The 71,885-nt window shown below is 44.6% G+C and overlaps 4 protein-coding genes across 4 annotated transcripts; 1 reads left to right on the top strand and 3 right to left on the bottom strand.

The window, feature by feature from the left end:
• The first annotated feature begins 23,657 nt into the window (after positions 1 to 23,657).
• Positions 23,658 to 27,175, top strand: LOC120704841 (LRR receptor-like serine/threonine-protein kinase HSL2). Its single transcript, XM_039989373.1, has 2 exons — positions 23,658 to 26,368; positions 26,475 to 27,175. The coding sequence occupies exons 1-2, from the start codon at positions 23,737 to 23,739 to the stop codon at positions 26,828 to 26,830; spliced, it is 2,988 nt and encodes a 995-aa protein (XP_039845307.1). The 5' UTR covers positions 23,658 to 23,736; the 3' UTR covers positions 26,831 to 27,175.
• A 1,793-nt stretch (positions 27,176 to 28,968) lies between these two features.
• LOC120704840 (cell division protein FtsZ homolog 2-1, chloroplastic-like) lies at positions 28,969 to 34,512 on the bottom strand. Its single transcript, XM_039989371.1, has 8 exons — positions 34,141 to 34,512; positions 32,059 to 32,747; positions 31,674 to 31,973; positions 31,458 to 31,548; positions 30,806 to 30,930; positions 29,666 to 29,758; positions 29,469 to 29,534; positions 28,969 to 29,386 (listed from the first exon to the last, which is right to left on the bottom strand). Exons 2-8 carry the CDS (start codon positions 32,659 to 32,661, stop codon positions 29,270 to 29,272), a joined length of 1,395 nt encoding a protein of 464 aa, XP_039845305.1. The 5' UTR covers positions 32,662 to 32,747; positions 34,141 to 34,512; the 3' UTR covers positions 28,969 to 29,269.
• A 19,681-nt stretch (positions 34,513 to 54,193) lies between these two features.
• LOC120704839 (amino acid permease 3-like) lies at positions 54,194 to 60,753 on the bottom strand. The gene is made up of 3 exons (XM_039989370.1): positions 60,609 to 60,753; positions 55,703 to 56,030; positions 54,194 to 55,554 (listed from the first exon to the last, which is right to left on the bottom strand). Exons 1-3 carry the CDS (start codon positions 60,715 to 60,717, stop codon positions 54,567 to 54,569), a joined length of 1,425 nt encoding a protein of 474 aa, XP_039845304.1. The 5' UTR covers positions 60,718 to 60,753; the 3' UTR covers positions 54,194 to 54,566.
• A 6,310-nt stretch (positions 60,754 to 67,063) lies between these two features.
• Positions 67,064 to 69,250, bottom strand: LOC120702159 (amino acid permease 1-like). The gene is made up of 6 exons (XM_039985909.1): positions 69,181 to 69,250; positions 68,647 to 68,880; positions 68,407 to 68,500; positions 68,088 to 68,305; positions 67,880 to 68,022; positions 67,064 to 67,785 (listed from the first exon to the last, which is right to left on the bottom strand). Exons 1-6 carry the CDS (start codon positions 69,248 to 69,250, stop codon positions 67,174 to 67,176), a joined length of 1,371 nt encoding a protein of 456 aa, XP_039841843.1. The 3' UTR covers positions 67,064 to 67,173.
• Between the last annotated feature and the right edge of the window lie 2,635 nt (positions 69,251 to 71,885).

Genomic DNA, 71,885 nt, shown 5'->3' with positions numbered 1-71,885 from the left:
GATAAATCTTTTTAACAAAATGTAATGTCAAAATCACCATCAAATGCTAATAACTCGTGAGGTAGCACGGGTCGATGATGGACTAGTTGATTTAATTTGTCACGTGCCCATATACTGTCTCACAGGGAGCCGAAAATGTAGCTGACACGGTTTCATGCCAAACTGATGTACTCACCACATACCTTCATTCTACTCCTCCTCACGTGGGAGACCTAAAATAACGCACGGTTTGGTCACATTTGTCTTAACCTTCTTTCACAGTGGGACTCGCCAACATTGACCGGATCGAGCCAAACAGTGCAATCGGAATATGTAATAGATGGAGCCAACAAAAAAAAAATCCCGATTGATCGGTCGTCGTCGATCTATCGCCACCACCAGATTAACTAGGATTGATTGATGCTTAGCGTCCATCCTAATCTTCCACCACTCACTTTTCCATCCCCGAACACCGAGCTTGTCTTATTCCAGTTAGCACTAACTGTGGCTGATGATTAATTAGCGTATTTTTAACATGGATGCAAAGCCATTTGCGAGAAAGATCTGCATGGATACAGTCTACGGGTGTTGCATAGATTAGCTGCCACTCGTAGAAGTGATTATTATTTTTGACTAATCAACGGTCAATACTCGTGGAATGAACAAGCTGCCTGTTTACCGCGACCATCCTTGTAAGGATGGCAATGATTCGGTTTTGAGTCGGATATGCGTTACTTTCGGATTTTGCGGGTTCGGGTATAACTTTTCACCTACGGTTTTCGGGTTCGGGCCCCGAAACTTATCAAGTTCGGTTTCGGATTTGGTTTTTCACCCGCGGATACCCAATGGATAATTGTTTGGAGTAAATCTCATGTTTTATAGTATATTTAGTAATAACTTTGTTTACTTAGACTATTAAATTTATTCTATGTTTACTTAGAAAATTATTTACTATTTATTGCATCTTGTTTATATATGTAAATATTATATATAGCATGTATATGTTTATAAAAAGTACTTATTGCTCTTACTATATTTCCATATAAAAGCGGATTTCAGGTATCCGCGGGTTTTGGTTTTGGGGATGGATTTTGACCCGAATCGGTGTTCGGGTCGGGTTCAGGTTTCGGTTATGGGTGCTCGGACACTCCATCCGATCCGTTGCCATCCCTACATCCTTGTACTCACCCGGGGTAAGTCTCCCACCAGGCCACCAGGCAGGGCACCGAAAAGCTCGAGACACCTGAGCTTGCTCGACTCGTTTAGGCCATGTTTAGTTGGTGAAAAGCAGTTGGTTTTGGTACTGTAGCACATTTCGTTGTTATTTGATAAATAATATTCAATTATGGACTAATTAGGCATAAAAGATTCACCTCGTGCTAATCAGTTAAATAGTGTAATTAGTTATTTTTTTCAACTATATTTAATGCTCCATATATGTGTCCGGACATTCAATGTGATAGGTATTGTAGAAAATTTTTTGAGAACTAAACTGGGCCTTATGCGAGTCCAGTGTACAATTTTGTGGCGCAGTTATCAAGATTGAAAACTAGATAATTGTACCAGATGGATTTTAGGATGATAAAACTCTTCTCACATTTCATGAAATTCTCTTCTTCTTCTCTCTCATTACCATATCATCAAAATTAATGTTGTGACATAGAATTTAATGTCATAAAACTTTTCATAAAACTACCGTTGAGAGTTCAGCTTGATTTAGGCTCGCAGAAAAGCGAGACTCGTAAGCCGACTTGGCTTATTTATATATTCATGTCTGTTCAGCTTGGTTCGCTCTATTAAACGAACCGAACTAAATCTTAACATTAGCTTGGCTCGGCTTATTTTCCTTTCACACTATAGTGTGCATACGTAAGCAACGGAAAAGCTTGTCATGTCAATGTCATCATGTTATCTTGAGCCATGCGTTTTAAAAAAAAAAGAAAATAAAGCGTACCCGTCTTGCAGCGAATTACTTTTTTCTAAAAAATTTACATGTTGTGCCGGGCAGAACATTTGTAGCTGAACAATTAATGCAAGAATATATATAGTTTGTTGTTTGTCGAGAAAAGACGTGTCACTTCTGCTTTATTAACTCGAAGTTTGATTAAAACTAGGCGTATAGCCCGCGCATTTACGCGACTAGTATTGAAAATTCAAAAATTTGCATATCGATCCTTACTTAAATGTTATACTATTTTTTACCATACATCATCCTGTTATTATCGTAAATTATGTCTTATTGTTGATTAAAACAATTCAACTATGATCTACCTATAATAACAATTTGATTTGTTGAGCTTTAATAATATTATGCAGATAATTATTCTTATTTTCATTTTATTTTGATTGATTGTTTTTAGCTTTAGTTTTTTATTAATCTTTACCGATTTCTAAAGTACGGAACAAACCCTTCATGTGTTCTGCCAGGTCTTCCAATTTTCGTCCGTCCTAATAAAATTCTTAGTTACCGTGAGTCGAGAGATCTGTGATCGCGCTGGACACGGCAATGCTCCGTCTCCGCGTCGAACTCAGCTTCCGTTATCAGAGTGGTGGTCATCTACGGTTGCGGCCTCCCTGTGTAGCCCAACTCAAACAACAACGCCTACAAAAAAATCGCATCGATCTCCGACGCAAGAATCATCCGAGCTGAGCAGAAAGCGTGCAGTCCATTAATCACCCGAACCTATTTTCGTTTTCTTCAAGTCTTCGTCTGGCTGTCTTTTCGATCTGGCCCGGTCCTGTTTTTAAGGATAGTTGCTCGCCATGGTGCAGAGGGTCAGCCGGCCAGGCGCCAGTTTCTTTCGCCCTCAAGGCGCTGCTGATCCTGGGATCTCGGACTACTGGGAGGGAGGTGAAGGGGAAGAGGAGGGGAGATTGAGAGGAACGGAGCGATGGAAAGTGTTCCCATGTAGACAATCGCTTTCATTTGCCTATTAGTTTGTGTTGAACTGTTGATCCGCAAGAGAGAGAGAGAGGGAGGGGGGAGAGAGAGATAGTAGTTTATGTTAACAATCAATTTATTTCCAAAACTATTGTTATGTTTATTTATATAAATATTATGTCTTTAATTTTCTAAGTAGGTACTTGTTGCAACGCACGGGCATATCTGCTAGTAGTATATATTTGTAACTGATACATAGCTAAATGATATTTTATATTTAATTTTTCATAATGGCATTGGTGGGTGATTTTTAATTAGCCACAGGGGTATTTTAGGCTAATTTTTATCGTAATGGCAGTGGTGGGTAATTTTTATTTTTCTATTTTTCTCCGATTAACGTGAGAATTTCTAGGTCTTGAGAGCGAACGTAGAGGCTCCGTTTAATAGATGCAAGTGACGTTAGCCACTGCAATAAGTTGAAAAATGAGGAGCACTAAATTCTTTCTAAAAATTAGGGAGTACTAACTGGGCACCTGCTGATGCACCGAGAGGAACATATAGAACAATGAACAAAACCGTTAAGGGCTTATTCGGTTAATCCCCTCCACAAGAAGATTGAGGGATTGGAGGATATTGAAGGAGATTTTGATTTGCTCGGGATTCAATCCCTCCCTCAACCCTCTCCAATCCTCTTCAATCCCCTCCAAACCGAATAAGTCCTAAATGGGGATAAATGTACACTCCTGTCTTAGAATTTAATTTAACGGAATGCACGAGTCCAAAACTAAACGCGAAGTTTTGAATCTACACTGAAAAATCAATCTTTTGGAGTAACTATATCTCAGTACACAATTGTCTCATCCTGGGCTTTTACTCGAGGGTTTCCAATGCTGAACTGGACCAGATCACACAATGAAGTGCGCGTGCAACACTAAATACTTTTTTGAAAAATAATGCCAGCGCCTGTGGTTACCTACTGCTGTAGCCGTTGATCGTCCCAGGAAGAAGGTATCCTACCCTGCTCGCCGTTGCCACACCAACCTTAGCCCAGTACGTCATATTCAAGTAGCCTAGCTGCTTTACCAACTGCCGCCACCATGCATCCTCGAGTAGTTCACCCTGCATTTTTTTTTGAAAATTAGTTCACCCTGCATTGACATGAAAAGATCTCGATGCTTTCGACGAATGACATCCGATCCAAAGGAGGCCGATCTTGTCCATGATTTAGTTGGGAGTTGGCTTGTCGAGACTCTAGCGCATTGCATGCCACGGCTACTTTCAAATAAAATAGATGTATTTGGTATTTTATTTACCGTACCTCTCATTCGCTCTCGTTGAATACTACCTATAACTTTTTATGTATAGAATATTCAGTCGAGAATTCAACCCCATAAACCTATGACAACGTGATGATGATGTATGCCTTTCTGAAATCTGGTTAGCGGCATTATGGTGGGTGGTGTGATGGCCGATCACATATTCATGCAAGAGCTTGCCATCATGCTCTTACGCAGATTCAGTCTGACTGACTATGGTTTGACCTCTTAGCTTGGCTTAATGCACCGGAGAGGTTCAAAATAGAAATCATTTGAGACATTGAGCTAATATAATTGCTGTTGATAGGCCCTGTGAGTGTTTTATTGTAAGTAACATGTATTGTTATCCGATGTAGCTTTTTTTCTACTCAATTTCCACCGCTGATCTGATCACGTGTGGTTGTCAGTCGTCAGACGCAAGTTACACTCTACTTCATGTATCAGTATCATCACCGACATCGTCGAAGAGAATTCTTGAAACCAATGTCCGTAGAATCTGCTCTTAGCATTTTCTTTTATTTGTGGCAGTACGTATGTTTACAATATTGATCAATTACTATTTGTCTTCTTTAATTAATATTTAGATTAGATTGACACTTTTTTCCTTGTCATGTTGGATACGAACCAATTTTATCTTACAATATTTGATATTATTGTACAAAATGTTTAGCTATTTATTAATCATATTTAATATACTATTTGAATTATTCTTATCGACTTAAGCAATAATACCTTCTGCGTCATTCAGTTTCATATCTAGGAGCAAAATAACATGCATCAGCAGTCTCCCTGACCATGCGTAGTCTTTTCTGAAGTTTCTAGACCTTGGATGTAAGTACCGTCCCTTGAAAAAAAAAGCTCTTACGCAGATTCAGTCTGAATGACTATGGTTTGGCCTCTTAGCTTGTTTAATGCACTGGAGATGTTCAAAATATAAATCATCTGAGACATTGAGCTAATATAATTGTTGTTTATAGACCCGTGAGTGTTTTGTTGTAAGTGAGATGTATGGTTATCCGATGTAGATTTTTTCCCTACTCAATTTCCGCTGTTGATCTGATCATGTGCGGCTTTCAGTCGTCAGACGCGAGTTACACTCCACTTCATGTATTAGTATCATCACCGACATCGTCGATGAGAATTCTTGAAACCAATGTCCGTGGAATCTGCTCTTAGTGTATTTTTATTTGTGGCAGTACATATGTTTACAATCTTAATCAATTATTATTTGTCTCCTTTAAATGATATTTAGATTAGATGTGCACTTTTTTCCTTATCATATTGGGTAAGAACCAATATTTTCTTACAATATTTGATATGTACAAAATGTTTAGCTATTTATTAACCATATTTAATATACTATTTGAATTGTTTCTATCGACCTAAGCATTAATAGATTCTGCTTCATTCAGTTTTGTATCTAGGAGCAAACTAACACGCACCAGCACTCTCCCCATGCGTAGTCTTTTCTGAAACTGAGTTTCTAGACCTTGTATGTAAGTAGTGTATCTTGAAAAAAATGTTTTACACGAGCACCAGCCCTGTTTCCTTCTTTTGCCTTAAACCGAGGACTGCATTATTTATAGAAGAAATCTATTTCCTCTATATAATTTTTTTGTCCATCGATACAATTTAAATCCATAGATATTGATGGTGTACAATTTTTCTCTTTCTTCTCTGATTGTTGTTAGTGATATATAGGACAGTTATTTGCTATAGGCTCTCTATTATTTAAATATTTACTTTCCCATGTAGAAATCAGCTATCAATTTCCTTATTTTTAATTTTTAATTTATATATATTGTAGTAGTCATCGATACAATTTAAATCCGTAGATATCGATGGTGTACAATTTTTCTCTTTCTTCTCCGATTGTTGTTAGTGATTTATAAGCTTTCCCACATAAAAATCAGCTATCAATTTCCTTATTTTTAATTTTTAATTTATATATATAGTAGTTGTAGTTGGTATGGACTCTTTGTGTTATTTTAGACCGTTAGATCTTCATAAAATCTGACGGTGCACATCTTTTTTTTTAGATTAACGTGGGAATTTCTAGACCATCTCGGTGAACGTGGTGGCTTCTTTTAACTTTTTCTAGCACTCCCTTATTAATATAATAGATAGGATCCATCAGCAAAGCCTCCTGCAGGGTCACAGGAAAAATGCAACCGGCACGGCCTGAAAGTTCACGGTCGGGTTCTGCCCCCGCGCCGCGGTTGCAATGCAAATGGTTGCATAAATGTAGGCCCCGTTTGGGAGGACTCTCGCCGTCTCCGGCTCCGACACTGTAGTGCCACTGTAGTGTGGAGCCAGCGGAGCCACCCAAACTGGGCTCCGGAGCTCCAAGGAATAGTGCCGCGCGTTAGTGAGAAAGGAGGAGAGGAGGGAGCAGAGCCGCTCCAATAAACAATGTCGTTGTAGTATTTTCTGCAGTGGAGCTGGAGTCGCTTGGAGCCCTCCCAAACCAAACAGAGTCGTAACGTGAAGTCTGCATTTTGGGTGAAAAGGGCTCATCACATTGTTGGTGCTTTACAAGTTTATGAAAGTGATCGGGTGCTCTAGCCTAAGAGGGGGAGGGGGTGAATTAGGCACTAATAAAAACTTAGACCTATGGCTCCAACTAGTTTGCACAAAGCTTAAACTAAAACAAGCTATCTAGATGTGCAACTAGGTTGTTCTAGTGTAAAACCCCTATCCCAAAAGAGTTTAGCAACCTATAGCCTTTCCTATCAAGAAACTATTCTATGAAAGTAAAGGCATACAAATTACTAGAATGAAATGCGGAAGCTTAAAGAGCGGGATAGGAGATAGCAAACTCTTGACGCGGGTGTTTATCCCGTGGTTCGGTTAGCCACAAAGGCACACCTACATCCACGTTGTTGTAGCACTCACTAAGAGTATTGCTACTTGGCCACCAAGTCTCTTCCGTGAACACAATCACGGTCACCTTGGCCCCGGGTTCCACTAAGGAGCTTCTCCACAAAGGATGGGGGTCTCCACGTCCCCCGCACAAAGGTGTCGTCGCCGCTCCACACCAAGTTGGAGGGTCGATGACGTTGCCGACGAGCTCCACGCTCCAAGGTGCCGGCGCACCAAGTTCTTGTTTTGGTTCACTAATGAACCACAGCACAAAGGCTCTAAGCCTTGCAAACTCACTCACTAAGAGCTAATCCTTTACACAACACTCAAAGTGTGCTAAGGGCTAAGGATATGATCTTGATGCTTTTGTATGGCTTGGAGATGTTCTTGGGTGTGTGTGGGATGTCCAGCAACTCCAGCAATCTTCAAATGGCCGGGGTGAGGCGTATATATAGGCCACCAAGTCTTGTAGCCGTTGCTCCAACGGTTAGCTGAAAATCTGCGCACCACCGGAAGAACCGATGCCTCTTGGCAGGGTAGCGTCGGTTCATCCGGTCACTCATAACACGAAGTAGCCGTTGGACTCCTGATGGCTGACGCAGAGACCACCGGTTGAACCGATGCTTTGCACCGATGCCTCACCGGTTCAACCGGTGCTGAAGGAATCTTCTCCTGGACGCTGACGTCATTACACCGGTGGTATGCACCGATGCACCGTCGGTTGAACCGGTGCTGAAGAAACTTCTTCTGGGCACTTGACATCGTCTCTGGTACAAAGGACGGCCATTGCACCGATGCCCTATTTTAGACCGTCGGTTCAACCGGTGCCTATAGGCTGACTTGGCTTCGATTCCCTTCTGCACCAAATTATCAAGGCGTCGGTTCTTCCGACTACCATCGGATGCTCCGATGCCCTGGCGTCGGTTCTTCCGGTGCTCCTGAATCGAAGAGCTTTCAGGGCGCTGCCCTGAGACCCGCGAGGGGCGGCTCCCCCTCGACCCCCGTCCGCTAACCGGGTAGCGGAACCCCCGTAGGGGCTGCCCTTCGGGCCTTGCTACGCCTATTTTCTCTTTCTCTTTGTCATCACTTGAACCTAAAAGCCTGAGAATGATCATCTTAACAATCATATTAGTCCAAGTGTTGTGTTGTCATTTGATCACCAAAATCACTCGAAATGGCATAAATGGTGCCATGTTCGTTACAGTTTATTATTGCAGAAAATTAATGCCATTTATATATTTTCTTGGTACTTAATTAGAATTTGGCCTCTCTTTCTTTCGCTATCTTCCAGAGACAAATTAAACAGATGCTCGAACAATCTGAAAAGAGAGTTCCTTGAAGATGTCTACTACCAAACTTAAAAGAAAGACCTAAGCATCTATCTGTACCCATCTTTATCAGCGGCAGAAGCTTTCTAGCTAACTCATGAAAGAAAGGCCACAAGTTCATCTCCCCTCGAGGTTACAGTATTGGGTGAGTCATGAGTGCACGGGACGCCATGGACGGTGTTGCGTGTGCCTTCCCTTCCCAGGGCATGCAGTAAAAGCGACCAAAGCGGGTGCAATGCACCGAATCCGGAACTCAGCTCTCCATAGCAAGAACAAAGAAAAGTGGCGAGGACTCCTCACACGGCAGCACCGCAGCAGTGCGCATCCCGTGAACTTTTGATACGGGGCTCAGGCTTCGTTTCTCTTTCTCGTATGGGCCGGGGGTCGGAAAATCAACGTTTGGAATCGACATGGATGTGAGGTCGGATCGGATCCCGTGTCTCCGATTCACACGTTTACGTAACCCGTGTGCTTGACACGATTATTATTAACAGTGTATCTTGGTCCTTACTCTAAGAAATTTTTAGTAGTGCTAGCAGCAGGAGGTCCAAAGTGCAAAAAAGAAAGTCGGACGCTTCAATCCAGCACAGTGATGTTGTGGTGGGAATTTTTTGCACATAATTTTACCTTTATCTTATTATTTGATTAACAAACGGAGCCTCCACATTCGCTCTCAATGCCTAAAAATTCCCACCACTACTACAAAATACATCATCGCAAACGTCCCATCACCGCCGGTTTGTTTCGAACCGGCGGTGATAGTCTATCACCGCCGGTTCGTAATACGACCCGGCGGTGATGCTCAGCATCACCGTCGGGTTGTAAGATGACCCGGCGGTGATGTGTTCTCCACCTACTTTAATTTTTCTCTTCCTCTCTTTCACTCATCTCCCTTCTCCTCCCCTCTCCCACAACGCACGCCGCCCCTCTCCCTTCATTCCTTCTCCTCCCTCTCATTCCCCATCTCCTCCCCTCTCCCCTCCTCTCCCTTCTCTCCCCAGTGGCGGGGAGATCCACGCGCGGCCAGCCGGCCGCCGCAGGAGCTCGACCGCGGGGCGGCGTGGGAGCTCGGTGCGGGATATCCACGCGCGGGAGCTCGACCACGGCCATCGCAGGAGCTCGACTGCGGCCGGGGCAGGAGCTCAGCTCGGCCGCGACCGCGGCGGCCGGCGCACGGGCCGTTCCCTGCCGACCCTTCCACTTCCCTCTCTGCTCCTTTCCCCTGCTAGCTCCAACGTTGGCTCCCCTTCGTCCCTTCCCGCTGCTTCCCTTAGCTCTCTTACCCTACAGATCCGCAGTGGCGGCGGGAACGGCAAGCTCGCGGCGAGTGTGGCGGCGTCGGGAGTGGCGAGCGCGGCGGCGGGAACGGTGAGATACGGCGCGGTGCCGTGCGAATCGACCTCTGTGAGGTGCGGTGCCCCTCCCCTCCCCTCCCCTCCTCACAACTGCCCCTAACCTCGCCTCCCCTCTCTTCCCCTGCAGGTAGGGACTAGCCGCGGCCGCCCTGGCCTTGCCCTTCTCTGCCGGGGCCGGCTGCAGCAGCGCAGGAAGTGGCGAGCGCGCAGCGGCGGCGGCAGCGGCGAGCTCGTAGCGAGGGCGGCAGCGACGGGAGCAGCAAGCGCGGTGCTACAACGACGGCAGCAGCAGCATGGCGAGCAGCGAGAGGCAGTGACGCGGCGAGGCGAGCGGCAGCAGTAGCAGCAACAACGCAGCCTATTTTTTTTTCCAAACGGGACAACACCGCCGGGTCTCAAACCGGCGGTGATGGTTCGGACTATCACCGTCGGGTCTGAAACCGGCGGTCCATCAGCAACGAGTTAAATCTAGCGCCCCCCAAAACCGGCGGTGATAGCTATTTTGAACCGGCGGTGATGGGGGCGCTGGAGTAGTGCACGTTAATTGGAGAAAAATAGAAAATTAAAATTACCCACCACTGCCATTACGATAAAAATTAGACTAAAATACCCTTGTGCCTAATTAAAAATCACCCACCAATGCCATTATGAAAAATTAAATATAAAATATCATTTAGCTATGTATCAGTTACAAATATATACTATTAATAAAAACTAAAGCTAACAACAATCAATCAAAATAAAATAAAATGAAAATAAGAATAATTATCCGCATAATATTATTAAAGCTCAACAAATCAAATTGTTATTATAGGTAGATCATAGTTGAATTGTTTTAATCAACAATAAGACGTAATTTACGATAATGAACAGGATGATGTATGGTAAAAAAATAGTATAACCTTTAAGTAAGGATACAACGATATGCAAATTTTTTAATTTTCAATATTAGCCGCGCAAATGCGCGTGCTATACGCCTAGTTTTGAGAGGTATGAACTGATGTTGTAGTAGTAAAGACACTCCAACCTTGTTTTTATTTATGTTTTTGTAAGGTTGCATGTAGTGATTTGAGATGCCTATGATGATTTCATCAATCTTAAGGATCATCCAGCTCATCAGTGTAGACATTGCTGGAGGAGAGTGTAGGCATTGCTCGTCGAATGTATCATCAATGGTCCCTCCACGACCATGGCCTGCCAAAAACAGAGAAACCTGTTGCGCTCTCATCACTGATCTCAGGCCCTGTTTGGTTTCAAATTTTTTTCATAAGTCCCTATCACATCAAAAAGAATCTTACTATTTTATAGTATTAAATAAAATCTGTTTATAAATATTTTTTGACAGCTGAGTGTTTTTTCGCGAGACAAATCTAATGAGCCTAATTAATTCATAATTTGCTACAGTGATGCTACAGTACCATTCGCTAATCGTAGATTAAGATACCTCATTAGATTCGTCTCGCAGTTTAGCCCCAGGGTTCTGCAGTTAGTTTTATAATTAATATTTATTTAATATTTCTAAATACTAAAAAATCCCTGTGACTTTTTTAAGTCCATGTTCCAAAACACCCCCTCAATCTCCTTCACAATAATTCTAGCTCGTCCCGTAGTCTTGTGTGAATTTGGAGATGCAAAAAAAAAAAACTGTGTCTCTGATGATTGTTAATCCATGTCTCTATGAGCTTTTCTTACATAGTATCATTTTTATAAATGTTTTTGTAAGGTTGCCAGTGGTGATTTTGAGGCGCTGATGATTTCATCAATCTTCATGATCAGTCGACTCAGTGTAGACATTGCTGGTGGAGAGTGTAGACATTGCTTGACGAATGTATCATCAATGGTCCCTCCACTACCATAGCCTGCCAAAACAGAAAAACCTGTTGCCCTCTCATCACTAATCTCAGTCTCCTTCACAATAATTCTAGCTTGTCCCGTGTTAATCTTGTGTGAGGGGCCGTCAGGTACATGTTAAGTATAATGAACGGAGGGAAGAAAAGAGACAGACAAATATGAGAAATTGGTGTTGTATAAGTATAATGGTGTTTTGTTGCTCGAGAAATTGGTGTTGTTGCTCGTACTTTGCAAAAAAATACGATTTTACTCTTTTTTCCCCTAACTTTGTGATTTTGTCCTTACAAATTAACACGATTTTGCCCCTAATTTGTTTCCAGCTTATTGAAGTTGAAATTGTGATAATATAGTTTTAGTTTGACACTATGTATTATTTGATTTGATAGTCACTGCATCAAAATCATCCGGTTTATCATAATGAAACTTGTACGAGATCCATACTTGCATATGCCTTTAATTTTGGAAGTTTGGCAGGAGAGTCAAAGCAATTCGCACACCGAACTAATTATGCATATTTTTGTTTTATTCTTCATCATCACGTGACCTGGAAAAGGCACAGTTTGGTTGTACCATTCTTGATCTATCTCACGGTAGGACTCACCAAACGTTGACTGGAATGCAAAAAAAAGGTGTATAGATGAAGGCAAAGAATTCCCAATAATCAATCACTAGATATCCATGTTCGGTCGATCGAGACCAACCACAGATTAACTAGAACTGATGAGCGATGCTTAGCGTCGATCCTAATCTTCCACCAAGCACTTTACCATTTCCGAGCTGATTACTATCTGGAACCACTATCAGTGATAGATTAATCTGACCAATCGACCGGTCAAGGCACGCTGAAGGAACCCATGCCTGCTGCCAGAGCTTTATTTCCTTTTCCTCTTCCTTTCGATAAAACAGCAAAAGGATGCTGGGCAAAATTTCGTCCGCCCATCATGCATGCATCCTAGCTCCTCCATGCAATTGATGGAATCACCTACCGCTCATCGATGCTAATGATAAAATAAAGCTGTCTGCTTTTATTTTCAGCTAATGTGCAGAAGAACAAAGTGATAAAAAAGATCGTATGAAACGATGGATGCATTTCCTTAAGATAATCTCAGTATTCCTCCTTTATCTTCTCTATTATGTCTCTCCTCTGAATGTGGTGACAATCCTGATCGAGTTGCATATATTCCCATTTTCATCTCTCTCTCTCTCTCTCTCTCTCTCTCTCTCTCTCTCTCTCTCTCTCTCTCTCTCTCTCTCTCTCTCTCTCTCTCTCTCTCTCTCTCGTAAAGGTATATCTCAGGTAGATTGCGAATCAGAGTCGATCGACGACTGCAACATTAGTTGGTCTCTCCAAAGCTCAAACAAACCACATGCTTGCTTGGCCACACGAGGGAAGATGATGGAGGCGAACCGGCGGCGCACGTGCGTCGACGCCCCCCAGTCGTCTCTGTGTTTGCTGACCGACGGCACAAGGCCGACCGCATGCACGAGCTGCTGTCACTCGGCGAGCTAGGGAGACTGGGAGACCACAGGCACGGCTGGGCAGGATAGCAAAGGCTTGGCTTGCGAGATGTGTGGCTCAGGGAGACGAGGGTGACGATGAACGGCCGAACGACGACCTAGCCAGTAGGCAGTCAGGCAGGCAGCGACATGGGTAGGGAAGACGATTCGAGTCTATTTGATTATTTTTGGCCCAGGCTGGGACTCGAGCTAGTGTTGTTTCTGCTGTCGTCAGTCAACAATGGCGGCCCTGGGCATCCATGATAGATCTGCGGAATGAGCTGCAGTACGTGTCCTCGAGAATACGTTGCTATACGACTGGCGTACTCCATGTACAACCGATGAATGGATGGGATCGAAGAAGGGGTGTCTTCAATTCATTGTGTCGCTGTGTTGTTCTAGAAGGAAGTACCAAAAAATCAAATGTTGTCTCGTTTCAAACACCATTAAAAGAGTATATGTTTTTACCCCTAAAAAAATTCTCTGTCGACAAGTTTTCATATTAAAATATCAAATTTTGAGCAAACGTCTGACACAAACCCGGCAATATTCAGATTAGCTATCTATCAATAAAGAGACATTTGCGGTGCTATTATATTGCCCTTACTCTAAGATGTCTAATTAACCATCATGTGTCATACTTATAAGAAAGTTGTCCTTATTTTCATAGTGTACTTGTCTTCTTTTCATTTACCTCGAATTTGTTATTTTAACCTTGTTTTGAAAATAGGGACAGCTTGCAGGCTACGACTTGTGAGGAATGTTGAGTACTCTATCCTGCTTGTGATGAGTGAATTGTCAACCGTGCGGTGTGATCGTGCGCTTGGTCTTTGGATTGCAGGTACACGGGCGTCGAGTGTCGACGGGGAGCTGCCGTGGAGGTGCTGTGGCCGATGGACCGTGCGGTGGACGGCGGTGAAGGGCAGCCGGGACCGGAGCTTGGACCGGGCGGCAGCTGTGGCGTCCACTCCTGGATCGAGGGCGCAAGCGGCGACGGAAGGCGGATTTCTTGGTTTGCACCACAAAACCAAGGAGGCGGACGATGGTTGAAGACGCCAAGTCGTGGAGGTGACGGGCGTCGGTCTCGGGACTGATGGAGGCGACGGGCGTCGACGGCGTCTAGGGCCTCGCTGCGGGCGAGGAGGTGACGGGCGTCGACGGCGTCTAGGGCCTCGCTGCGGGCGAGGAGGTGACGGGCGTCGGGCGGCGTCTAGGGCCGTCAGAAGGCCGAGGCGGGAACGGCGTCTAGGGCCACGGCGTGGAGGCGGGAATCTTCCCGCGCATGAGGTTTTGGCGGTTTTCTCAAAACCGGCCATCTACCCGAGTTTCGCGGACCTTCCAAAACCGCGGACCGGATCTTCGTCGACGTGGCGGCATCGCAGCAAAGACTTCGAGTCGAAGAAAGAAGCTCCGCCGTCGATCGAGGCTGTACAGCGGGGTGCTGCTGCCCGACCGGTCTAACCGGTCCCCTGGACCGGTCTGACCGGTCTGGCCGCAGCAGCCGGGTATAAATACCCCCCACCAGCCCGTGGCTGGTTGAGTCTCTTGAGTCCTTTTTGGTTTTTCCTTTGCCCTTCCTCCTGCTCAGGTTAGGGCCAAGGTCTCCAACGCAAAGAAGGTCTAGATTATAGCTAGTCTCTTCGTTTTAGAGGGTGGATAATGGGTGGAAGGCTCTAGCTGTTGTATAGGTGAATTCCTCGTGATTTAATGAATGAAATTTGATTAAGATTCACTTGTGTGTGCTGAGCATTTCGTCCTCCCTTCCTCCTTTGCGTTTTGCTGAGCATCACTGTAGCCAATCATCGATTAATTACCGTCATTAGATTTTTCGCCCATCTATGAAGATGTTTCGCAAATACATTTTATTTAGTACTTCATGCATGCAAGATTTTTTTCTCGACTTGCGTGTTCTAGAAACTCTATAACATAACAAACAAGGCCTTTGTCGTCCTTCCAAATTTTGCTCCGTGGATTTGGAAGTTTCCATGAAAAAAAAACATTAGATGCGTTGCGTTTAGTGCACGTGAGGAATAATTTGAGGACTGGACCTGAACCAACTCGTGAGTTAGCGAGCATCTTCAGGCTGCGTGGACTAGGGGTTTCCTATGCCACTGCCCACTGGATACAGAGGACTCTTCTTCTCTAGGTTCCCCAGGAAATCTTTGTTGAGAGAACTTCCAGCTTTCAAAGTTTTCATTTTGCGGGTCTGTTAGATGGAGACACAAAAACTTCCCAGTATTTTGGTCAGAAACATGCCATTCGCACAGTGATTATAAATTAATCCTGTCACATTACAAGCATGAATCGCCATTGGCACTTGGCAGCTTTATCGTTGTGTTCAGGAAAAGTAGTTTAGTTTCCAGCAATTATTTGAACCCAAGTAGTACAAAGTACATCCCAGGACCCTGCTCACCGATTTTCGTTGGAAAATGTGATTTGGTTTGTATTCTGAGCATCAAACCCCATTGGTCAATGCCCAAGAGAAACAACATCAGCGCTAATTTCATCGAGAGAAAAAAAGGAACATGATTCCAAATAAAGCGTTGTGAACAGGTATCCCAGGGCGTAACTGAAACTTCCTACCTGAAACACAGTTCTCTCAGACAGCGATTACCACTGGCGACTTCCTCGAGTTGCTGATCAAAAAGCAGTCAGTTTCTTCAGTCTAAAAAGAATGTTGAGACCTGCTGGGAGCCCTTTCCAGTACCCCCCTTTTATTCCAATGACGAACGACCACCACCAACTCCCAGTTCCAAAGTCACAGAAACGGCGTCGAAAACTGTTGGATTTGGATCAGATGAACCTTGGCCCTTTGATCTGAAGATGATGCACGTCGCGATCAGAAAGTTTCCAGCCGGTGAAGCAGACAAGACGGCGCTTGTATCTCTCGGAGCAGCTGGTGGCTAGCTAGGGGGCGCAGTGGTGAGTGGTCAAGTCCAAGAACGCCTTAGGTGGTGATGATGGTTGATGATAGCGCTGGAAACGGAAGCAGGGTTTGGCCATGGTCACAGCACAGGTGGGCAGAAACCACACTGAGATAGTGCTCGAGTATCCAACAGCTGCCCCCGCGCGTGCGCAGCTTGTGTGCGCATGCCGCATGCATTCGGCAACGAGAGCGCCGTGTCTTGAGTTTCTCCGGAGGATTTTTAGTTCTGGGCCGTCAGGGGTTTAGGCCAATTGCACGCAGTTACTTGTGTGACTGATTTACCTACCCAACGACCGGCCGCATCTTACATTGACCGAGGTCAGAGCAAGGCCTCGTTTGATTTTTTAAATTTCTGGCACATCGAATATTCAGATGTCAATTCAAATATTCAGATGTTAACTTAATATAAAATTAATTGCATACATTGCAATTAGGACTCTAGATGAATCTATTAAGTATAATTAATGTATGATTAGCGAATAATTACTGTAGCAATTAGTGGTCAAATTATAGACTAATTACGCTTAATAGAGTCGCCTCGTGATTAAGTCACAACTTATTAAATTAATTTTGTAATAAGTCTATGTTTAGTAATCCTAATTAATTTTGTAATATGATGTGACGGGACTTATGACTTAAACTGAAAAAATCAAACGAGGCCTAAGATTAGCTAGCACTCGCCCATTGATAAGACAGCGGCGCCAAGCATTATGCATGAGCTTGAATCTACCTTCGCTTATCATCCAATGTATTGTTCATCTACCTCTGCCTGTAGTTATTTTCTGAATTAATTGATTTAGATAGTCTGTGATATACCCAGATCGTATCGTACTATTACTAATTCGAGACTTTTTTTGAAGCCTCCAGATGGTGCTACATAGGATTCTACGTGGACATTTTAGAAAAATAAGAAATTCTAAAAGTTCTCTAAAAAAATTAAAATATATGTATGTCAATCAATATATGGTAATCATCGATAATAATAGCTGTTGGATTTACTCTGTTTCTAAAAATTACCCACCTATGCTACTGTAAAAAACTAGCCTAAAACAACTCCGTATATCTGTATCTTAATTATCCAGATCTGTCACTATAGAAAAATTAGATCCTGCCTAATTTAAATCAAAGAGGGAGTCTCTCACAAAGGGTCCGTAGCCAGTTCTTTATATTTGATCAAGTTTATAAGGAAATCATAAATATCTACAATATTTAAATAGGCTCACTAGATTCTATTGATCTATATTTTTCCTTAAATTTAGTGAAAATTAGATAATTTTTCAGGACAAAATAAAAAAAATATTTAAATAGAGGGAAATATTAACTAGGGACATATAACTATAAATTATTTGTCTGTGCAGTTGCACAGGTTCATAGGCTAGTTAGGATTTAATGTGAGTTCACTCCACGTACTCACGCCATCTATTCTAGCATCATTAAGTTTACTTACCATGACGTTCGAGTGTAGCGTAAGGCTAATCTCAATGTATAATTTTATTTTATTTTTTTGCGAAAGGGAGAACTGTATTAAGTGGTCGTACAGTACATCCCTGCAGAATTGCAGGAAACACCCTAGAATACATGATAAACACTCACACACCCAGCAGCATCTCCTTCCTGCTCCTTCATCTTCAACCTCCGACCAATCTCCAAGCAGAGACGAGCCGAGGCCAAGGTTACGCCAGGGCAAAACGAAGATGGAAAGGTTGTTCGGCCGCAGTAGAGGTGTACGACCAGACACAGCCGCGAGACTGAGGAACTTCCGCACACGAATAGTCGGGTGTTAGACCATCGGCCATCGTCTTCACTGTCTAGGCGAACCAAAACTCTCCGGCATCGACCAGCAACAAGCTGCCGTCCAGAGATGCAATCCGCGGCCGTCGACGAGGACACCAACGACCCAGAAGAGAGATCCGCAGTTGCCGACCATGCCGACAGTTCGGAAGCAAATCCCTCCGCAGGGACAACCTTTCTTCCCCCTTTCGCAAAGAAGGAGCAAACAGATCTCACAAAGGCGGTGGGAGATGAACGAGTCACCTGAACCATCTTGGAGAAACAAAATCCTCGCCATGACTCCGTCGTCGATGAGGAACCTTATTCGCCAACGCGTAGACACCACCGGGCACCGTAGCTCCACCACCGCCATCGATGACGAGCAGACCATAGGCGTAAAAGTTAAACTAACTACCCTATAAACAGCCGCACGTCGATTCCCCATGCCTCCTCCATCTCCGGCACCAAACTAGCTGCCGGAGAAGGAGAGGCCCGGCGAAATCGCCGCAGGAAACGGGGATCTCCTTTGTTTCACCCTTTTCGCCTCCTCTCTACTGTGGAACGAGATAAGGACGAAGCTCAATGTATAATTTTATTGTACAGGTACCAAGAGCAAAGACTTGGTAACCTAACTGGATGAGTGTTATGAGGATAAAACTTCTCTCACATAAATATCCCACTACATCAGCAAGATTTGATGTCTATGAAACTCCACTGAGATGGGTCTAATGCAGGGTGCACACCAAACATACGGTCTTTCATCCATTTGTAGTTTGTGTTTAAGGGTTTTCACAATTTAAGGGAAAAACAGTAATGTTTGAGATCCATCTCTGAAATCGAACACGACGATGGCCTTTCCATCCATCCTAGGTGTTACTCATCCTTCAAACTGCTTGCAAACATATTTTTCTTCTAAATCTAATTTGTACTAATTTTATCAATTTATAAAAAAATCCAATATCTACAACATCAAATTAGTTTCATTAAGTCTACCTTAAAATATATATCTATAGTATTTTTTTATATAGTTTGAAAATTTTACATATTCTTGTGAGCTAGGTTAGATTTAGGGATGACTTAGAACAAAACTAGTATTTGAAAGGGATGGAGTATTTTTTTTTAGGGAAGGAGTATATATTTTGTAGCGAACCAGTACATTCCTTTTATTGCGAGAAAACAAATCGAGGTAGACACGTCTGGAGGACATAAAAAATACAAGCCCAACCCACAAGCGTATACGCACAGCCCACGAAGCTTTTGGGCCCCATTGCTGGCTCATTTACTCCTTTCATGCTTGCACATTTACCGCTAACACAGTTTATCATTCCTGAGTCGGCTCAAAAAAAAAAAAAGTTTATCATTCCTGAGACGAAAAAGTTAACGAAGGAACGAAAGAGTCCTCTTGCTTTCCGTTGATGACAGATTTTAGGGGCAGAATCGGTTAAATATTAATCCAATCAAAAGAAGACGTCATCAATACAAACTTTTAAAGATAACCCAACAAATATTGTAACTGATCTGTCTTTTTTTTATAGGGTCAAAGAAGTTTTTGCCCCAAAGGGAAAACCTTCCTTGTCCACCCTAACAAGGAAAATTTTGACATAGTCAAAATGAAGGGTCGGGATCCCATTTCATGAAATCTGTGATATTTGGATCCACTACTACATATTTTTTTAAAAAAACAGGTAAAACACTATTTTTAGATGTAGTCACCTGATCCACAGCTTCTTTTCACTAATAGAATTATTCCCTCCATTCAGTTTTGATAGATATACTCCCATATGACACAATGATTAAGAGCACCAAGTGTGCTTATCAATCTAATAAATATAACACATACTTTTTGTTAGTCATCCAATATTTTAAGTGGGAATTTCTCGTTACTAGTGCTATTTATTGCCACAGTTCATGCCATTATGCCAATAGGACATTTGTATAGGCAGTTCGAGAACTGTGGTTGGAAATGGACCGCCCCTAGAATTCTATACAAAAAATTTAGAACAAAAAATAGAAAAAAAACAACGCAAAAGTATAAGATTTTTTTCTCACACCATGCCGCATATGTCATGCATACGCTCGTGGGATTTGAACCCTTACATCAAGACTTGCGTTAGGTGTCACTGCTACAGAGGGTACAAGAAGAATCTAGGATGAACAAGACTAGAGGAAGAAGATAACAAGGAGAATCGGTTGGAAAGGAATACTATTGAGTGAAAAGTTGATTATAGGCTAATGGTTAGTAAAATTCCAGTATCAAATAGGGAATTTTCTCGCTAATATGTGTTGTAGACAGGCCATTTTAGGTTCATCCAACCTCCATTATTGCGTTTTGATAAAAGAATTTTTTTGGTGACATACTGACATGAAACTAGCTCGGGTGGGGGCCTCCCTGGCTCCCCTCCGACTCCTACACACAGCCTCTATCGATTCCAAAAAAACTTCAGAAATCTTCCCAAATCCATCAGCTTCGAGTGTAGATCCGAGGTGCCCTCCTCTAGATCTACCGATTGATGGGTCCCTCGGCTCGATTGCAGGTGCTGCAGCGGTGTGCCGGCCACCACCTCCTTCAGCGACTGGTTTGGAGGCCAGGGAGGTGGTCACCCCCACCAACGATGCAGGCACCGTGAGATGGGAGGCCGCCTGCGCCATTGGAGGGGCCACCTGCACCGTCTGCGCCGCCGGGGTGGCCACTGTCGAGGAGGAGGAGGGAGGAGTGGAGGACGGGGCAGCCGCTACCCCATCCGCCACCCCCATCTGCGCCGCCGAGGAGGCCACTATCGAGGAGGAGGGAGGAGAGGTGGGCGAGGGGGCAGTCACCCCGTCCGCCGTCTCGCCGTCTCATCCTTCATCTCCTTCGACACCTGCCGCTACAACGACTTCGCCGGTACTCACTCCAAGGTCCACCCTCTCTGTTGCTACCCGCCGCTTCTTCCCCGGCGAGATCTCCATGGTGCGCTCCAAGGAGCTCGGCTGGCTCGACGACGGCGATGAGGAGTTGGTCGACTATAGCTTCACCCCTTCCCCGCGGCCTGCGAGCTACAGGGACATGGTCTTGCGACCCCCAGCCCATTTATGGCCGCACCGGCAGCTGGGTCGCCAAGGGTGCGGTCGCCTGTCGTGGGGCCAGAAGTCACCGCCGACGACGACATTGCCCATCGTTGCCACCGCCGACGCCCCTCTCGGCGTGCGCGCCGGCGGCGGCCGCCTCCCCTTCGGGCTGCGGTTCCTCCTATCCGCTCGGCCCAGCCTGAGTCTGTGCCAGACCGCAGCCGTCCACGGGTTGATGCCGACGGCTTCCAGGAGGTCCTCCCCCACGTTGCCCGGCGACACTTGCGTCACGACGGTTGTAGCAGCGGCGGATGCCACCCCCATCAGACCAATCGCATCCCGCCGGAGCTGGCTAACCGATGCTTGAACTGCCTTTCATTCAATCATCGGGTGGCAACTTGCAGGCTCCCCATACGTTGTTTACGGTGTCACGGCTTCAAGCACCTTGCGCAAGACTGCCGGCGACCACGGGCACCACTGCCCGTTCGCGAGGTTGCCAGTTCTCGCATCGCCGCCCTCCCTCGCCGTGATGGCCAACGGTCCGTCGGCGGTGCTGCTAGGCCCACCTCATCGACGGTCGGTGGCTGCGTTGGGCGTCGTGGTAGGGGCAGAACATCGTGCCACGTGCAGGAGGCAGCTGTGAACAAGAATTCTTCCTGTTCTGGCAACGATCATGCACTTCATATGCGATCTCCCAGAGTAGCTTCAGGCCGATGTGTGTTGGTGGGTGCCCCCTCCACAGCTGCCATGGCTGAGGCTATCTGCTTCGAGTTGTTGCGGTGAAGGGAGGAGCGGGCCACCCGGCTACAGGATCTGATGCTGCTAGAAGCCAGCTTGTCTCCGCCAAGTTACTCCTGGGCCGCTCCCCAACCTGACCCAGGCCTGCGTGCTGCGCCGACGGTGTCTACGCCTCCAGCTGAGGGAGCAACAGTTGGGCCGCCAACGCTGGAGCCTCGATCAGTCTACAACATGGAGGCCGAAACTACTATGGCTGTCAACACAGGCCTTTTTTTCATTTTTATATTTAAAAAAAACAAAATTTCAAAAATATATGTCGAATAGGGAAATTTTCAAAAATGGGTTCCTGTCGCCCCCCTAATGGGCGACAGGGTGCCTGTCGCCCATCCAGTTGGCGAGAAGACCTAAATGTAAAAAAAATTTACATTTAGGTCCTGGCGCCTAGGGCGTATTAAACAGTGAACTTGTAAAATCGATATAAAATTGTAGAAAAATCGGAAAAATACAAACTCAACTGTTATAGATTCTATGAAATAAGATCTACAACTTTTGTTACATAAAGTTTTTCATTTGATCAATGTATCTAAATCAAGAAAAATAGTTCTTGTACCTATAAAAATCTGAAATAATTCATTCGGTCTAGTTGTGCTTATCTAAAATTTACCAAACTTTTTTTAGCTCTTAGGAAATAAAATAATAGTACTGTAAAAGTTATGGCTTCTAATACTCAGTATAGCAGCATGGATAAATAACTCATTTAAACTAGATATATTGCAAGATCTAATTTAAAAACTTATTCTAGAAATGTTTTCTGAGCCTACCAATTTTGTAGAAGTCTATGCTTACCATATGCAACACTCTGGCCAAAAATGACATGCATCCAAAGGATGGATTTTGTGATTTAAATAAAACTACATTAAACTGGTATTTAAAATAGAGCAAGATACATTGATCAAATGAAAAACTTTATGTACCAAAAGTTGTAGATCTTGTTTCATAGAATCCAGAACAGTTGAGTTTGTATTTTGCTGATTTTTCTACAATTTTATATCGATTTTATAAGTTCACTGTTTAATACGCCCTGGGCGCCAGGACCTAAATGTAAATGTTTTTAACATTTAGGTCCTGTCACCAACTGGATGGGCGACAGGACCCTGTCGACCATTAGAGGGGCGACAGGCACCCATTTTTGAAAATTTCCCTATTCGGAATATATTTTTGAAATTTTGTTTTTTTAAATATAAAAATGAAAAAACCGTGTCAACACAGCACGGAGGACATTGCCCAACCCTGTGCCGATCTTCAGACAGAGATCACTCCATGCTCTAAGGAACCGCGAACGCCCATCGCGTCATGCTGCGCTGCAGTGGAGGATGCTGCGAGCCATGAGTGTGGGCACACGACTTTCATCGAGGAGATCAGGTGTCCTATCCGCTCATCTCTGCTACCGCGACCGGTCAAGACCAAGAAGGCTCCCATCCCTCCTCCGCAAGGCCAACTCGAGCTGTTGAAGCGCAACGAGCGCTTGGCAAACCATCCTTTGGCCAGCGTCGCTTCCTCCAAGCGTGCGGTGGTGATGCAGATGGGTCGCTTCAATGTCATCCCAGATGTGGCCGCGCCAAACTCATACTCTAAGAAGGCCTACACGCAGTTGTACAAGGAGAAGCTCGACGACGGCCATTTCGAGGCTATGAGGGACCTCTTGCCGGCGCTTCGCAGCTCCTCGGCCATGGGCTTCACTATTAAGTGATGTGCCTGTGCTGCCGCCTGTTGAGCGCGTGCCGCTTGGGTAGTTTTCAGTGCAAGTAGTCTATCAAGGGTTTGGCCAAACCCTTTAGGGTATTGTTTCCTTCTTAGCGCTAATTTAGTGTCAAATGTGTTTCGTGAGCTCTTTACTCTGCAGGTTGTAAACAAATTTTTATTCTCTTCTCCTGCGTATTCGAGAAAAAAATAAAAGAATTTTTCTCATTCCTGTGCTAGGGTAGCTGCAAGCCTGCAACACAGACACGAGGCATCCAGCGACTGGAAAAGCCATAACCGTTGACTCGTTGACTCGTTGACTAACGGAGTACTATAGAAAGTTAACAGCCACGCCCGCACTCGCACTGTCGCACCCACGCCACGTCAGCTGGCACTAGCTCGCTCCCCCACTGGCTACTCCCTGCTCAGCTGAGCTCGGCCGCTCATGTCGCCGTCGAACACCACCTGCCTCTCTCTGCTCCCCGTCGTCTTGCTCCTCCTCGTCGTCGCGGGCGGGCGCAGCTCCCAGCGCGCCGCCGCCACCAGCAACCGCGAGGCGCTGCTCGCCGTCAAGAGGAAATGGGGCGGACCACCGCAGCTCGCGTCCTGGGACCCCGCCGCCGCCCCCGACCACTGCAACTGGACCGGCGTCACCTGCGCCACCGGCGCCGGCGGCGGGGCCGTCACGGGAATCACCCTGTCCGGCTTCAGCCTCACCGGCTCCGTTCCGGCGCCCGTGTGCGCGCTCAAGAACCTCACCCGCCTCGACCTCGCCTACAACAACCTCACCGGCGCCTTCCCCGCCGCCGCGCTCCATGCCTGCGCGGCGCTCCGCTTCCTCGACCTCTCCAACAACCAGTTCTCGGGTCCCCTCCCGCGCGACATCGACGGCCTCTCGCCGGCGATGGAGCTCCTCAACCTCTCCGTCAACCGCTTCGACGGCGAGGTGCCGCCCGCGGTGGCGCGGCTGCCGGCGCTCAAGTCCCTGCTCCTCGACACCAACCGCTTCACGGGCGCGTACCCGGCGGCCGAGATAAGCCAGCTCGCCGGGCTCGAGGTCCTCACGCTGGCCGACAACGCGTTCGCGCCGGCGCCCGTGCCCGCGGAGTTCGCCAGGCTCACCAACCTCACCTACCTCTGGATGGACAACATGAACCTCACCGGCGAGATCCCGGAGGCCTTCTCCAGCCTCACGGAGCTCACGGTGTTCTCCTTGGCATCCAACGAGCTCACCGGCGAGATCCCGGCCTGGGTGCTGCAGCACGCGAACCTTCAGAAGATCTACCTGTTCAGTAACAACCTCTCCGGCGAGCTGCCGCGCAACGTCACGGCGATGCGCTTGGTGGAGTTGGACGTGTCGACGAATCAGCTCACCGGGGAGATGCCGGAAGCCTTGGGCGACCTCAAGAACCTCGCCTTCCTATCTCTCTACAAAAACAAGTTCACCGGCGCGATCCCGGCGAGCATCGGGCTGCTACCGCGGCTCGGAGACATCCGGATACAGGACAACCGGTTCTCCGGCGAGCTCCCGCCGGAGCTCGGGAAGCACTCTCCGCTTGGCAACCTCGATGTGGGCAACAACAATCTCTCCGGCCCGCTGCCGGAGGGGCTCTGCGCCAACGGAACGCTCTACAACATCGACGCCTTCAACAACAGCTTCTCCGGCGAGTTCCCGGCGCAGCTCGGCGACTGCGCCACGATAAACAACCTCATGCTCTACAACAACCGCTTCTCCGGCGAATTCCCGGCGAGGATATGGTCCTTCCCGAAGCTGACCACGGTGATGATCCAGAACAACAGCTTCACCGGCACGCTGCCGTCAGAGATCTCCTTCAACATCTCACGGATCGAGATGGGATACAACATGTTCTCGGGATCCGTCCCGACGTCGGCAACTGGGCTGCTCACTTTCCTGGCGGAGCACAACCGGCTTGCCGGGGAATTGCCGTCTGACATGATCAAGCTCGCCAATCTTACCGATTTCTCGGTGCCCGGCAACCAGATCACTGGCTCCATTCCAACATCGATCAACCTGCTGCAGAAGCTCAATTCCCTCAATCTGAGCGGCAACCAGATATCCGGCATGATACCGCCGGGGAGCATTGGGCTGCTCCGGGCGCTGACGATCCTCGATCTGTCCGGCAACGAGCTCGCCGGCGGCATACCGTCGGACATGGGCCAGCTGCACTTGACCTCGCTCAACATGTCGCTGAACCGGTTCACCGGCGAGGTGCCGCCGTCGCTGCAGATCCCAGCTTACAGCCGGAGCTTCCTCGGCAATGGCCATCTATGCGTCAGCGCGGCGGACTCGGGCACAAACCTCCCGACGTGCCGGGACGGCGGCGCCCGCGGCGAGCTGTCGCGGGTCCTGATCATCCTCTTCTCGTTGCTCGGCGGCGCCGTCTTGATGGGCTGCGTGGGCGTCGCGTGGCTGCTCCTCCGGCGCCGGAGGGAGAGCCACGAGGTGACGGACTGGAAGATGACGGCCTTCACCCAGCTGGACTTCACCGAGTCGGACGTGCTGAGCAACATCCGCGAGGAGAGCGTGATCGGCAGCGGCGGGTCCGGGAAGGTGTACCGCATCCACCTCGGCGGCGGCGAGGAGGGCGGCCGGACGGTGGCCGTGAAGAAGATCTGGAGCTCGAGGAAGGTGGACGAGAAGCTGGACAGGGAGTTCGAGTCGGAGGTGAAGGTGCTGGGCAGCATCCGCCACACCAACATCGTCAAGCTGCTCTGCTGCATCTCCAGCCAGGAGGCCAAGCTGCTGGTCTACGAGTACATGGAGAACGGCAGCCTCGACCGGTGGCTCCACCACCGGGACCGCGCCGGCGCGCCGGCGCCGCTGGACTGGCCGACGAGGCTGGCCGTCGCCGTCGACGCCGCCCGGGGGCTCAGCTACATGCACCACGACTGCGCGCAGCCCATCGTGCACCGCGACGTCAAGTCCAGCAACATCCTGCTCGACCCGGACTTCCAGGCGAAGATCGCCGACTTCGGCCTCGCCCGGATCCTCGCCAAGTCCGGCGAGCCGGAGTCCGTGTCGGCCATCGGCGGCACGTTCGGGTACATGCCTCCAGGTGAGATGAGAAGCGAGGCTCGAATTCACGATGATGCCAGTTCGATTTCGAGAAATCTCTGCAGCGAGCATACGTATCGTGTTGATTGGAGGCGAACTGTTTGCAGAATACGGGTACAGGTCAAGGGTGAGCGAGAAGGTGGACGTGTACAGCTTCGGCGTCGTCCTGCTGGAGCTGACGACCGGCAAGGTCGCCAACGACACCGGCGCCGAGCTGTGCCTGGCAGAGTGGGCGTGGCGGCGGTACCAGGAAGGCCCTCCGTTGGACGACGTCGTCGACGTCGAGATCCGGGGCGACGCGGCCTGCCTGCAGGACGTCTTGTCCGTGTTCACGCTCGGCGTGATTTGCACCGGGGAGGAACCCCGGGCGCGGCCGTCCATGAAGGATGTCCTGCACCAACTCGCGCGGTGCTGCCGGGTGCCCATGCCCACAGAGGCGGAGAACTGCAGTAGTGTGGAGTAGCAGCTCATGGAGGCCAGTCCGTGTTTAGATCTGAAATTCAAAATTTCAAAACTATATGGCGGCCTTGTTTAAGTCTAGAATTTCAAAATTTCAAAACTATCTTGCGGCGAACACAAGGAGAAGCTTTGAGGAGGCGGTGGGAGCTTGGGGAAAGGCAGCGCGCGGCGGTCAGGCGCGCGGGGATCGGGGATGGCAGGTAGGAGGAGTAGGAGCTCGGGAGGAGGCGGCGCGCGTGGACTGCTACGGTCTTAGGACCTGTTTAGATCTATAAAATTTACACCTAAAAACATCACATTGAATGTTTGAACACATGCATGAAATATTAAATAAAATCTACTTACAAAACTTTTTGCACGGAAGGGTTGTAAATTGCGAGACGAATCTAATGAGCCTACTTAATCCATGATTTGCAACAGTGATGCAACAGTAACATCCGCTAATTATAAATTAATCATGACTTAATTAGGCTCATTAGATTCATCTCGCAATTTACAATCCATCAGTGCAAAAAGTTTTGCAAATAGATTTTATTTAATACTCCAAAATAGTAAGATTTCGTTTTAAAATTTTTACTCCTAAAGATCTAAACACGAACTTAGTTGGAAGAAAGACTCTCGGTACTTCTTGATATCCATGTTACATTAGGTACCTATAGTGTCGCAGCACAATGCTTTAGATGTTGCAAAATGCTATAGATATGTGCGAATGTCGCGGTAGTTCGCTTTTGATGTTTCATCTGTTAATCTTTGAGTGTTGCAATATTTATGTTTAAATGTTTTACCGTGCTCATCTCAACATATCATATGGTGATTTTTTTTTGGGAATAATGTTGCATGAAACATGTGTTCTATGTTGTGGCGGGAATTTTTCCTTGGAATACGATGTTTATATTGAACTATTCTTTTCATATTTTTTCAATGTTGCAATCTTACATTTTTTATGTTTTTATTTTGATGTTGCAACGAGTGTCCGATCCATCGGACGTCCGGGCGCCAGCAGCGCCCCAATAATTTATTTGTGACTAGAGGATATGTGCGGAACCCTTGCATTCGTGAACACAAACAATGCATAACGTATTAACCTGCCAAACATATGGTGCAACTAGTCAAGGTGTATGCATATGGCAGGGTTATGGCAGTTCAAACATTGTGACAAAATAATCATTTTGTTGGTTGTGTTTGAGCTGTTGGTACAATCAGAGAAGCCCTCGAAAATGTCCATAAAAAAATTTAAAAACACTGCGCATTTTTTGTACTTTGATCCTGATCACTAGTAGCAGCCTCTTTGCCGTCAAAAAGAAAAGGTAGCAGCAGCTTCTCATCATCAGTCACGATGGTTCATAGAACACCAGCAGATATTTTCACCTTAGATGCGCGTGAACCAGTTGCCATGTCGTGGCTAGGGAAAAAAAAGCTAGCAACGCACCGAATCGATTCGCTTCCTCCTGTGCCGTCGGTTGAGCAACGAATGTGTTGATGCTTAGCGTCGATCCTAATCTTCTCGCACTTTTCCGGCCATTTTTCTGTAATGTGAGCTTCTGATTTATTTTTAGGTATGATAGATGCTCCTGCGGCTACAGATGCATATCTCTTGCCTCCTTTCCAAAAGTTTTTTTTTAAAAAAAACACATTGGTTCCATTGTGTACCATTGTTCTAACCCACTTGCGAGACACGCATCAATAGGTACTGCTAGTATTGTTCATAGTTTTCAGCTGCTGTCAACGAGTAGTTCGACCAAATGGAACTTCTGGGCAATGTAACGCTGGAGCACGGGAGGCAGCTGGACATGCGAGTTGGCTCAGACAAAAGCTCTAGACTTAATTCGGAGTATATAGATACAAGAACAAAAAAGCTTCATTGTAAATCATCGATATTCATAGAATAAAAAATAATTCCTCATATTTGGTTCTTCTATTCTTATGCTTTGTCACTTGCCGCGAGAGGCATGAAAGCGAGAGGGTCCAACCGTTATCGAGGTGTTTCACAACATAAATAATGGTGTTGCGTCGGCGCTTACACCCTAGTACCCTACCAGTGTGCCGGAGAAGCACCACAAGAGGTGCTAAGGTGACGCTGCCATGGCCTTTGAGGATCCCATAACGGAACAAGCTAGGCTCGTCGTCCCGGCACACCACAGGAACACCAAAATGGACCTTAACTAAGACAAACAGATGTTTTCAGCTGAAGTGCCGGCCAGCTGAAGGAATCAGGGCACGACAGACAATGTCAAGCAGATCAGTGTAAAAGGGAACACATTTTTCTATAGCACTAGCAAGCTCACTTCTACACATTATTGACTGAAAGACTGGAGACGAAGGAGCAAACAAAACTGAACAAGAACCACTACGACACCTAGTCTGGAAGGCTTCGGAGCCTTGCAGGAGCCATCTGACCTAACGGAGGTATATCATACAGGGCGGGAGAAGGGGGAAGCCTGGTTCAAACTCGTGGGAAGCGAGAAGGGCCTCTTCGTCGAAGGAATTCGGGGATCTCCACCATACTGCCCTCTGCGGAGGATGGGCGTCGGCCATTCTTGCCTTGGATCTGCTGGCCGCCCTTTTAGGAGCAAGCAAATGTGATATTGGGTCAGAAGTTCCTCCTAGACTTACAAAGTCGCTAGTTATTCAACAAGAATTACCTTTGGGGTGCGATCCTCCGGTTCATCCTGCCGCTTGAATCCAGTAGCAATTAAGGTTATGCTCACCTGCGAGGAAAGGCATGGGTACATAAATTTGACATAATATGGGCATCCTCAAGCTGCCAAAACTGCAAGAGAATTATGATAAATGAGCTGTCCTATGCATCAGATATATAGAAAAACAAACTAAGACTTACTTGACCACTCAGTGATGGGTCAATGACAGCACCAAATATCAGATTAGCATTTGGATCAACGAGGTCGTAGATTATTTCAGCGGCTGCATTTACCTGAAACAACCAATTAGTTAAAGATGGTAAGTGAAACCTGCCTGATAGAACAAACTAGTGCATAAGTAAGTTGGTCATGAAAGTAATATATTATCTCTTAAAAAAAGCTATCAACATCAGGACAACAAAAACATGTAACAGTAAATGCAAGGCTATAATATTGCTATAGCTATTTTCAAGAGAAGCACATCTCATGTTAGGAAGTTCATCAAGACAATGAAGAACGGAACTAAGCTCCATATCTAAACAGTTCCAGGAGCTTGATATGTGAGTACGCCCTGTTGGCAAGATAGTAACTGCATATGGTGTTTAAACTTGCAAGCACTTATCAAGTTTTTTTTTTCTATTTTTTGTAGGAAACAAATGTCAAATCCATGGCGTTGAGTTTTTAAGGGCAATTGAAGATATATGTTTATACTTTATACAGACTTCAATTTCATAAATCAACATTAGAGGCATATGCTACTACAACAACAACATAGCCTTTAGAGGCATATGCTACTGTCTTGGTAAATATAAGGAAATACAATTTTTTAATACAGCTAAGGCAAAATACATATGGTGTAAAAATCTCACACATGAAGTTTTTTTTAATCACGTCACCTCCGAACATACAAAAATAGGTCAAACCAAGTGCTGAAATTCAAGTATAATGCGGTTCAAATCTATGACACCAAACCTTCAAGAAGTTCAGTATAAGCAAAGTATGGTGCACTGTGGATAAATAGGACCTCAAAAGATGCATCCACAATAAAACAAAACAGTTGAAATTTTAATGAAAAACTAACTCCTCAACCAGAAGAATCAGTTGTCTGCATGCTATCCCTTCACTCTTAACACCCAATTCCATTGATCTTGTTATGTTTGCATACCCCAAATAAAAACTCCATGCATCCTAGTAGCAACTTTTCTGGTTAGCTTTTATTACTGTTACGTAAGATGTGTGACAGTCATATACACAACAACGACCTATAAAAACTATGGCCAGAAACTAATTCATGCTGCCTAATGCTGTCAGCATAAGAACTAGAAAACAGAGGAGCAAACCTCAAACAAAGTCAGGTCCATTCCCCCAGTGATATTCCATACAATGCCTGTAGCTCTTTCAATTCCAATATCTAGCAGAGGTGACTGAATGGCATTAAGAGCAGCATCTCTTGCTCTTGACTTTCCTGAAAATTTTGATTGAGAAGACAGGTAAAAATCAAATAAATTACCTATACTTTCTTTAATGCAGAAAACTCCACACCATAGCACCCGCAACCAAAACTCAACGCTTTCTACATTGCACATGTGATATATATCACAAATAAAAAAAATCAAATTTCATAATTTACATCAATCCAGTAAGTAGTTTAGAATCCCATTTTATTCTTTTAGCATCAGATAACCAAGAAGACAGATATATGCAGGTATTAATTTTCTGTATTAACTCACAATAACAATCTATCAGTGGAAGAAAGCCGTTAGTCCTATTTAAGCCGTGAGGAACATAACAATTCTGAAGCTATACAGAACCAGCAGATATGATAACAAGTACAAGCTCTTAAATTTATCTCATCATCACCATAATACCAAGCAGTCTATTTTTTCTGTAACAGTGTTTACTTGTACCCAATTTGGCCGACAAATAGGGTGCAAAATACGTGAGTTCAATTTGCAGAAAGAATGGAGCCGAATCATGCACTACTAGTAATACCTGTAGCAGTCCCTATACCCATCAAAGATGACCCTGCATTTTGCATGATGGCACGTACATCAGCAAAATCAACATTAACCAATCCAGGAACCTGAAAAGATTAGAGCCAGTTTTTTTTCATAATTAGATACCTTGTAAATGTGCAAATGCACTCTTTTGACTTTCAGTTGTGTAACTAGTAACTTGGTGATAAACTGAACATCAACAGCAAATTACCGTAATGATATCAGAAATGCCACGAATGCCTTGTCGAAGGATATCATCAGCCAAATTGAATGCTTCTGTTACAGGAGTATTTGGAGAAACAGCAGATAACAACTTGTCATTTGGGATGACAATTAGGGTGTCCACACTGTTTCGCAAAGCTGCTATTCCTTCCTGTGCTTGAACTGCCCGCCGCCTCCCCTCAAATGAGAAAGGCGTAGTGACAATACCGACAGTAAGTATACCCATGGACTTGGCAATTCCAGCAATTACAGGAGCACCTCCAGTTCCAGTCCCTCCACCCATTCCAGCCTGCAATTTAGGGATGAAAAGAGTATTATCAATTCCCAGTGTGTTATCATTTCAGATGCCAAGCCAGCTATGGGTTAGAACTTACTGTCACAAAAACCATGTCAGCACCATAAAGTGCTTCCTGTATGGATTCACTGCTCTCCTTTGCTGCATTCATACCAATATCAGGGTTTCCCCCTGCACCCAAACCTCGAGTCAGCTCCTGCCCAATCTGCAGCCTATTGTGAGGAAGCACAGGAGACATTCTTATCGCCTGCACATCAGTGTTCACAACCCAAAACTCAACACCATGCATAGCACTCTCAATCATCCTGTTGACAGCATTTGAACCCCCACCTCCAACTCCAATAACCTTGATTTTGGCCTCATTATAATCACTCCGGTCTGGTGGCACTCCCAGCCCCTCTAACGGACTTCCATCAGAAGCACCTTTCAATGGGTCCACAACCTCAACATTCTTCTCACCGCGGAGCAGAGACACCTCTGGATGAAGGTCAAGGAACGAGTCTTTCTTCTGGAAAGAGTTGCCACTGCGGGGCCTTGCACAGCACCGGAAGTGACAATGACCCAAAGCTCGAGTACTTCTGACAAATGCCCTACCAGATGTATCCTTGCAGCTTGCAGCTTCGTTTCCCCAACTAGAAGATGGTGGACTGAGCTGTGTAAAGCATGGTAACTGTGTAGCCATCTTAAGAAGTTAATGGTCAGGCTATCAATGCACTTCTCCTGAGAGTACCCAATGGCCTCAAAACTCAACTTCTCAGCTGCTCATATCTACAGTCAATTGGACAAAGAATTAGGGAAATACAAAACATCGGAAGAGGGAAAAGGAATGAATGCAATCAATCTATCGATAAAATCTTGCAAGTAGGGATATTTAGATAATAACAATAAAGAAAAGTGATGTGATTTGCACGCACAGCTGGGTTATATGCAGGAACATGACAGTCACGCTGTGACATTGGCATAACTAATATGAAGAAGGTGATAAAGGGACATGACTAATACAGGTTTGCAAACCCCCAAAATATGGCCTCATCACAGCCCACCGCTCAAACCTCAAAGGTCAAAATTCACAACTCTAGTAGTCCAACACTCCGTCCTAAATGCCTCATCGATGCCGAACAAACAATCAAGCGGTAGGTAGTAAATAAGAGTGTCGTGCAGCAATTTCATAATTTTGTAATGCAGTTCTCCTCAATTGCAGGAAACAGTTCCAAAGGCGATTTCGAAGCTGACAAATTATTACAAAAATCAATCATTAACCAAGGATAGACATTTGATTTACCCTTGCACATATGCTCATAGTGAGATCCCCACAAGAAGAACAACTGCTACAGGTTGCGCTGCTGATAAGCGATAATGCAAGGTGATGTCACATTCAGCCGTTCATCCACACCAAGCGGGCACAGCGTCAAAGGAAAAACGAATCCAAAACGGAGAAGAATGATGAGCAAGGAGCAGCCACTCCACTCAGATCTCACAACCCGTGACATCACCTCCCTCCCGTGCCCAAGGCTCCCTCCCACCAGGCCGCCGACAGCATGTATCTACTACAGAGCAGGTGCAAGCAAGGGCCGAACTGCTGATCCAGCCGCATAGACCGGGCTAGCAAATCACACACGCTCACAGATGCGCTGCTCCCCTATACCCCCCAACATGCGGCACCAGAATTCCATGGGAACAGCCCGGAAGGTGGAGCCGGCGCTCCAGCTCCGCCCCCCAAGCCCAGCAGATCCGGCCGGCCCTGGGCTCATCTGGTCCCCTTTCCAACAAAATGCATTCAAGGCTAGAGCTCACAGGGAGCACAAAACGGGGCATTCAGATATCTCAGCTTGTCTGTAATGAAATTATGAAGGGCCATACAAGCAACTATAATTTGTGACTGCTTGTTCACTGGATAACTATGCAAGTTCAAGAGAACGCGCCACCTCATCTTTAGAACTCCACTTCAGGGGCTGTTATTCCAAAAAAAATGTACTAGCAACTACCAGTACCTAAAAAAAAACCTATGGATATACCAGATTACAAGTAAACTACAACAATTATCCATCTATATCACTATATGTAGCAAAACATGCAGAGTCATCCATCGAGCAAAATGGCATCTGCACTACACAATCATCCGCTACTTGAAACTAATAGCGAGAGATTGAGGGATACTTACAGCTCCTGATTTCCAAAAGGGGGAGGCAGCGGCGCACAGCAAGGGAGAGGCAGGCGGCGTTGCTTCGGTCCGGGGGGATGGCAGGGGCGTCGGCAGCGGCGGGAGAGGGCAGGGGTGGCGGGGCGGCGCGACTCCGGGGGCGCTACGCCAGCGACGGCGCGAATCAAGGGGGGGAACGGCGCGCGGCAAGGGAGCGGGCGGCGGCGGCGCAGATCCTTGGTCGGGGAGGGGATGGCAGGCGGCGGGTGCGGAGGGGGGGCGACCGCCGCGCGTCGCCGGAGGTGGAGAAGGAGGCGGCGCGGGGAGGGTCTGCGGGGGAGGAAAGGGTGTGGTGGAGTGGTGGAGTGCTTGGAGTGGAATCGGGGGGGAATCTCGCTGCGGGGGGCTGGCGGCTTCCCCCTAAACCCACGGTCCGTCTCCATCGCCTACCTGCAGAGCTGGCGGGCGGTTGTGGGCCCGCCGCGCGAGGACTCGGCCGCTTTCGGCTCTCGGGCGCGTTTAGTTGCTAAACCAATTTTTTTTTTCTCAAATCAACAGTTTACCAGATATTAGAAGGACTTTTCGGACACTAATTAAAAAACTAATTTCAGAACTCACCTGGAAACCGTGAGACGAATCTTTTGAGGCCTTTGAGCGTATCATTAGTACAAGTGGGTTACTGTAGCACTTATGGCTAATCATGCACTAATTAGACTCAAAAGATTCATCTCGCCGTGTACATCCAAATTGTGCAATTAGTTTTATTATTTAACTATATTTAATATAATAGTCCATACACATGTCCAAAGAAAGAAGTACAAATTTCGAGGTGAAAATTTTTGGAACTAAACGCGCCCAAATCCGATGGGACGGACACCGCCGCCGTCCTTTTCCTTTAAAAAATGAGAGCTGCATTAAAAACGAGTATATAGGTGTTTCTAAAAGGTCATATATATTTTATTAAGAAGTGAGGAAATACACGAGTTCAAAATAATAAGTTACTGAACAACCAAATAAAAAAATTCCTGAAATTGAGACTATCTCATTCTCACCCCGCGACGAAGCTTGAAATTATCAATAATGTTGAAATAATGAAATTCATGCAGGTCATATAGACACAGCACAACCCTCCTCCCCCCCGAATTCTACATACTAAGAAAAACTATGCAAGTTTTTGTACTATAAAAATATAACTGATAAAAAATCTAATGGTACTTAGTTTATATAATAAATGTCATTATTCTATTATATAAATTTGGTCGAACATAATTTTTTTAACTCTATAAAATTATTGAAATATCTTATAGTTTGGAATGGAGGGAGTATTTCCGTTCCATTTCACTCCTTAAACTATTCAAAATAGTTGGCCTCACCTCATCATAACAAAATTTGTACTTTTGTTTCTCCGCACACGAGTTGCAAATTATCGCCTTTTTTATTTTTATATTTAAAAAAAACAAAATTTCAAAAATATATGCCGAATAGGAAAATTTTCAAAAATGGGTGCCTGTTGCCCCCCTAATGGGCGACAGGGTGACTGTTGCCCATCCAATTGGCGACAAGACCTAAATGTAAAAAATTTTATATTTAGGTCCTGGCGCCTAGGGCGCATTAAACAGTGAACTTGTAAAATCGATATAAAATCGTAGAAAAATTGGAAAAAATACAAACTCAACTGTTTTGGATTCTATGAAATAAGATCTACAACTTTTGTTACATAAAGTTTTTCATTAGATCAATGTATCTAAATCAAGAAAAATAGTTCTTGTACCTAGAAAAATATGAAATAATTCATTTGGTCTAGTTGTGCTTATCTAAAATTTGCCAAACTTTTTTATAGCTCTTAGGAAATAAAATAATGGTACTGTAAAAGTTATGGCTTCTAATACTCAGTATAGCAGCATGGATAAATAACACATTTAAACTAGACATATTGCAAGACCTAATTTAAAAACTTATTCTAGAAATGTTTTATGGGCCTACCAATTTTGTACAAGCCTATTCTCACCATATGCAACACTCTGGCCAAAGATGACATGCATCCAAAGGATGGATCTTGAGATTTAAATAAAAGTGCATTAAACTGGTATTTAAAATAGAGCAAGATACATTGATCAAATGAAAAACTTTATGTAACAAAAGTTGTAGATCTTGTTTTATAGAATCCAGAACAGTTGAGTTTGTATTTTTCTGATTTTTCGATGATTTTATATCGATTTTACAAGTTCACTGTTTAATGCGCCCTGGCCAATCCACTGGGCGGCAGGGGGCCTGCCGCCCGCCAGGGGGGCGGCAGGCTCCCGCCAAGGGCTCCCGCGCAAATAATTTTTTTTAAATTTACGTATAAGTCCCTGCCGCCCCGCTGCTAGGCGGCAGGCCCCCTGCCGCCCCCTGCCGGGCGGTAGGGGTACAAATCTGTAAATTATGATATTGAAAATATATTTCTATAAAAAATGTTTTCGAAAAATATAAAAATAAAAAAGGCGCGTGGTGGGAGGGGGGTTTGGGCCGTTGTGGGAGGTGTTAAAGTGAAAGTGATTGATTTTTTTGATTGATAGAGATTATTGTTTATATACAAGATTAAGGAAGGCCGAAGGAATATGCCCCTTCGGGATGACCCCTTCGTGGATTGGTACTTTTGTGGTGGCTCTTTCGTGAAAGATAACCGCCTAATCACTAATTTAATTAACTATTACAGAAATTGATCACTAATTTTAATTTCTTCATAACACTCCCCCTTGATCAATTTTCTTCTTCTTTGTAATTAATTTGATCTTCTTGTGGTCTTGTAATCAATCGAATAACTCCTTGAAAACCCTACGGGAAAAATCAGGAGATGCGATATATATAACTCCCCCAAAAACCTTTCAGGAAAAATGTGAGAGGAATCTTTGGAAAACTCTGTGGAAAAAACCAAAGTAATTCTGGTATACTAGGCAAAACTCCTTAAAATCCAGTGGGAAAAATAAGGAGAAACACCATAATATACAATTATCAAAAGTTAGTAGACCCTTGAGATAAACCCAAAGTTTTAGTCTAATAGCACCTTGATCTTATGGTCAATATGCTTCAAATATCATCTTCCAAAAAAACCTAGAATAGATGATATAGCATATACCTTTGCGCTGGCATTGCCTCATCAAAAACTTTATATGAGAAACCTCAAACGGAAAACTCACATAAAGAAAAAAGTGCAATGCATGTCCGAGTATCATCCACCAAAAAACCCATGGGGGAAAAATGAATGATATGACATGACCTTGTGTTGATATTGTCTCATTAAAAACTTTATATGAGAAACTCCAAGGGAAAACTCATAGAAAAAAAGAGTGCAATATGATGTTTGCAACAAGTTAGTATTCAGAGAGACTCTCCCCCTGATACTTGCAAATCTCAAAGTAATTTCATACCAATGCACTCAACACATAAGAAATGTGGAATATGGTATACTCTGTGAATATCTCAACGAGATTATCACATCACTTATTTTGCAAATATTCGTATGTCCATTTTACTTATGGAGCAGAACCATCTTAGTGTAGAAATATTACACTAAGTATAACTTATCTTCATCTACACAACACAAGTTGTATTATCTTTTATAGGTAATGACTATTGATTTAACTAGGTGATACCCCGCGCGTTGCTGCGGGATTTCTTAAATTTAACGTGAAATTTGAAAGTAGAAAAATTAAGATGATTGCATGGCAACATACATAAAAAAATCGATGGAAAACATAAATAGATGGCCCTAGTGAACGTTGATGTGGCATTTGATATAATGGATTCCTATATGATGCGAATAACTTGCATGTTAAGAGAAATAGAGTTAATGACTTTAGTAAGTATCATCTATATAGGCTATATAATTGATATGAATTTTACTTGCATGTTATTTTTTTATCAAAATCTGGTAGAAATTGATAAACTAACGTCAATAGAATATTTGATCACATTATAAAAGAATAGGTGCTCAAAGAAATAGAGTATGTATATGAGTCTTTACCTTAATAGATTGAAGATTAAAAGTATTGCAAAAATAGAGTATGTATATGACTTTATGTAAATAGATTAAAGATTAAAAGTATTGCACATAGTAGAGATCATATGGACATTTTATTGTTTATTGAATCTCGTAAAAATCGATAAGCTAAAAGTAGAAACACCAATATAATATTTGATCACATTATAGAAGTATAGGTGATGAAAAAAATAACATATGTATATGATTTTATTTTAGTTAATTAAAGACTAAAAGTATTGCATATTGTAGAGATGACATGAATATTTTTTTATAATTAATAAGGTAGTTGAAACTTAGTGGGACACTTAGTGGAGAATGATGTGGACACCTTGCATGAAGAGAGAAATAGTTAGTGGGTGCTATCTATATAGGATATATAGATAGAATCAACAACACATAACCTCAGTATGTAATATATCATTCTGTCAAACTATACACATTCATGTGAAGACTTGTGTAATACAATATCAGAATTATTAGTGGAATAGACCATTAAATGTCTAATTATAGACTATTATAAAATAGTCTTTCTATATGTACATTAAGCCTTCCAATGATCTGGATTTTGGGTTCTTAGAGATAACCAGAATCATTATATCCACATGATCGGATCATGGATTATACCAAGATCACATGTGCTATTTGAGATATCAAAAGATACTCTTAATTCCAATCTACCAATATTTTGTTGGACTAGCGCTGCTACTAGATAGCAAATCTTTGCAAAAATAATATCCGGCCGGGAACTTTTGCAAGATATATTAGCGCATCAATAGCACAGAGATAATGAACCATATGTCCTATTATCTCATCTCAATCACTATGGCATATAATAATCTTTTTCCTTTTTAGAGATGGAACAACCACAGGATACCTTCATATTGAATCGCTCAATATGATCTGAATATAGAAGCATTGTACAAAACCTTGAGAGAAGTTGCTTAGATCATAAACACAAATTATTGGTTTAGTCTGTATCTTCCAACTTAAGCTTCGTCTTTGATTATCACGCGCTATCAATGTGTGTTCATTACTAATGGTGTCAAATTTATTGACCACCATATAAGACTATGAAGTCCAATCAAGGACATCAAAAATGAACACCCACATGTAATCAACCTTGTATCCCTTAAGTTTAAGGAATACACACAAAGTCGATTGTACCAAATTTGACTTAACAGCTTTAAGCCATATATCGACTTAAGCAATACACAATATATGTTGCGTTTTATGTATGAGAGCTGGGTATATGAATTCCTTCTCAGAAGCTTCACAAATATTCCAAACCAAGTGATCATATAAATATATGCAATCACTACATCTATCAACTATCAACTGCAAAGATAGATGCTTTTATACTGCCAATCAAAAGATAGTATCAAATTTTTTTAACAATTATTTAGGAGAATAATTTGCACTAAAACTAAGTGCCTGGGCTTTGCGTAAATCCCTTATGCTACTAGTCTTGCTTTGTATCTCACCACCATATTGTTCTCAATCCATTCTAGGATAAAAACACTTATGTATCTCACAGTAAAGATACCTTGAGATGTTAGCTCCATAGACTAAACCATCTCTTTTTTGGTGAGCAAGACTATCTATGTATGTACTACTTCATTCAACAAGTTCCAATAAGAGTGTTCAAAACACTCTGCCATGGTCTTATTAATTGGATGACTTGAAATGTTGTATACAATTTATTCAGAGAAATATGTGTTGACACGTGTAGCCTTTGTTTCATAAAATTCTCCAGTCTATCAAGACTCAAAAATACAATTAACGACTTATCGTGACTTTCTGAAACGAGAGTCATGGCTTTCCGATATCCTAGCATCAGTATTTAGGTGCACCTCTGAGCTAGGTTTGTGGATGACATTCATCCACCGGGTAATAACCAATATTTACCCGCAACATGTTGCCAACCATAAGTTGACCTGCATTTACTATCTTAGAAGGAAAGTCTTATATTGCCAGCAATGAATAATCCTGTTTTATGGCCATACTTCTCCCCCCCCCCTCTTATTTACAATTGGGAGTTGAGTGGATTTATTTAGTACCTCCACTCTTTCTGGCACATACTTGCAAAGGATTAACAAATTTAAAAGATATCTTAGTAGTCAGTAAATGCATGTGGCAGTTTATTTGCAATATTTTGCAAATCAGTTCCTTGAACTCAAAATTCAGTTCATTTAGTACGTGATCCTGAGCTTGAAATGCCTTAAGCATTCTAAATATTTTCCTAGCATTATATATGGTACTTCAAATCTCCCCCTAATGCCTGGAAATGCTCATTATTAAAATAAATCCAGCGTACGGGTCGTAAATAGGTCCTCCTTGAGAGGTTCTAAATACTTAATGGTTGACAGAGATTGAAATCTTATGTTGATCCCAAATATTCTATGTATACCCATCAATGTACACTGTGGTGGTGAGATTGGTACGTATACAACGTAACCCAATGTTACGCAAATAGGAAATCTTCATGGATTCCCACATACTAAATGCATATAGGGGATATGCAGTTAATCATAAGTCAGGCGTGTGTAAATCTACCTGACCCTAACACGAAGTTGGCAAATAGCAATTCTCTAACATTGGTTCTCTATTATTTTGATGTCTTTCGTATAGATTCCATTTATCCCTTTGGATATTTACTAAAATCTAATGCCAAAACAATTGTTTTGAGGCATATAAATTCAATAGTATTCAGGATAATGAGCTCACAACTTGAGCCATTATTTACCAAATGCATGGTTGAGTGTGGATACTTCACGCACTCTAGATCATCTTATAGATGAATCTTTACAACCATGAAATGCCTGATCTGTCCATACAATGTTTGTATCAGACTCAAACATATTCTTTTTAATATGATCAAGGAATCTTAGACACTGAAATATGATTTTAAGATAAGAGGGTCTTAAAATCTGTTTCACTGTGGCACTTGTCGTAACCACGATTTTGAAAAATATGAACAATTGAATTGCTAATAATTTTTCAACTAATCCTATAAGATGGGCAAGTTGATCATTTCAATTTTGGAATGCATCAACAGTGTGAAAAATTATCTTATACGCAACATCTTTTACTGGAATGATTGTATGCATAATACAATCAAAATGAGACTTATCTCATTACTTATATGCCATATCCTATATTGTCCTTTTGTGTTTCCAAATGAAAACACATTTGGATATCTCTATAATTTGGTAAGATATGAGTCGAATTAGGATTAAATATCTTCGATTGTTATCTCATATCCATAGGAAGAATGATAGTGGTAGAACAAACCAAACTATCATTGCATCGCATCAACGATGGCCAAAAATATTCCCTCTTCTTGTCATAAGAACCAGGAACATTTTGCTTCCCAAATTATAGAGTTTGTGGTAAAAAAAAGTCCACTAGGCACATATCATTCCCACATTGGAATGATTCCCGGACTATCTATATTTATATATGACAAGAATTCAATGAAATTCTCATCTAATATATAGAGATCCATAAATATTATCAAGTATCAAATTCGTAATATGATACCTACAATACTTATGCGTTGATAATGAGTATTACAACATTTTTGATGTATAACGAACAATCCCTAATTGAGGTTCATGAAATTCTTCCCTTAGTCAATGGGATAAAACCCATTGCTATTTTCCACTGTCCATGTAGGATAATGATACAATCTAGAGTGAGTTCATCAAACTCCTCTGAAGTCAATATCCAACATGTGACAACCCATTGATTTAACTAATTTACAACAAAAATAAATTAAAAATCATATGGTGATGTTGTAATCTCCAATGCAAAATTTAGGGGGATCCATATCTTCACTTTGTTTTGGATAGTTGGAGGTAGTCAACAAAATTTTAAACCTCACAACAATTAGAGGTAGTCACAAGGTGTGTAGACCTCACAAACAATCATTATTAATATGGCACACACATAGTAGATAATCTCTATGTCCGAAATATAGAGTAGATCTCTCAGTAGTAGGCAAATAAATTGCTGCTATGGGTACGGTCTCTGGGCTGGTATATTCACATGAATATACCGCAGCCAATGTTTAAGACTCTACTACCTGTGTGTAACTTTTAATAATGAATGATGGTAGTCACCATAAAAGTGTACCATTCGTATATTTCCAAAAAATTTATTTGGGAGAACACAATGTAGGTAATAATCAAGTTAAAATAAATATGATGTAGACCTCTCAGCAATGGGCGAATAATCGCTGCCATAGGCACAATCTCAGGGCTAAATAATTCAATATGAATTAATCGCAGCCAATGCCTAGGACTCCATTATTTGTGTTAGAATCTCAAATGTATCCAAGATATAGAAACAACAATTTTGCATAACCCCCTCAATAATTAAGAAATTTTTAATTAAGAGGAACAATCTTTGTTAAAATGTTATTTATAGAAAAATAACCAAATTAACAAGGTTAACAAAGTACTCTACCATATTGATACGGTTTAATTCAGAGATTAAAACAGAAAATTTACTAAGCACATAGTGCTATAGATGGATAGTGGCATAATTTGTGCTAATTCTGTAGGGATTAAAGCAAATTCCACTTTTTATGTTAGCCTTACTAGCTAAAATGGTTTGGCTGCCATTTTGCTCTTTCTAGACTAGGCTAATATGAGCCTAAATACAACCATCATTAATTAAGCATCATTTAATTAAGAGGAACTGATTTTGTTGCAATTCAAATTAATTGCCAACCAACAAAATCGATAAATCATTTGTGTTTAGATATACAATTTTCTAGTCTCGAAAGCAAACAATATATAGGTGTAAAAACTCTACCATACAAATATTGTTAGAGTCCATGACTAAAACAGAAAATCATAGACCCAGAAAACTTATCTAAACATTAAACAGTAAAAAGTCTGCAATATAATGTATTATGTTGCAATTTCTAAAGACTCATAGATCTCAAAAATTATCTATTTACTCTAGGTAAATAATTTGCATCAAAAGTCATTTAAACACAAGGTTTAAAACAAGCATTTATATCATCAATTATAAATGTAATATATTGCAGTGTCGTATCTAGTCTAGGGGCTAAACATAAGGATATAGAACATTAGTAATCTACTTATTTGGATTACCATGTAAATCATAAAAACAAAATATGAAGAAAGGAGGAAGGCGCTCGGCTTGTAGCCAGAGTCTACCTATTGGCGCTCGATATGGGTCCAGCCTGTTGGTGGGCCTGTGAGCAGCCCAGGTTGGACAGAGGGGCGACTAGGGGATGCCCCCAAAACCGTCGCCTCCCTAGGAACCGTCGCCGCCAAGTGCCGCCTCTGTAGTGCACCTCCGCCATAGCGCCCCTTGGCCACGACCGCATGCCTTTGGGGGCGCCGCATCATCTTGCCCTTGGGGGCCCGCCGCCACCCCTTGGTGTCGCCACCGCCTGCGCGCCTCCGCCCGCAGCGCGCGCCCTGTGCCTCCTCGCGCCGCGCGTGAGCGCCGTTCGCCACTGCGGAGGGCCGCCGTGGAGGGCCCGGGGCCGAGTGCCTTGCGTCCCCGTCAAGCACCGCCGTCGTGCGTCGTCAGCGTGCCTTGCCCACGCCGTGTCCGGCGCTCCTCTTGTGCGCCGCTATCGCCGTGCCTGGGCGTGGGTTGCTGTGCGTTGCCGTTGTGGAATTGAAGATGATGCCTGTGGTGTGGTGGCGTCGTCGTGTGCTCAGGGGAGGCACTGGTGTTGCGGCTTGAAGTCGCTACCGCCGGCATCGAAGGACTAGGCCGTTGGCCGTGGTTCAATGAAGGAGCAGCGACATCGATGCGAGTTGGCGAGTTCATACGCCCAGAGAAGGTACGACGGCCGTGACCACCGCAGCGACGTCTTCGACGGCGACAACCAGTGCAGCCCACCAAAGGAAAAACAAGGAATCCATCTCCTAGTGCAAGAAAAAGATGGTGCATAGAATCCATATTCAAAGTAGCAAGAGTTCTCGGCGAGTTCTTGTTTTCCTTGGTCTCGTTGCCTTCTCTTGAGGAACTCAGCGAGTTCCGGCGAGACTTGTTTGCGGTGGTTCTTCTCGTCAAGTTGTGTCTAGAGGCCTAAGAGCGTGCGTGAACAGGGATGTGAGGGCGACATGCCTTGCTCAGGGTAGAATCAAAGTGCGTGATAATGTAACGTCCCGCCTTCCCGAGGTTATGCCCGCTTACATCTGGCAGCTTTATAGGACATAGACTACCCTCACAGACCAACACATGTTTTTTCTGCGCACTTTGTCCTCACTCGTGCGCACCCGGGAAGAAGTTTCCGGTCAGTCACCCATCCCGAAATTGCTCCAGGCCAAGCACGCTTTACTTTGGAGTTCTTTCGAGATCGGCTTCCGGAAAAGAAATTGCAACTTGTTGATATGAGTATTCTATCAATTCTATCAATTCTATTAAGCCTTTGGGCTGGGGTGTCACATCCTCACCCCCTTAAGAGACCGACGTCCTCGTCGGTCAATCTCAAGTCAGGAACGTCCTCTCTTGGCCACGTCCCGTACGTCCAGTGCCAACGGCCCATGTGCGACGTCCGTGCGTCCAGTGCCAACGGCGCATCCCAGATGCCTGCGCACTGACCCGCCACGTGCCCGTCTACATGCCGGTGATATCTGCGCCCCCACGCGCCCGTCCACATGCCCGTGCACTTACGCCTGTACGTGCCCGTGAAATCGCGAGAGTCGGCTCTGATACCATTCTGTAACGTCCTGCCTCCCTGAGGCCAGACCCGCTTACATCTGACAGCTTTTTAGGACATAAACTACCCTCACAGACCAACACATGTCTTTTTTGCGCACTTTGTCCTCACTCGTGCGCACCCGGGAAGAAGTTCCCGGTGGGTCACCCATCCCGAAATTGCTCCAGGCCAAGCACGCTTAACTTTGGAGTTCTTTCGAGATCGGCTTCCGGAAAAAAAGTTGCAACTTGTTGATATGAGTATTCTATCAATTCTATTAAGCCCTTGGGCTGGGGTGTCACAGATAATAACATTCTCATGTTTGATTTAATTTACCTTACGGTAAATTCACTAGTCCATAATTGTCCACATAGGACCATAGCCACTAAGGTGTTCGAGGAACTCGCATTAGATGGCAGTAATTACCCTACATGAGCTTTTGATATCGAGATAGCGCTTGCATCTCGTGGACTTTTGGCTACAATAGAGCCTGCCCAAGATGGAGTTGTCCTTCAAGACAAATAAGTCTATACTGCTTTGGCTTTACTATAATTTTATATTCATAAGGATCTCAAGGATGAATACCTTATGACTAAGAATCCTCGTGAATTATGGGACTCTCTGAAAGAGCGCTATGAGCAGCAAAAGGAACTCATTTGGCCTGAGGCCAATCATGAATGGAATCACTTACGTCTCCAAGATTTTAAATCTGTGGCAGACTATAATCATTCTGTTCATAAAATTTGCTCTAAATTGAAGTTTTGCGAGAAAGAGCCAACAGATACGGATAAGATAGAGAAAACACTCTCTACTATGCTTCCGTCCGATCGTGTATTGCAACAGCAATACCGAGCCAAGAATTACCAAGTTTATTCTCATCTTATCCATACATTGACTCAGGCCGAAAAATATGCCGAGCTTCTTATGAAGAATCATCATAAGCACCCGGTTGGTTCGGCACCTTTACCTGAGGTTCACAATGTACAGAAAAATACTAAGAATAAGAGGTTCAATGGAACTACTCCAAAGAACAGATTTGGTAAACGCAAACATAATAAGGGGCAGAGACCAAATTCATACAAGAGGAACAAAGCCAATGCGAGATCCAAAAATTACAACAAGTGTCATAGATGTGGTGACTTCTCGCATTTTACTAAGAATTGTAGTGCTCCAAAGCATTTGGTTGCTTTGTACCAAAAGTCATTGAAAGAGAGCAAGCACCCAGGAGGAACAAGATATGAGACACACTTCAACCTTGCATCCGAGATTGTCAACGATAATAGTTGTTCACAACAGGAACCAATAGAACAAGAGAACAACAACACTCTTCACATTGAAGTTGACAGACAACATGCTCATAGACTTTGGTTCTAAAGACATGTTTGGAGATATGGACTAATTTTTGGTCCATCACTTGATATCAGATTGTACATATGTTATAATATATTTGAGTTGTCAATAGTTATTTTCGATTGTATTATTTGTTATAAGGATTGCTTACCTAAGTTATTAGTTTGTACATACTCATAAAATTGTAATATCATACTTTTATATTATTCAATATATTGTATGTTTATGTCTATATGTTATAATATTAAATTAAATTATATTACTGTTTTACATATAAATGTCTCTTGATTGCAATCCAAAAGAGGAAGAATTATGCCTTGTGGACTCATGTACCACAAACTCTATACTTAGAGAGATCAAATATTTTCAAACTCTTACAAAAAAGAGGGAAATATTATGACTATTGCTGGTCGTGACGCATTAATAGTTGGCTCTGGACAAGCCACTATTACTCTCCCTATGAGTACACAGATTATAATAGAGGATGTATTGTTGTATCCTGATTCGACTCGTAACCTTTTAAGTTATAGAGATATCCGTAAGAATGGTTTTCATGTAGAAACACATGAAGACAATAAAGAGGAATTCATTCTCTTTACTAAACTTACGAGATTTGGCAAACAAATCTGCGAAAAGATTTCTTCACTCCCAACTGGATTGTACTTTACATACATAAAGCCTATAGAACATGTTGCTTATAAAATAATTTTCCAAAATGTGGATACATTCCAGAACTAGCATGATCGACTAGGGCATCCAGGACTGGGGATGATGAGGAAAATTATTAGCAATTCAATTGGTCATGATATGGAAAACGCAAAGTTTTCCCAGAATAAAGATTTTTGTTGCATTGCTTGTGCAACTGGAAAATTAATTTTAAGACCATCATATCTTAAAATTAGAGCTGAACCACTAAAATTTCTTGAAAGGATTCAAGGAGATATTTGTGGTCCGATTCAACCATTGTCGGGACCGTTCAGATATTTCATGGTATTGATAGACGCATCTACTAGATGGTCTCATGTATCCCTTTTATCGACACGCAACCATGCTTTCGCTAAGATAATGGCTCAACTTATTAAGTTGAAGGCTCATTATCCTGAACATCGGATTCAATCTATCCGAATGGACAATGCTGCTGAATTCTCATCCCGTGTATTTAATGATTATTGCATGGCATTGGGAATTCAGGTTCAACACTCGGTTCCATATGTCCATACCCAAAATGGTTTGGCTGAATCATTGATTAAACAAATCAAGCTCATTACAAGACCATTACTAATGAATTGCAAATTGCCTACGTCGTGTTGGGGTCACGCAGTTCTGAACGCTGCCGATTTGATCCAACTACGACCAACTTCATATCACGAAACCTCTCCATTGCAGTTAGTACGTGGAAATTCTCCGAGTATTTCCCATTTGCGTAAGTTTGGGTGCGCTGTATACGTACCCATCTCACCACCTCAGCGAACATCGATGGAACCTCACAAAAAACTGGGGATCTATATCGGATATTCATCTCCGTCCATCATTAAGTATTTAGAACCCTTGACCGGGGATCTATTTCCTGCCCGTTTCACTGACTGTATTTTTAATGAGGATCACTTCCCCGCATTATGGGGAGAATTGTACCAAAAAGAATGCCAGAAAATTAATTGGAATGCAGAAGGCATTTCATTATCTGATCCATGTACTATAGAAACTGAACTACAAGTTCAAAAAATTATTGATTTGCAAAATATTGCAAACAATCTGCTAGACGCTTTTGCTAATTATAAAGGTGTCACAAAGTCTATATATCCTGCAAGGAACGTGCCTGAAAGAGTGGAGGTACCTAATAAAACCACTCAACCCCAAACTGAAAACAAGAGGGGGAGAAGCACTTCCAAAAAGCAAGAAAAGACTGGAAATACATCTAAAAGTTCCATTGATAGACACTTAAAGGACAATCAATGTCCTGTGGATATATGTGATCCACAATATAGCTCAATTATGCGCATAAACACTGAGGCTGGAACATCGGAAGACCCTAGATCCATCATTTTGGGAAATCATGATGAGTCTTTAAGGATAGACGAAATTGCTATAAATTTCGTTGAGACTGGAGAGTCTTATGATCGTAAGTCCACAATAGTCGACTGTTACCTCTCTGAGCACATTGCAAATATTCTTCAAACAGATTTAGATCCCAAGTCTATGACAGAGTGCAAGAAGCGCTCTGACTGGGATAAGTGGAAGATAGCAATAGAAATAGAGATTGCCTCGCTTTATAAAAGGAAAGTGTTTTCGGCTGTAATGCTAACACCTCCTGGTATCCTTCCTGTGGGATACAAATGGGTTTTCGTTCGTAAAAGAAATGAAAACAACGAAGTGGTGAGATATAAAGCAAGGCTAGTGGCACAAGGTTTTACGCAAAGACCTGGCATTGATTTCAACAAAACCTATTCTCCAGTAATGAGTGGAATAACCTTCTGATATTTAATATCACTGGCAGTACAAAATCGTCTATCTATGTAGTTGATGGACGTAGTGACCGCATATTTATATGGGTCATTGGATTCTGAGATATACATGAAAGTTCCCAAAGGAATTAATATACCAGATAATAAGACAAATCGCAACATGTATTGCGTCAAGTTGCAGAAGTCATTATATGGCTTAAAATAGTCAGGTCGACTGTAGTACAATCGTTTAAGTGAATTCCTTAAACTGAAAGGATACACAAATAATGATGACTGTCCATGTGTCTTGTCACAGAACAGTCCAAATAATACCAATCAAGTGCAATAATTAACACTTAAACTCAAACCAGAATTACTGCACTCAACCAGTACACTCAGACCGCCTGCTGTAATCAGGATCTGTAACCAGGATCGATTACACAGGAACTCTTGCCAAATGATGAGCACAGATGATTACCGGCAACAAAAGCATTCAAAACCATTTACAACCCGAGTTTAAAACAAAAGCACCAACTTAAACTACAACAAGTGGTTACAAGTCAGTTTTACAATTCAAACCTTAGAGTTCAAACGCAGCGGAAAGTAATTTAGAGTTTAAAACAAGCTTCAAAACAATACGATAACCAACGTCGCAGACAAAGACGAGCTTCACACCTTGCCCACTGATGTGAGGCTCACCTGCCCGAACTTCACGAAGAAGACGGGACCCACTCAACCGACCAACCGGGAGGAAGTGGTTGACCGATCCACGAGGCACAGATCTCCTCGGAGTCCTCCGGAACGTAACCTGCTAAAAAATATATGGCAACAACAAGCCTGAGTATTCTAATACTCAGCAAGGCTTACCCGACTATGGGTATACTTAGCCCATTATCTAGACATGCAATGCTTTTTGGCTCTGGAGTTTGTTTTGCTGAAAAGCTACTAACATTGAATCCTTACTTTCAGTATTTTATCTCAATTTAAATTTATCAGGTACCAACTAGGTTTGCACCAACATCTTGAGCATGCATGGTTGATCACATTATCTTTTCATATTACCACAGCCAACCTTCTCAGTTCAAACTTATTCCACTTCTTTACTACGATGTGACAGAGAGATCAAGGTTCTCATATCCGCGAGTCACGGCGAATCGATTCGATTTAACCTTGCAAGGTGGACCTAACCAACACGGCACGTATATGCCCCGTCGGGCTATACACACCAACCCTTCACATATGCACACCGAATAGGCGAACTGCCCTGCGACCCGGGACTGCTAGCCCCACCGATACCAACTAAGGGTCAGCCATGAGTTTGAATACTAGCTCCACTGGTGAAGACAGTATCAAGTCCGCCTACCGGTGCACATATGGTACTGAGCTTACCGGTTTCGACTACCTCCTACTCCCGGCATGCGGTTAGTACTGTTCAATCCTCGATCAATAGTGCCAACAATGGTACGGTCCTCAATCGACACAGGCGGAGGCTCACTTTCCATAACTTCCATATCCATAACCAATCCATCTCCGCCCGGTCTCCATTTTTCCTTTGTTTTTCCTCAAGAATTCATGCTCCAATAACTTTTTCATAAGTAACAAGACCTATATCTCACGAGTGACAGGAATCACTCGTCTTCTACCAAATCCTAATTAAGCATTGCAGTACTAACGACCTGTATTCTAGTAGAGCGACTGAGGAAACCTAGGGATTATGCATCTAAGGTTCCAATCAACTCCAAGAAACTTAAATGCACAATAAAATATATAACAATTATTGAATACTGGAATTAAGGGTTATGCACCGGGGCTTGCCTTGCCAGTCAGCGGGGTTAGCAACTTCTGGATCTGGCTCGACGGCTGCTTCAGCTTGCGGTTCCCCTGCTTGCAGCTCCGGGATCGGCTCAGCGACCAACTCGTAGACGGCTTCGCTCATGACGTCTACACGTATGAAAAAGGATGCCATGCATGAGACTCATGAAAAGATGCAACACAATACAATGCAAAACTCACAAAAGGCTGCATGGACAAAATTTACCAACAGCCGCTTCAACTAGGGTTTAACGGGATGATGGAAAGCGGCGACAGGGTTTGGTTCTAAGTTTCTTTTTAGCCTGAAGTGTCTCCATCAAAGAAGACGAGAGGCTGCATTGATCAGATCAAGTTCAACTTTAAGTCTGAAAGGAGATGCTCTAGGTCTCAACTACCATTAAACAAGTGCAATCAAAACCATCTATCAAAAGGGATGAAACCATCCATTTCATGGTTCTATCAAATAGAGCATGAAATTACGAAGCTAATGCAACTGGTTTTGACTTTTTAGGATTTTTCTAGAAATTTCTACAATTTTTGGAAGGCTTCAGTCATTTAACAAAAAGAGAAAAACTAAAAAGGGGGGCCTGACAGCCGGGTCCCACATGCAAGTGGGAGCCCAGCTCCCAGTTCCACCCCCGCCTCCCCTGTTTTGCCTGGGCGGCCCGCCGTGGCCATGGCCGGCGCGCGGCCAGGCCGGCTAGCGGCAGCGCGGCGCTGGCCCCTGCCGGCGGTGGCCGGCCGGCAGCACGGCCCAGCCGGACCGCGGCCAGGGAAGCCGGGGAGCAGGGGCGCGCGCGCGAGGGTGGCGCAGGCGGCGCAGAGGTGCGCGCGGGGCGGCGCACGGCGTTCCCCGCCGGCGAGGGCTAGCCGGCGGCGCTGGCTCACGGCCAGGGCGGCCTACCGGCCCCGGGGCGCGCGGCTGCGGCCCGCGGCCCCGTGCAGGGCGGCCCCGCAGCGGCGCGCGCGGCGGCGCGACGGTGAGCCGGCGGCGGTGGCAGCGATTTCCGCGGGGGAAAAGGTCGGTGAGGAGGAGGAGTTCGCGAGGATTCTCACCGCACGCTCGATTCGAGCTGAGGAGGGCCGGGAGAGGGAGTTCGACGGGAGGGGCGAAGCTCCGGCGACGGCAATGGCGGCCGGCGGTGGCGCAGGCGCTGATTCGGCCTAGGGTTGGCTCAAACGAGCTCTGAAACGGGCAGAGGAGATGGTGGGCGAGGTGGAGTGGCTTGGGGCGCGGAGAATCGAGCGGGGTGGCGAGGATGGCGGCGGAGGACGGCCGGAGGACACCGGCGACGGCCTGCTCGTGCTCGGCTCGGCTGCGTGCTCCACAGGGGTGAGGAATGGGGAACGGGGAGGCGAAAACGGGCACGACTCCGTGCGGATAAGGACGGTGCAAGAGCACGACGGGCGAGGTTCGTCGGCACGACGCGTGGCGACGCCAACGTCGATGGCCGGCGGTGCACTGACTAACCGGGGATGCACAGTACCAATGTTGAACTCGTTTGAATGATTTTGATCAAAGTTTGACTGCCCAAAACTCCAAATTTCATATGGGAACATAAAATTTGGTAAAAATAAAAGTTGTAGAGGGATAGAAGGTCTACAACTTTGCTTTTGGGCGAAAATTGATTCGAAGCTCGGATTAGGGAGAAAAACGAGAGCGAACGCGGCTAAACAATGTTTTACCACACGAACTCGATTAACGCCAACGATGAGCTTAAGTCCATAATTAGTGGTTTAAGCACATGATTAGCATCGCGATTAACACTGGGGTGTTACATGTCTTTATTAAGAAATCCTCAGCAGGATTTTGTATTATATCAGTATACGTTGATGATCTTAACATCATTGGCAATGGACCCGATATTAATGAAGCACGTCATCATTTAAAGACGGAGTTCGAAATGAAAGATTTTGGTCAAACCAAATTTTGCTTAGGTTTACAACTTGAGCATTTTCATTCTGGTATATTTATATACCAAGTTGCCTATGTCCAGAAAATATTGGAAAAATTCAATATGGACAAGTCATATCCAGCAAAAACTCCCATGGTAGTAAGATCCTTAGAAATTGAGAAGGATCCTTTTAGACCACGGGAAGAAAAAGAAGAGATATTAGGACCACATGTCCCATATATAAGTGTCATTGGAGCACTAATGTATCTTGCTAACAGCACCAAGCCTGATATTGCATTTGCAGTAAATTTGCTAGCAAGACATAGTGCTGCACCTACCAAACGTCATTGGGTAGGAGTCAAAACGGTATTGAGATATCTCAATGGCACTAGAGATCTTGGATTATTTTATAACAGAAATCAAGATCCAAGTTTGTTAGGATATACATATGATGGTTATTTATCAGATCCCCATAATGGCAGATCGCAAACAGGCTTTGTATTTTTACAAGGAGGAACAACAATCTCTTGGAAATCTACAAAGCAGACATTAGTGTCTACTTCCACCAATCATTCTGAAATAATAGTTTTATATGAAGCTTCACGCGAATGCATATGGCTTCGCAGAATGATAAACCACATAATACAATCATGTGGTGTAGGTGCGATTGAGACACCAACAATTATCTTTGAAGATAATTCAGCATGTGTTACTTAGATGGAATCAGGTTATATTAAGAGTAATATGACTAAACATATTATTCCCAAATTATTCTATCCCCATGAACTCCAAAAGAATGGAGAAATTGAAATCTTGCAGACTAAGTCATGTGACAATTTAGCAGATTTATTCACAAAATCTCTACCATACTCTTCATTTCGTAAATGCGTTGAAGGTATTGGTATGAAGAGACTTAGAGACTTGCAAGGATCAGGGGGAGAATCAAATAAAATATAACTTGAATAATCATCACATTACACTCTTTTCTTTATATAAGTTTTATTCTTATAGAGTTTTCTCATATAAAGTTTTTAATGAGGTAATGTTAACACATGGTATATGTCGTATTATCTATTTTTCCTCACTGAGGTTTTTTGAAGATAATATTGAAGACATTGATTTCTAATCAAAATGTTTTAGACTATGTCTTTAAGAATTTCTTGAAGGGTCTATTAACATTGGAATTACATATATATATCGAGGTGTTTCTCCTTATTTTTCTCACTGGGTTTTCAGGAGTTTTTCCCGGTATATCGATATACTTTGATTTTTTTCCCACGGGATTTTTCCAAAGCCTCAAGACAATAATTGATGGACAAATATGATGCCAATAAGAAGACAATTGATCAAGGGGAGTGTTAAGGTTAATTAGGATTAATAGCATCATTAGCAACTGCTAATGATAGTTGTACGGCATGGCCCTTTCGCATCAGGCAACTGCCTGATCCCCTTTGTATATATTATTTTATTGTCCATCAATACACACGGTTACAACACTTTTCACTCAACAAGAGCGTTCGTTCACCACTAGTATTTTGGGTGTGCCACAGATAACAACGGAGTTAATATCAAATGAAAGTTATAAGGTGTGTTTATATGAGAAGAATATATATGATCATGATGACAAAATGGGAATAAATTCTCCATTTGACCTCAACCATAGATTCTTTTTAGATGTGAAGAAGATGCTATAGTGTGGTTAGAAGATGCTATAGTGTGGTTGCATCATTAATCAGGCGTGTACTACTCACAAATATCATTAATTTTAGAGTTGCCAATTTGCAATGTGGACTGATAGAATTGCCATCCTTGAATTTATTTTTCGAAATATGTGCTCGCAACTGTTAACATTGAATGGCTGCGTACATCTGCATCGTCCAAGATATGTTTTATTTTACCGAAAAAGCTAGGAAAACAAACAATTGGTTGACTCCAATGCAATAATGCTTTCTATGACAAGCCCCCGTAATTTGATTGCATTCTAAAATCAACCGCGCATAACTAAGTTACTAGCTGATCACTTCTTAAATCCAGTTTCTTTCGGTACGGTGGCCGGCAAATAGACACCTAATTTGTTCCATGCCACTGACAACGAACCATGGGCAGCAGAACACTAGCTACTTCACCACCACTAAAAAGAGGCACGAGTTCGCTGTATCATCACACGGCCGATCGAATCATACAAACACATGCATGCGATGCGAATGCAACAATCTGCTAGGCTCTGAGATCGATCACGACCTGGTCTTGAATGGCACGTAGGTCTTGAGCGAGTCGAGCACGCCCTGCACGGAGGCAGCGCAGGCGGCGACGGTGACGAGGAAGCAGACGAAGCTGAGGCTCTGCAGCGCCGCCCACCTGGCGCTGAACCGCCGCACCTGGTGCTGCCGGATGTACATCTCGACGGAGAAGAAGACGGTGAGCGGCCAGAAGGCGATGCTGCCGAGGATGCCCAGGATGCTGTTGAAGAAGGGCATCAGGACGGCCAGCAGCGTGACGACGGCCACGAACGCCGTGCGCCACACGACCCGGCCGAGCACGCCGAGGCGCGCGGCGGCGGCGGACCCCGCCGGGCGGCGGCACCAGCACGCCGCCGCGGAGCCCTCCACGGCAGCGAAGAGCGGCTGGCAGAACACCTGGAAGCCGCCGACGAGGTGCACGACGATGCAGGCGTTGGCCAGGTCGACGAGCCAGAAGGGCTCGTAGAAGCCGAAGCCGGTGAGGATGTTCCCCGGCGCGGCGTTGCCGAACGCCGCGTACCCGAGGCAGCCGCACAGCATGTAGAAGGCCGTGGTGACGGCGATGCCCGCGGACGTGGCCCGCCGCATCGTCTCGCTCTCCGCCGGCGGCGACCGCAGCGTGTCCTGGATCTCGATGAGGATGATGGCGTACGAGTAGGCGAAGGCGACGTTGCCGAGGGCCTGGAACGTCAGCCACACCTTGTGCGCCGAGTCCACGTCCACGCCGACCTGCGTGCCGGTCATGGCCGTCTTCCCCAGGGGGCCGGAGATGGCCTGCGCCAGGGAGAGGCCCACCGCGATGATGGAGTAGCAGAAGGACATGACGGCGGCGATGATGGAGAGCCACCAGAGCTTGTGGAAGCTGGGGAGCTGGCTGAAGACCGCCTGCACGACGCCGAAGCCGATGATGAAGGCGCTCGTGTTCTGGCTGCAGTCCGCGTCGTGCCCGTGCCGGTGGAAGCAGTTGGACTTGTTGATGGCCCTGCAGGCGACAGGCGTGCACACATATCATTCAGTTGAGATGCATACAAGGCAACAAGGCAGGCAACAATGTCGATCAGATGGTCTGGTCAATCTCGATCATCAATTCGCAGCAGCGAGAGGAACGAAGAACACGAACGGGTACTCACGCAGCGCTGATGGAGGCTGTGATGGTGTAGCCGATGCCGGTGCCGAACATGTTGGCGTACTGGCAGAAGCCGCAGAACCAGACGTGCCACCCGCCGAGGTTGGACTTGACGGCCTCGGTGTAGGTGTAGTTGCGCTTGCCGGTGACGGGGTCGCCGACGCGGTAGCAGTCGGCGAGGAGGCCGCAGGTGTAGAGGGTGATGGCCGCGAAGAGCACCAGGGTCACGGGCCCCGTCACCCACCCCAGCTGCGCCATCGCCCACGCCAGGGACAGCACACCGGAACCGATCACCGCCGTGATGATGTGCGCCGTAGCCGTCCATACCGTTCCTACAGCGTGAATACACAGTGATGTTGTAAAATTCGTCCAAGTGAATGACGGAAAAAATTGAAGATTTGAAAGTTTGTGCGAGCGATAGAATTTGCGTAGGTAAAAGATCGATTGAAGAGTTCCCAAATGGTACAAATTCATCCCATTAAGAAAAGAAAAGTTTGTTGAACGATCCTACTTCATGCAGGTACAAATTGGCAAATCTTTCTAAAGAGGCTTTTTGGAAGAGGTTTTCCCAAAGTAGCTAAATTTACTGCTGAAGCCAAAACTGATGAAGAAAAAAAACTAGTTTCACCCGATTTCTAATCCAATATAGGCTAAGCTTACAAAACAGCTTAACGCTATGGTGTCCTGATTTGGGAAAAACAAGTGAAGCCAAAGCTAGAATAAACTCCCTTAAAAAGACCCTAATATTTTGACAATAACAAGATCGTAGATTGATAATTTGTATACCCCATATCCTTTAATATCTATTGATTTGGTAACCATTAATAATAATAATAATAGTACTTTTAAAAGTGTACTTTCATTGTCTTTTTAAAGGTCCATCTATAGCACATTAGCCATTATAATCCCTCTCCTCAGCCCTCTAATTGTGTATCTTCAATATATATTATATCAACAATATTTATTGTTTCTTCTACCTCCAGCTTTCTTCTTGGGTTATGATGCTCGAGCGGTGCACCGGCAACTGGCATTCTTGTCCCATCACTACATTTAACACCGCTGCACTAGTTCGTGAGAGAGATGCACTAGTTCGTGAGAGAGATGCTTCGAGCAACTTCCAGCAAACCCTCTATCAAGTCCTCTACCCTAAATTTGAAGAGTGGAGTCAAGAAAAACAACTCCAGCAAGCTCTCTACTTAGTCCTCAAACTAGAGAGGCCTCCAAATCCCCCCTTCGACCCCTAGGTCTGGAGGGTCTCTAGGGAGGCCTCCATCTATGGGCCCACTCAACAGCCTCTTTGCTGGATGGATGAGAGCTGAAATATGGCAGCTCTTGCTGGACGTGGATATATTATTTAGAGCTTGTGAGATGGGGGCCAGCCCCCCTAAACTATATAAGGACTATGATTTAGGGGCCGAAGACGCTCTTAACCCCCTCCCCCCTCCTGCACACACATTCCTTCTCACCGACCATCCTCCACCATTTTAGGTGGCGATACTCTCGCCTTTTGAAAACCCACCAACCAACCGACTCTACCATCAGTCAGCACTCCATCACCTAGCATTGCCTCCAGAGCCTCTAAATCCAAAATAAAAAATCCCCTACTTCTAATCATAATCATAAATTCGTTGAAATCCTAAACCCAATCTCACTGGAGATGCCCAATGAGGCACATCTCACTGGAACTAGAGAGAGGTGAACACTGGGGGCAAGAAAAAAAACAGATATGGGAAGAAAAGCGCCCAGACTCATTTTATAGCAATTTGGTTTTTAAGTTTTGACACACCCCCATAATAAGAAGAAAAATTCAATGTTCACCCTCGAAGTAGCATGGAAATCTAATTTTCAACCTTCAACTATAAAATTGGATAATAGGAGCCATTCAACCGTTGAAACCAAGCAAATTGGCTCATTGATGGTTTCAAAGATGGCTTTTACTTTTTAGATAAATTAAAAAAATCGATTTAACCTATAAAATTCCAAAATTAATTCACTTTATAGTCAAAAAAATATGAAATTGATACCAAATTTTTTCTAAAATATAACCTACATGTTTGGTCTTATTTATTAAAAATAATAAGTTTATTATAAATAATAAAATACTAAATTGAATTAAATGAGTGAAAAATAAAGTAGAGTACCAAATAGATAGGTTTCATTTTAAGTGAAAATGTTGGTGCATGTTTCATATTTTCTGATTTAAAATGAATTATTTATAATTTTTATATTGTACCTAATTTTCAGAAAATGGAAATTCATCTTTGAAACCACCTAAAGGTCAAATTTTTCTGGTTTTAACAGTTGGGTGGTTGCCGTTTTTTCAATTTTGAAGTTTAAAATTGTAAACTGACTTTTCCCAATAATAAAATTATGAAAATGATAGTTGTGGTAGATGACTACATTATTGTTGAAGATGCCTTGGCCTACGAGGGCAGGCAACACATGCGTGATGCATATGTGTACGTACGTGTACTGAATCGGGGGTCCAAACAAAACAGTCGTCGTCGCCGACGCATGCGTCAAATGAACGGAGTCGTAACAGAATGATCAGAATGGACAAAGGACAAATGCAGCGAAAGGAAAACGGAACCTTCCCTTTCCCTTTCGGCGTGCACGCAGATACTGCAGGGACCAACCTGAGCCGCCGTGGGCGAGGATCGGCGAGAAAGCTACGGGAAACCATCGAAAAGGCTAGGATAGCCGCTAAGCTAAGCTCACGATCGCGACGAGTCGACGTGCAGCGCCGCCGCCGCGCCGGGCTTGGCGGCACCCATTCAATTCATCATCAAGGCTAGCTAGAGAGAGATGGAGGGGGAGGATTGGGCGCCGCCGCGTCTCCGCGCGGCTTCTGCATCGATCGTATCCGCCGTTCTTTTTCTTCTCGTCTCTGGTAATAACCTACTGGTAGCTGGTAGCTAGCAGACTCCTACTTCTTCATGACCCTTGGAAGCTGTGCCTGCCTTCATGGAGATGGAGGGAAAGGGGAACAGCCCTAGTCCGTTGGGCTACAGCTTCCATTTCCATCATCCCATGGCAGGGCCGCAGGGTGCCGGCCGGGCGGCAAGGATGCTATTCCGGTGGTATTCAATGCCAAGGATAGCCTAAATGTACTGAGAAGAAAACCATGGATCCTATCTCTTGGGGCCATACCACTCGGGTTAGATCAAGTATAATGGTAGGCGACTAGCCGGCAAAATCCTACGTGAAGGAGAGAGAGGAGAGGAGAGAGAATGGAGCGGGGTAGGTGGTTCGCAGAACGCTGGCTTCAAGCGGGCGACTACAGATCCTACTGATCCTATTGGTCCACAACACTGATGAGCGTTAAATGGTGCACAGTGTGGATAAATAAAAAAGAGAGCAGTTACTTTAGATGGATGACATGGCACTGCTGTCCGAGCAGCAGGCGAAATTTATTAGTCTTGCTCTTAGTAACCTGCAGCTATAGTTGTACTACACACAACACAGTCGAAGCATATCATTTTTCTACTGACAAATACTTACAGGATCATAATCTATATTGCACTGATCTTATCTTTCCAGCTAGAGCAAAGTTCAAGGCGATCAGGAACGAAAGACGTGCAATGCAATGCAATCCGATTATAATTTTGACTGTACTTCTGAATGAGCGAGCCTAGATGATGATGCGGCAAACATCAGAAGGAACTTCGGCGTGAAGTGAACACATCAAGGATACATGACTAAAGAAAAAAACTTTAAGACCGTACCGTACCTCAACAAAAATTTCTCAGGTCGCCCAAGTCACGACAGTTTTTTTTCCTAAGATGAATGATTTTCCTAATCTAAAGTCAGGATATGCGGCAAATTTAGCAGTAAGGATCGTACGTTTGAGTGATAAGGGACTAAAATTGTTTTTTTTTGCGGGTATAAGGGACTGAAATTGTTGCCTTCAGTATATAGTGTAATAAGGCAACAGGCAATTCTGTTAATGCAAGAACATTATAGGAAAGAGTACAAGTGAAATCAGTAATTAAGCACACAATCCAGCTCTCACTCCTATTTTTGGTAGCTTTAAATGACCTCAGGGTGACGTGCTGGGTTCGCAGAGGCGCCACGATTATCAATTTTCCCTCTCTATCTAACAGAATCAAGATTGATTCGGTGCACGAAGATTATTCTACAGATTTTAATGTGTTCAAAAGATTTTGATCTTGGCCTCCACAAAACAATAGCAGAGACTGTACCTACATTTCATGGCTCCTTTTCTTTTGAAATTTAGCCATTTAGAAATGCTTCCTTTAACACTAGCGAGGAGCTGAGGCGAAAGGTCCTGTATCCTAGTGGTTTCAAAAGTTTCAGTAGCACGTTAAATCCTGGGTTCGACTTCTTGTAAGAGTAAATATTTCAGGATTTAATGGCGTTGTGCTTTCCAGTGGTAGACCACGATCCATCGACAGCGAGGCAGCTACCGTGACTCTCAAGAATTCGTCAGCTCAGATTTCAAAGATGCTCAAAGAGTAAAATTTATGTACGTGTATTCTTAAAAATAAATGTGTTTGTGTTATTAGTATCTGAGCTGTACTGTTTAATTGTAAAAAAAAGCATTGGGATTTGGGTCGGCTTTTTAATGCCGCGCAGATACCCTCACGATCCGGCCGAATCACGAAACGTCGCGGGGCCTCGATCGGCAATAGGCCCGTAGCGCTACTGCTACTAGGCATGTTCAGAAATAATTATCCCCCGTATTTTCTTGCCATGGCGAGAGGAAACTGTTCATTCCCCCGTTTCTATTCGTCATCATCCACGGGACGAACGAAATAATTAAACCAGGATTATTTTGCCCAAAAATCGACGGGGGAGCAAGAAGCTGCAGGCAAAGCCGGATTTGATCCATGTCGTCGTACATGGTTAGAAGAAGCGAAGGGGATGGGTCGCTGTCAGCGCAGGCGTACCTGACCTCCGCTCCTTGCCGTCGTCGTCGCGGTCGCCGCGGACGCGGGGAAGGGTGGCCAGGGGGTGCTCCAGTTCCATGGTTCCGAAGTGCGGCGGCCCTCCTCCCATCTCTCTCTCTCTCTCTCTCTCTCTCTCTCTCTCTCTCTCTCTCTCTCTCTCTCTCTCTCTCTCTCTCTCTCTCTGCAGCTAGTCGTCTGCACGCAGGCTAATAATCACCACGGCACGACGACGCATGAATCGGCGGTGGAGCAAGAGCTCTCCCTCGATCTCCCGGGCTCGCTCGCTCGCTCAATCTCGACGACGATGGCGGGCGGAGGCAGAGGCAGCAGGAGTCCGCCGAGCGCGCGCGGTGGTGGGTCTGGAGAGGGAACAGGGGACGGGGAGCCACTGAATAGCGCTATATATAGCTGAAGAGGTGAGGCCGCCAAGCTCACCGAGCAGCGCCACGTTACAGCGTGGGGGAAAAGTGAAAAGTCGAAAAGCCTGGGGGCGTCAAAAGGAAGCCCCACTTCCACGCCTCTGCTGCATCCAATCTCTCGCCCGTGCTTGACATTTCACTTTTAATATAACATGCAAAAATCATAACAAGTTATATGTATCTACCTTCTAGTTAAATTTATCTATTTATAAAGCAAGTAACATGAAGAATGATCGGGTGATGGAAAGGTACTAGTTACCTAGAAGTACTTTTCCTATTTTAATAAGTACTAGGAGGCATTAGTAGGTACCCTTCCTATTTTAATCTGGTCTGTGGCGGCGGCACAGGACCCCTAAATGGTGGGGCCCCCAAGTAGTTGGGCCAAGGCGCTCCCAAGTAGTTAGGTCAAGGGGTAGCTCGGCAGCTGGGCACTCTACTCTGGCTAGCGAATTATTATCAGCGAAATAGAACACGAATCGTTGTCCGATCGCTGTCACTGCTAGCTAGGGCTGGGTTGCGTGCCTGCGCGCGAGCATCCCGCATCCACTAGCCGCGACGATAACTACGACGGCCGCTGGGAGCCTGCCGGCTGCCGCATACGCTGCCCGTTGGGCGCTGGCCCCTAGGAGGACCGACCAACAAGGCAACACGCCGGGCCCTAGGAGGACCGACCAAAAAGGCAACAACAGTGTCTGGCGCCCTGTTGCCTTAGGACACCATGCTCTACTCCACAGCAGGTTTTGTGTTTTCATTTTTCAATCTCTTTTTTTCTCTGTTGATTAGTTATGACGGGTGGTTTAAATTTGATTTACTTTTATTTATTTTATTAAAAATAGGAATTGAATAATTGCATGAAAAAAATATATTAATTATATGACATATTATTTTTATATATTTTAGTGTCTCATTTTGCATTTCACCCTGGGGCCTCGAATTCCTGGGAACGGCCCTGATTTTGATATAGGTCCCATCTATTTTATTACTGATTGGTACCTTTTTCTATGTACATCTTGATACCTCTTATGTCTCAACTGTTCATTTCAGCCTAATGGATGATCCTTATTTGTTTTAACCACTGTAAAATTTCTCTAAAGATAAAAATTCACAAAATAAAGATAATATCAGTTGATTTACAATGAAACCAATAATTAAATATATGATAATTTATATTTACAATTAATTATTTAGAGATATTATTGGTCAAAGATGAGAATGTTTGACTTTGATCGGTCTAAAAGTTGCTATATTTTGAGATGGACGTAGTACTATTTTTTTTCAACTGAAACTACGGAGAGCAGTTAGGAAAAAATTAAAACCGTCAGCATACCCACAAATTGTTAGGCTATTCTCCCACATGGAGTACAATTTGGAGCTCACCAAACTCAGCAAAACAGCCCACAAGACCACTAGTTGTGCACCGTTAATTTGGTGATTGATCCCAACGGTTGAGATCACTTCAAAGGAAATATAAAGCACAACAAACATTATGGTCTTCTTTTAGCCTCACTTAGAACATTACTTGAGAAAGGGGAAGAGCTAAACACACAACGCAACTAGATAGAAGAGAGGAGGAGGAGGAGGAGGAGGAGGAGGAAGAAGAAGAAAAAGAGGAGGAGGAGGAGAAAGAGGACGAGGAAGAGGATGAGGATGATGATGATGAGGAGGAGGAGGACGAAGAGGATGAGGAGGAGGAGGAGGAGGAGGAGAAGATGACGAAGAGGAGGAAGATCTGTCCAGATTTAGTGGTTCTATATCAATTCGCTTCAAATCAGTGATTGGAGGCTCAAACGTGTTTGGATTTGAGGATTGGTTGAGTAGAGCATTAGATTTGAGAGGGATTTTATTAGATCGGGTGATTGCAGTTTCAGCATAGAGCAGTTTTGATAAATGATTAATTTGGGTGGTGAAATGGTGTTGGTTGAGCTGCAAATTTGTAAGTGGTTAGGGAACTTGTGAATCTACTTGCATAATAAAATTTGTGCATAATAGATCTGTGGTTTGTGAGATATATTTGCACCGATTACCGGGGGGGTGGGGGCCGAATATGTAACTTCTCTGTTTGATAGTTATCATTCCTCTTATAAGATAGTTGTGATTGTTGTTGTTATGCCAAGTAGCATCATGGTGAATGTGTTGCTACTGGTGTAATCCTCAATAGGTACTAGATAAGATTTTTTGTAACAATTTGTTGATTATGGTGGACACTTGGAGTGATTGGTCCTCTTGAGTTTTTACTCCTCACCTTGAGTATGTTTCCCCTTGTAAATTATTATGTCTTTTGTGCATATAATTATTATTATTCTGTTGCATCTTGTTGTTAAATGTTCTCCTTAGTGTTCATCATAAAATAAGAAAGTACTTGGTATATTGTTGCTACTTTTATCCCTACACAAATAAGAACCAAAACCGATTGAAACTCAAATCTCTGTAAAAGAATGGTTAAAATCACTCCTACGAACCCATTAGAACGACCTAATAAACCATCAAAAATCAATGGAACTGTGCGCATGTGTCTCAATAACCATAACATCCAAGCGCACCTAAAACCATAAATAGGGAAATCTTAGCACTTGTGTTTCAATTTGCACAATGAATGCTCACACAATTATATAATTAGTACTTGAATATAGAAAAATATGTTAAACAAAAGTTCTATTAATTTCTTAGCAAACTTGTAGAGATCCATTAAGTGCAATGAAAATATATTGGAGGAAATAAAATAAACATCTATGAGTGTAAAAAACAATTAACATTTTACAGTATCAATGTATGGACATTTTGCTAGTCCTATATGTTAGGTCCAAATGATCATTTGATAAGAGATGATTGCCTAGGGCAGGTAGCCCAAGGTGCATGAAATTAGTTTCGAAGTTTTTGGACTTCAATAGTGCACTGTCTATTAGACTGGGTGCCTGGAGAATTGTCAATTTGGTTCAAATATAATGAACTATTTGGTCTTGAATAATTCATTATTTTGGATTCCATGAAGAATCGATAGACGATAATAATTCGAATATCAGACAAAAAAATTGAACAAATCCTTGCTAATTGTTTAATTAGGTTAAATTGTGTAAATAAGTCATTTGTGAATTACGCCCAAAGAAAAAAAAATATGTGGTTCAATGACTCTTACGGGGTCCTTCTTGCATTGTATCTATGTAATATACAATTACATTATACTTGCAACTCTTAATTATACGAGACAAGTCTATTCTACATCATATCCTAAAGGCATGAACTTGTCACTGAGTATGATTTTTCGAAACCAAACTTAAAAACGAGAAATCATGCACCCCTCTAACATAAATGCAAGACAAACTACCCCTCTTTACAACGTGATTTTTTTACCACGTCTTTGCCATATCATTCATATTGTGCCCATCTGTATGCATCATCTCCCAATCTCTCTCCCTCCCTACCCCTCTCTGTCCAACAAAACTCAAGATGTTGGACAAAAGAGAAGCCAATAGACACATGGTGACATGGCGAGAGCAGCCAAGTTTTTTTTTTTGATGCGAACTACGATGGCCAAGATGCTAGCCTAAACTTATTGTTATAAAATATGTCAAACCACAAATTACAAAGCAAAGGTACAACTCAGCACAACAAAGAATACTACAAGAAGACATCAGAAGTTGCGAGCACAATGTAATGAATATAGGGATGTAAATGGTATGGATATTTTCCGACCGTATTCGAATTTGATCCGGTCTGGAAGGGTTTTTATCCGTCCGTATCTGATTCCGAGTATCCAATATCCGTAACCGATCCATATCCGAATGCTCAAAAGTTATATTTTTATGATGTCGATATCCATTACAATCTTATCCGGCAAAAACGAACACTATCCGTATCCGACTCCGTATTCGAACACAAATATAAAAACAAATATGATATCAACAATATACGTCCGTATCCGATCCGTTTACATCCCTAAATGAATACAACAAAAGAGTAGAGAGACACAACTCCCGTACAACCATCAAAATTACTCAAGATCAAGAGCCAAGACTTTCACAGGCTAAATAGCAATCACAATTCTCCATGTGCCTCAACTGAGCAATATACTTGCCATCTTCACAAAGAGCAGCATGCTACCCACCACCCATCGTAGCTATGCTCACTGCAACCCCCCCCCCCCCCCCCCCCCCCCCCCCCCCAAATGTGGTGGAGGAAGCTCAGAACGATTGAGAGCTGCCAGAGCAGAGAGGGAACTAAGAGTGGGGCCAGTAGGATCACAAAGCTTCACTAGAAATAATGACCCTCTCCGAGCTAATAGTGGGACCATAGAAATGACATATGAGCCTACACCTACTGTCATCCAACGCCCATTAAGGTAAAGAAGCCTCGACAATTATGAATGCACCTAGTATTTGATTTGCCGACAGCACTAGTAAGGAGAGCAACAATGAAGCTGAGGTACCACTGGCAGACACCACAGTGAACCAAGGATGATGCCAAAACAACCACAAAAAGAATGCTCAAGACCAACAGACAAGATGATGTGGCTGCTTATTGTGAGACCCGGTTTGCATGATGAATGACGATGGGCCTTGCAGCGGTTCAGGTTCTCCCCACGCACTGGCATGACACTTTTAATGTAAGTCTGCCGGCAACACAGCTTGTAGTAGGTCGGTGGATGACACCAAGAACACCTAGAGATGTGGTTGGACGGAGGTAGGGCACCTCCCCAAGCAAAAGTGGGGCACCTCCCACGCACCGGGAGTGGCACTTCCATTGTAGAAATTCGACATCTCCGAAGGTATATGTCTGCAAAATTGGACACTAACTGAAAAGACAAAGTACCCTCGGAAGAATCAAAAGTACCCACACCACCATTGCTGTTGACCATGATGGTAGCCAAAGCAGAGAACTTGTACCAGTGTGAATAGCAGGTCGTAGAGCATCACCAGGGGCACATTGCCGAAGCCTACTGGTTTAGCATGGCCACACCCACGCCGCCTCGTGGCCCCAGTGGCCACGAACAACACTCCGAAGACCAGTAGGTTCACGTGTTTGCGATCGAGCGGAGCGGTGTAGGCCCCTTCGGCACATGTGCCCAGGTGTATCGAGCATGGCAACGCCGTACGAGACCTGCAGAAGCTCAGACGCCATGAGCGCTGGGTGAGGGCTGAGGGTGCCTTACCAAGCGCCACCCACAAAATTCATCCATGGCCCAAGCGGATCCGCGAGGGGCAGGTCCCAACGAGTTGGGAATCACCAGATCCGAACTTGTGGGAGGCAGATTAGCCTCGCCCCAACTCTAGCGTGGAGAAGAATGGGAGGAGAGGGGTGTTGCAGTGAAATTTGTGGAAGAGACAAGGGAGGGGAGGGGTGCACCCGCCACCGTCCTCATCGTGGCCGAGTGGACTTCCACCGGCGAGCTGGCACTTGGGCGAGGGAGGCGACACTACGCGGGGGCTGCAAGGGAGCGCCACGTCTCGTTCTCTCTTGGTTCTGAATCTTCTCAGAGGAGCAATGTGGTGATGGTGGTATGCAGCGCCATAGGGTAAGCATTGATACACTCTAATAAGCTTTCTCCCTCTCTCCCGCTCTGTTGGCCTTGTCTCAAGCGCCATCGCCTGCTGAACTCCATCAATGTGCTCCATAACCGATAAGCTAGCTTCGTCGGCACCCATGAGGCCAGTGGCGGAGCGCTCGGTAGGGCAAGGTATGGCTGCCCCCATACCTCAAATTTTGCTGGCAATACATGCTCAATAATGTTGGTGTGAATTATTTTAGCATTAGCTAAGTGCTATACTGTAGCAATTGGCTTTATCAGTCTAACTGCATCATACCTAAATTTCAATCCGTCCTCCGCCACTGCATGAGGCCATGATTCCGCCTATACCCGCGAGCCCTAGGCCGTAAAATTGAACTTTTCATGGCTTGTGCACGCAAGCAAAATCGAGTATTGCTTACCAAACATTGAGTACTGTTTAGCTGCTCTAATTGGTTAAATTTTACACTGCCTATATATGTGCGACTATATATTATCCCATATAATTAGCTGATCTTGTGGCTAACCCTGCATGACCTGCTCCTATATGTGCTCATCCCCCTTATCATCCCAAAAACACAATGCCACCCAACCCACAGTCGCAGCTTCCTAGACACCCCAACAAGCTCGACCAGCACGCGAGCTATCACGACCTGGTCTGGAAGGGCACGTAGGTCTTGAGCGAGTCGCGCACGCCCTGCACGGATGCGGCGCCGGCGGCGATGGTGATGATGAAGCAGAAGAAGCTGAGGGTTTGCAGCGCCAGCCAGGTGCCGCTGAACCGCGGGATCTCCCGCTGCCTGATGTACATCTCGACGGGGAAGAAGACGGTGAGCGGCCAGAAGGCGACGCTGCCGAGGATGCCGAGGATGCTGTTGAAGAAGGGCAGCAGCACGGCGCCGAGGGTGATGAGCGCCACGAACAGCGTGCGCCACACGAGGCGGAACACGTTGACCCCGCCGCGGTCCTGCTTCGTGCCGGGCCACCGGTCCGCCACGCCGGCCTCCACCGCCGCGAACAGCGGCTGCAGGAACACCTGGAAGCCGCCCACGAGGTGGAGCACGATGCACACGTTGGCGAAGTCCACCAGCCAGTAGGGCTCGTAGAAGCCGGCGAGGATGTTCCCCGGCGCGCCGTTTCCGAACGCCGAGTAGCCCAGGCAGCCGCATATCAGGTAGAACGCCGTCGTCGTCGCCACGCCCAGGATCGACGCCTGCCGCATCGTCTTGTTCTCGGCCGGCGGAGATCGCAGCGTGTCCTGTTACGTTGCTAGCTCGTCGATCACAAGTTTCTTGCGGTGGCCACCATTAGAGTAAAGAAAAAAAGCAAAGCTAGCTTTCCTCAATCCTCACCTGGATTTCGATGAGGATAATGGTGTAAGAGTAGGCAAACGCGATGTTGCCGAGAGCCTGGAACGTCAACCATGTCTTCTGCGTTGCGTCAGCGACATCCACTCCGACCTGCGTGCCATACAGTGTTGTCTTCCCCGTAGGGCCTGATAGATTGAACACACAAGTAATGAGTTGTATTGTACAAGTATGTGAACTAGCTATATGGTACCTGAGATGGTCTGGCCAAGGGCGAGGCCGACGGCGATGGTGGCGTAGGAGAAGGACATGACGGCGGCGATGACGGAGAGCCACCAGAGCTCGTAGAAGTTGGGGAGCTGGCTGAAGATGACCTGCACCACGCCGAAGGCGACGATGTAGGCGCTCGTGTTCTGGGTGCAGTCAGCTTCGTGCCCGTGCCAGTGGAAGCAGTTGGACTTGAGGATAGACCTGCCATCGTCCAACCAGACATCAGTTGATCGATCGATCAGTTTTGCAGATCAAATTTGGTTGGGCTGATCAATCAGTACAAGTCCAGTCCAGGGACCTACGCGGCGCTGGCGGACGCTGTGATGGTGTAGCCGATGCCGGTGCCGAACATGTTGGCATACTGGCAGACACCGCAGAAAAAGACATACCCTCCGCCTGCACGTACACAGAAGAGAGGATTGGAGTTCTTGCAGTGTCAGTTACATCCATCTCTGAATGAGAAGTTAACATTCAATTTGCTGATTTGCACTACATACGCCTCTGTCTAATTTGCAGCATGCTCATCTGGAGTTTGCAAGTACCTAGGTAGGACTCGACGGCCTCGGTGTAGGTGTAGTTGCGCTTGCCGGTTTCAGGGTCGCCGACGCGGTAGCAGTCGGAGAGGAGGCAGCAGGTGTAGTAGGTGATGGCCGCGAAGAGCAGCAGGATCACCGGCCCGGCCACCCACCCCAGCTGGGCCATCGCCCACGCCAGCGACAGCACGCCGGAACCGATCACCGCCGTGATGATGTGCGCCGCCGCCGTCCATACCGTCCCTGCGCCATAAAGCATGTACAAAACCAAATAACCAATGCAAGCTGTAGATTTCGCAGGGAGAGAAAGCATTATATTCATGAGCTATTTCTATTCTCTTCTCGATCTGTTGTTCCAGTGCAGAAGGGAAACAAACATGTGAACTTTCTGTGGAAACTAAAGTACAATTCAGAAAAATGAGAATTGCAACAATGCCAACAAGTTGTTGCCTCCGTTACACAAACACATGGCATGCGAATTCAGCTGCCCCATGTTTGTTCGTCAAACATCGAGGCCGGAATTCCGGTTAGTTTGTTTGTTACCTGTCCTCTTCTCCCTGCCGTCGTCGTCAACCTCGCCGTGGCCGCTGTGGGTCTGCATGTCGATGTCCATGGCAACGCCGCTCATCCCCTTCTCCACTACACCCCGGCCCGTGCGGTGCCCCGCCGCAGCAGGATACTGCGCTTAATTGGCTCCCTCCCTCGACGGCATGCAGGGCAGCAGGACGTGATGTGTGCTCCGCGGGCGGTGCCGGCCGGCCAGTGGACGGGAGAGGGAATAGGGGGGGAGCTATATATAGGCAGGGGGGCGCCGGCGAGCGAGGGAACGAGCGCCACGCTACCGATGGGAAATGAGCGCAGCGGCGTGGGGGTGGGAGGTGAGATTTGGGCGTGGAGCGACCGCAGGTTGACGCATGTCATGCTTTATTTCCTTCGCCGTCTTTCGCGGCCGCGCGGAGCCGGAGACGGAGAAGAAAGCCGTGCGCGCGCGGCCGTGGGGGTCAGAGGGCTGCTATCCAGAACAAATGAGATGCACGTTTACTTCGACAAAGGAAACTTCTACAACGGTTTTCAAGAACACTACACCACCGAGTTGATACAAAATCTGTAAAACGAGGAGAGTAATTATTTTTCTTTTAAAAATTGAATCATTTCTATCTATGTAGGAATGCAGCCAGAACCACCAACATGTAGCGAGCATAAACTCGTAAAAGGGTTCAAAACGGTCAGGATAAAATCCGATCCATCCCAACATGTTTTCTGCATTTTACCCAATCATTTTTCACCCCGTTCGGCAGGCTGGAGCTGGAGGCTGGAGCTGGAGTTGTGTGAGAGAAAAACACTGTTGTCTGGCTGGTGGCTGGAGGCTGGAGCTGGAGTTGTGTGAGAGGGAAATACTATAGAGGCTGGAGGCTGTCCACCAGCCGAACGGGGTGTTTGTATTTTCGGACAATACGAATTCGCACTACTAGAAAACGGGCCTTTGGCACCGGCTGAGAAGGGCCTAAGGCACCGGTTTCCCAACCGGTGCCCCGCAACCGCGACCAATGGCCTCGCCTTAAGACACCGGGTTTCTCAACCGGTGCCTTAGGCCTCCATTGGTACCGGTTGGAAAGACCAGCCGGTACCGAGAGGCTGCCATGCTGACGTAAGGTGGCAGCCCCTTTGGTACCGGTTGGTATTTCCAACCGGTACCAATTACCTTTTCCCTTTTTTTTCCAAATTCAGGTTTGTTTGTTATATTTATTACTGTTTATTCTTTTATATTTGCTAAACGCACTCAAACTCTACAATACTATACGTTCATTGGTCGTTCGTGTTCGTTTTCAGAGAATATTTGAAACTAAATAAAAGTGAAATACGAACATATAATTAAGCTAATTAGATGAACTAATATATTTACAAATTTACAAACATCAAGGCATAATCTTTAAAAATATTTACAAATGTACAAGTCATGTTATTCCAACTACTAGTCCCCTCAGGAGGTCGATGGAAATCCTCTATCGATGTGACCGTCGTGGTAGAACTCGCCTCTAGGATCCAAGATCTCGTTCAAAATGAATCCGGCGTTGATCCGATCAGTAGAGTAACATTCATCACCCATTTGAGACATCTATTATTTAGAAAAAAAGGATTAACATCATGTGTGTTAGTACAATTATGAAAATATACTAGTCAACGGTTTGGACGTACTCTCATTTCTTCATCAGTAGTCTTCCCGCATGGAGTCATGATGTGCAAGTAGTCGCATACGTAGTACCCGCACCAATCAGTTCCTTTTTGTTGTCTCGCACACTTAAGGAGAAACAAATAAATTACTCAATTTAGAATAATTTGGGATTATATACTTAACTAGACAAATGTTTATGAATGAACATACCGGATAATCCATGTTAACGTTCAGTTCGGGCCTCCATTGACCACGTCCTTTGTTATTTTTCACAAATTTTTTCCAAACTCTGCGCCCAAAGTTAAGTTTGATATTAAGGAATTGTTATTAACAGAAAAAGGATTTAATTGTGCAAACTGAACTTACCTGTTGAAGGGGTCTAGGATATGTTGGATTGCGGACTTTGGATTTCTCATTGAGTCAAAGACTATAAGATTGCCGGTCTCTACGGAAAGTTTGAGTAAAATCCAATGATAACTGCAGATATAGATATGATATATACATAAATATATTAGACAACTTAGTATTTATTTAGTAATATAACAGAGGTTTGAGTCGATCAAGGCTTACCCAAAGTTGTATGGTATGAATATATAAGATTTGTAACTTTGCCTAGTCAACGAATCGTACATGTTTTCGCACGTTTCCTTGTAACTTTCGTTGATCAATTTCTGGTTGACTAGCAAAGGAGACATGAAGCCAATCTGATGGTGCCATCCATGTTTTCGGCTTCTTTGGATCTCCTGTCTAAACGATGCAATAGAAATTTTATAATGCACACATATAATTATGTTCTTGTTAACAAAAAGTATTAATGTAGAGGTAAGTGATACTTACAAAACCCAAATGGTGATGATAGAGGCGTCGAGGGCTTGTCGATGGTAAATTTCATATAAATTTTGGAAGTACACCCAGAAGTCGTCCTCCCCGCGGAAGAAATCATGGTCACGATACTTGACTCCAAACATTTTCCCTTCGTCTTTCGCCATTCGCAGGTACCATCTATGCAAATTGAACATCTGCGTACCTAGACTTTTCTCCTCTTCCTCAGTGACAAAAGGTTTTCCATGATGGA

This window comes from Panicum virgatum, chromosome 4K (assembly GCF_016808335.1).
Source record: "Panicum virgatum strain AP13 chromosome 4K, P.virgatum_v5, whole genome shotgun sequence".
In the NCBI taxonomy this organism is placed as follows: domain Eukaryota; kingdom Viridiplantae; phylum Streptophyta; class Magnoliopsida; order Poales; family Poaceae; genus Panicum; species Panicum virgatum.
The sequence above is the reverse complement of the archived record's forward strand: the minus strand, read 5'-3'. Positions and strand labels throughout refer to the sequence as shown.

Coding starts and splice junctions, on each gene's coding strand:
- LOC120704840 (XM_039989371.1), bottom strand. CDS start 32,661: ATGGCTACACAGTTACCATGCTTTACACAGCTCAGTCCACCATCTTCT. Junction 29,535..29,665: donor ACCCATCACTGAGTGGTCAA/GTAAGTCTTAGT, acceptor CTTTCCTCGCAG/GTGAGCATAACCTTAATTGC. Junction 29,387..29,468: donor CGGAGGATCGCACCCCAAAG/GTAATTCTTGTT, acceptor TGCTCCTAAAAG/GGCGGCCAGCAGATCCAAGG.
- LOC120704839 (XM_039989370.1), bottom strand. CDS start 60,717: ATGGGAGGAGGGCCGCCGCACTTCGGAACCATGGAACTGGAGCACCCC. Junction 56,031..60,608: donor CGGCAAGGAGCGGAGGTCAG/GTACGCCTGCGC, acceptor TTCACGCTGTAG/GAACGGTATGGACGGCTACG. Junction 55,555..55,702: donor ACAGCCTCCATCAGCGCTGC/GTGAGTACCCGT, acceptor TGTCGCCTGCAG/GGCCATCAACAAGTCCAACT.
- LOC120702159 (XM_039985909.1), bottom strand. CDS start 69,250: ATGGACATCGACATGCAGACCCACAGCGGCCACGGCGAGGTTGACGAC. Junction 68,881..69,180: donor CGGCAGGGAGAAGAGGACAG/GTAACAAACAAA, acceptor TTTATGGCGCAG/GGACGGTATGGACGGCGGCG. Junction 68,501..68,646: donor GGCCGTCGAGTCCTACCTAG/GTACTTGCAAAC, acceptor GTGTACGTGCAG/GCGGAGGGTATGTCTTTTTC.
- LOC120704841 (XM_039989373.1), top strand. CDS start 23,737: ATGTCGCCGTCGAACACCACCTGCCTCTCTCTGCTCCCCGTCGTCTTG. Junction 26,369..26,474: donor GTTCGGGTACATGCCTCCAG/GTGAGATGAGAA, acceptor AACTGTTTGCAG/AATACGGGTACAGGTCAAGG.